Source organism: Heterodontus francisci, chromosome 22, assembly GCF_036365525.1.
Source record: "Heterodontus francisci isolate sHetFra1 chromosome 22, sHetFra1.hap1, whole genome shotgun sequence".
Lineage (NCBI taxonomy): Eukaryota > Metazoa > Chordata > Chondrichthyes > Heterodontiformes > Heterodontidae > Heterodontus > Heterodontus francisci.
In genome coordinates, this window is record NC_090392.1 from 75,191,673 (window position 1) to 75,263,761 (window position 72,089).

A 72,089-nucleotide genomic window follows, 5' to 3' on the forward strand; every position below is an offset into this window, starting at 1 on the left:
ACTATTGTAGCTTTGACGCTTCCAGAAGCTTTAGTAGACTATTGGGAATATAAGAAGATTTAATGTAATGCTCAGGGAATAGTGCTGTTGTGATTATCAAAAGCATATGATCAGGTGTTATCACAATAGATTATTAGGATCCTTGGCACTCTCTATGCTTACTGTGAGAATCTGTGTGTTGTGGCATTAATTTACAAATTATATTGTTGGAACATTGATAGTTTTCATTTGCATTTTATCTTGTCCTGGCTTCTCTTGAAAATACTGACGCATACTGGATACAGATTTATGGAATTACTTCTCCAGGGCTTCACATTTTCACAGGACTATGAAGCTGATAGACTATTCCTTTGTGGGTAAGAGAATGAAAGCCAAACAGCTGAGTCCAAGCCTGCCCTTCCCTGACATTGACTAGACAATATTCAGGAATAGGGAAACTGGCTGATTTTTCTAGTCCAAAGGCAGAGGTCAATTGTAGCACCTTCCACTGTTGACCCAACCCAAAATAGCTAACTTAATGATAGAGGCCTGGCAAGTTTACGGCCTGCTTGGCTCAGTCCCAAATTGTTTACTGGCAAATGCTATTAATCTATTCCCTTTTGTTCTTGTAATATGGATAAATAATGAAAGGCTTCTTCAGCGTAATTGTTTATGATGCAGTATTGAAGTGGAGCTTCCTGAATGTAATTATATTAATGTATTAATCATATTTGTGGCTGAACACTACTAAGCTCTTTCTCGTTTTCTATAAAGCCTTGCACACTAGGTCTAAACTCCCTCTTTCTGTTTGCAACTAGTTGGTCAGTACACTTGTGTGACATCACTTCACTGTCCATCATTTTAACAAAGCCGTCAATTATTTATTTTAACCAAGAAATTTCAGTGGAATGCTTCAGTTTCTTATAAATTTAATGTGGTGAAGTCTTGGTGCTTTCCTTGTGGACATCGCAGACTGTATAAAAGAGGGGACCTATCTCTGTAACCTTCTCCAGCCCTACAACCCTCCGAGGTCTCTGCGTTCCTCTAATTCTGGCCTTTTGTGCATCCCTGGCATTTTTCACCCCCATATTGGCAGAAATGCCTTCACCTGTCTGGCACCTATGCTCTGGAATTTGCTCCCTAAACCTTTCTGCCTCTCCATTTCCGTTTTTCCATTTAACACCCTCCTCAAAACCTAGTTTTTGGCTAACAGAATCATTTTTTGATCATAAAGTTCATCAGTGGTCTCTCTCAGGCACCTGATGACTGTTATCAACCAGATAGTTAAAACTTCTCTCATTGAGCAGAGACACTACACCTGTTGTGTCTCCCACCCGCCCTCCTCCTCTAACCAAAAAAAAAAGGACTCGGTGGTGTGCAGATAAGGGAAGGCTTTTTCTATTTCTTTTTTTTTTCCGTGTGATTGGGAAAAACTTTTCATTCCTTTTTCATTTATCTAAGTTAAGACTAAGTTAAGCTTAAGATTAAAAATGGCAGGAGATCTCAGACCCGTGTTATGCTCCTCTTGCTCAATGTGGGAGCTCAGGGACACGGCTGATGTCCCTGACTCCTTCACGTGCTAGAAGTGTGTCCAGCTGCAGCTCTTGTTAGACCACATTACGGCTCTGGAGCTGCGGATGGACTCACTTTGGAGCATCCGCGATGCTGAGGAGGTCGTGGATAGCACGTTTAGCGAATTGGTCACACCGCAGATTAGGATTGCTGAGGGAGAAAGGGAATGGGTGACCAAAAGGCAGAGAAAGAGCAGGAAGGCAGCGCAGGTGTCCCCTGCGGTCATCTCCCTCCAAAACAAGTATACCGTTTTGGATACTGTTGAGGGAGATGGCTCACCAGGGGAAGGCAGCAGTAGCCAGGTTAATGGCACCGTGGCTGGCTCTGCTGTTCAGAAGGGCGGGAAAAAGAGTGGAAGGGCTATAGTCATAGGGGATTCAATTGTAAGGGGAGTAGATAGGCGGTTCTGTGGTCGGAAACGAGACTCCCGAATGGTATGTTGCCTCCCAGGTGCACGGGTCAGGGATGTCTCAGATTGGCTGCAGAACATTCTGAAGGGGGAGGGTGAACAGCCAGTTGTCGTTGTGCACATAGGCACCAATGATATAGGTAAAAAACGGGATGAGGTCCTACAAGCAGAATTTAAGGAGTTAGGAGCCAAGTTAAAAAGTAGGACCTCAGAGGTAGTAATCTCAGGATTGCTACCAGTGCCACGTGCTAGTCAGAGTAGAAATGAAAGAATAGTCAGGATGAATGCGTGGCTTGAGAGATGGTGCAGGGAGGGGTTCAGATTTTTGGGACATTGGGACCGGTTCTGGGGGAGGTGGGACTATTACAAATTGGACAGTCTACACCTGGGCCAGACTGGAACCAATGTCCTTGGGGGCGCTTTTGCTAACGCTGTTGGGGAGGGTTTAAACTAATGTGGCAGGGGGATGGGAACCAAATGAGGAGGTCAGTGGACAGTAAGGAGGTAGTAACTAAAGCCTGTAAGGAACTAGATAATGAAGTCAGTGTGACTAAGGGGTAGAGTAGGCAGGGAGCAGATGATGAACGCAAAGGGACTGGTGATCTGAGGTGCATTTGTTTTAATGCAAGAAGTGTAGCAGGTAAGGCAGATGAACTTAGGGCTTGGATTAGTACCTGGGAGTATGATGTTATTGCTATTACTAAGATTTGGTTGAGGGAAGGGCATGATTGGCAACTAAATATCCCAGGATATCGATGCTTCAGGCGGGATAGAGAGGGAGGTAAAAGGGGTGGAGGAGTTGCATTACTGGTCAAAGAGGATATCACAGCTGTGCTGAAGGAGGGCACTATGGAGGACTCGAGCAGTGAGGCAGTATGGGCAGAACTCAGAAATAGGAAGGGTGCAGTAACAATGTTGGGGCTGTACTACAGGCCTCCCAACAGCGAGCGTGAGATAGAGGTACAAATATGTAAACAGATTATGGAAAGATGTAGGAGCAACAGGGTGGTGGTGATAGGAGATTTTAATTTTCCCAACATTGACTGGGATTCACTTAGTGTTAGAGGTCTAGATGGAGCAGAATTTGTAAGGAGCATCCAGGAGGGTTTTCTAGAGCAGTATGTAAATAGTCCAACTCGGGAAGGGGCCATACTGGACCTGGTGTTGGGGAATGAGCCCGGCCAGGTGGTTGAAGTTTCAGTAGGGGACTACTTTGGGAATAGTGATCACAATTCCGTAAGTTTTAGAATACTCATGGACAAAGATGAGAGTGGTCCTAAAGGAAGAGTCCTAAAGGAAGAGTGTTAAATTGGGGGAAGGCCAACTATACCAAAATTTGGCAGGAACTGCGGAATGTAGATTGGGAGCAGCTGTTTGAAGATAAATCCACATTTGATATGTGGGAGGCTTTTAAAGAGAGGTTGATTAACGTGCAGGAGAGACATGTTCCTGTGAAAATGAGGGATAGAAATGGCAAGATTAGGGAACCATGGATGACAGGTGAAATTGTGAAACTAGCTAAGAGGAAAAAGGAAGCATACATAAGGTCTAGGCGGCTGAAGAAAGACGAAGCTTTGGAAGAATATCGGGAATGTAGGACCAATCTGAAACGAGGAATTAAGAGGGCTAAAAGGGGTCATGAAATATCTTTAGCAAACAGGGTTAAGGAAAATCCCAAAGCCTTTTATTCATATATAAGGAGCAAGAGGGTAACTAGAGAAAGGATTGGCCCACTCAAGGACAAAGGAGGAAAATTATGCGTGGAGTCAGAGAAAATGGGTGAGATTCTAAACGAGTACTTTGCATCGGTATTCACCGAGGAGAGGGACATGACGGATGTTGAGGTTAGGGATAGATGTTTGATTACCCTAGGTCAAGTCGGCATAAGGAGGGAGGAAGTGTTGGGTATTCTAAAAGGCATTAAGGTGGACAAGTCCCCAGGTCTGGATGGGATCTATCCCAGGTTACTGAGGGAAGCAAGAGAGGAAATAGCTGGGGCCTTAACAGATATCTTTGCAGCATCCTTAAACATGGGAGAGGTCCCGGAGGACTGGAGAATTGCTAATGTTGTCCCCTTGTTTAAGAAGGGTAGCAGGGATAATCCAGGTAATTATAGACCGGTGAGCCTGACGTCAGTGGTAGGGAAGCTACTGGAGAAGATACTGAGGGATAGGATCTATTCCCATTTGGAAGAAAATGGGCTTATCAGTGATAGGCAACATGGTTTTGTGCAGGGAAGGTCATATCTTACCAACTTAATAGAATTCTTTGAGGAAGTGACAAAGTTGATTGATGAGGGAAGGGCTGTAGATGTCATATACATGGACTTCAGTAAGGCGTTTGATAAGGCTCCCCATGGTAGGTTGATGGAGAAAGTGAAGTCGCATGGGGTCCAGGGTGTACTAGCTAGATGGATAAAGAACTGGCTGGGCAACAGGAGACAGAGAGTAGCAGTGGAAGGGAGTTTCTCAAAATGGAGACGTGTGACCAGTGGTGTGCCACAGGGATCCGTGCTGGGACCACTGTTGTTTGTGATATACATAAATGATTTGGAGGAAAATATAGGTGGTCTGATTAGCAAGTTTGCAGATGACACTAAGATTGGTGGAGTAGCAGATAGTGAAGGGGACTGTCAGAGAATACAGCAGAATATAGATAGATTGGAGAGTTGGGCAGAGAAATGGCAGATGGAGTTCAATCCGGGCAATTGCGAGGTGATGCATTTTGGAAGATCCAATTCAAGAGTGAACTATACAATAAATGGAAACGTCCTGGGGAAAATTGATGTCCAGAGAGATTTGGGTGTTCAGGTCCATTGTTCCCTGAAGGTGGCAACGCAGGTCAATAGAGTGGTCGAGAAGGCATACGGCATGCTTTCCTTCATCGGACGGGGTATTGAGTACAAGAGTTGGCAGGTCATGTTACAGTTGTATAGGACTTTGGTTCGGCCACATTTGGAATACTGCGTGCAGTTCTGGTCACCACATTACCAAAAGGATGTAGATGCTTTGGAGAGGGTGCAGAGGAGGTTCACCAGGATGTTGCCTGGTATGGAGATGACTAGCTATGAAGAGAGGTTGAGTAGATTAGGATTATTTTCATTAGAAAGACGGAGGTTGAGGGGGGACCTGATTGAGGTGTACAAAGTCATGAGAGGTATAGACAGGGTGGATAGCAAGAAGCTTTTTCCCAGAGTGGGGGATTCAATTACTAGGGGTCACGAGTTCAAAGTGAGAGGGGAAAAGTTTAGGGGGGATATGCGTGGAAAGTTCTTTACGCAGAGGGTGGTGGGTGCCTGGAACGTGTTGCCAGCGGAGGTGGTAGACGCGGGCACGATAGCATCTTTTAAGATGCATCTAGACAGATACATGAATGGGCAGGAAGCAAAGAGATACAGACCCTTAGAAAATAGGCGACAGGTTTTGATAGAGGATCTGGATCGGCGCAGGCTTGGAGGGCCGAAGGGCCTGTTCCTGTGCAGTAATTTTCTTTGTTCTTTGTTCTTTGATATCATTATTTCAGCTCAGTACATGATATTTGAGAAGTCAAGTGATTGTTTAGCAAAACAAAAACAACTTGCATTTATATAATGCCTTTAACATAGTAAAATGTACCATGGCATTTCACACAAGCACAGAATCCCTCAACTTTCCAAATAAAATTATGGCTTCAAGAAAATGGACTCTCACAGTTGCAACAACTGCAACAATTAACATTAACGCACTAACTCTTATTTCTAATTTTTCAGCAGTTACTGATGATCATATCAAGGGAAGAGTTTCTTATTGCAGCTTTCTGCAAGTGATTTGACATGAATGGATACCACATCCACGGCTAGTTTCAACTGACCAAACCTGTACTCACTCAGTCCCATTCCATAGTATTCGAGTGGGACCCAATCGCTTCCTCTTCACTCAAATAGTATAATGTTCTGCGGAATCAAACCACTTCTTACTCTGTATGGAATCCAATGTATGAATTGTACAGAAATCCTAAAGCAAGGATAAGCATCAATTTGAAATTCAAGTTGAATAATTATTTCCCCTCAATTTCTGGGTTTCAGTGTTCAGTTCACTGATGACAGCAGCATGTACTGGGAATCATTGTTCTCATAAAACATGCTTCTCTGATTTCTGTTGGTTTCTGTGTGGGTTGAATTGCTAAATAAATGTTCAAATGTGCAAATTGTCTCCTCAGGGTTCAGGCAAATCTTCATCACATCACTTTCTGTTCCTTGGCCAACCAGTTCTATGTGAATTAGAATACAACGGTACATGTATTTATTTTGTGTTAGAATAATAAGAGCCCATCCAATTTCATCATTACAGAGCAGTCTTTCCTTGTGGTAGAGTAATCCTTATCATGTGGAGTCTTATATTGGAATATATGCGTGCCAAACTGCATAAGCAGCATGCGATAGATAGAGCTAAGCGATCCCATAACCAACGGATCAGATCTAAGCTCTGCAGTCCAGCCGTGAATGGTGGTGGACAATTAAACAACTAATTGGAGGAGGTGGCTCCACAAATATCCCCATCCTCAATGATGGGGGAGCCCAGCACATCAGTGTGAATGATAAGGCTGAAGCATTTGCAACAATCTTCAGCCAGAAGTGTCGAGTTGATGATCCAAGAGGTGAGGTGAGAGTGACTGCCCTTGACATCAAGGCAGAATTTGACCGAGTATGGCATCAAGGAGCCCTAGCAAAACTGGAGTCAATGGGAATCAGGGGGGAAACCCTCTGCTGGCCAGAGTCATACCTAGCGCAAAGAAAGATGGTTGTGGTTGTTGGAGGTCAATCATCTGAGCTCCAGGACATCACTGCTGGAGTTCCTCAGGGTAATGTCCTAGGCCCAACCATCTTCAGCTGCTTCATCAATGACCTTCCTTCAATCATAAGGTCAGAAGAGGGGATGTTCGCTGATGATTGCACAATGTTCAGCACCATTCGTGACTCCTCAGATACTGAAGCAGTCCGTGTAGAAATGCAGCAAGACCTGGACAATATCCAGGCTTGGGCTGATAAGTGGCAAGTAATATTCGCGCCACACAAGTGCCAGGCAATGACCATCTCCAACAAGAGAGAATCTAACCATCTCCCCTTGACATTCAACGGCATTACCATCACTAAATCCCACCACTATCAACATCCTAGGGGTTACCATTGACTAGAAACTGAACTGGAGTAGCCATATAAATACCGTGGCTACAAGAGCAGGTCAGAGGCTAGGAATCCTGAGGCGAGTAACTCACCTCCTGACTTCCCAAAGCCTGTCCACCATCTACAAGGCACAAGTCAGGAGTGTGATGGAATACTCTCCACTTGCCTGGATGGGTGCAGCTCCAACAACACTCAAGAAGCTTGACACCATCCTGGATAAAACAGCCCGCTTGATTGGCACCCCATCTACAAACATTCACTCCCTCCACCATCAACGCACAGTGGCAGCAGTGTGTACCATCTACAAGATGCACTGCAGCAATGCACCAAGGCTCCTTAGACAGCACCTTCCAAACCTGCGACCTCTACCAACTAGGACAAGGGCAGCAAATACATGGGAACACCACCACCTGCAAGTTCCCCTCCAAGTCACGCATCATCTTGACTTGGAACTATATCGCCGTTCCTTCACTGTCGCTGGGTCAAAATCCTGGAACTCCCTTCCTAACAGCACTCTGGGTGTACCTACCCCAAATGGACTGCAGCGGTTCAACAAGGCAGCTCACCGCCACCTTCTCAAGGGCAACTAGGGATGGGCAATAATTGCTGGCCTAGCCAGCATTGCCCACATCCCATGAATGAATTAAAAAAAAGGAATATCTGAAACTATATATCTTAATCTCAAGCCATGGCTGGTTCCTACCAAACCATAAAAAGAGGCTACCAATTGATACATGGCCTCCCTTTCCAATACTGATGCCAAAAAGTGCCTAACAGGGACAGATTAGAGACTGGGATGTTTTTTAATGTCTTAATAAGGGCCTTTGAATTCTATCAGCAATTACATTAACTTGTCTCCAGGAGCAAGCCTATAGCAATGTCATGAGGGCCACAATGTAATTTCTGGATTTACTAGATAAGGTGTATTAGAATGATTAAAACCTTGCAAAGGATCCCATGGGTAATTGCCATTTGTCATGCGTCAAGTTTCCATTGGTGCATTGCCTCTGGCATCAAATCTCCTCGTTGCATATGATTGCCAAGGGTTATGAATTTAAATTTGAGCCAACTGCTGATGTGTATATCTACAGTGTGGGATACCAGTACAATAAATATTCATTTGATTATAGAAATATTAATTTTATCCCACCAGCTCCACAGTAAAAGTATTAGATGAACAGAAATCCAAAAGTGGCTTTCCCCAGAGTTTCATGTTTCAGTGTTTGAATTATTATAAATTACCACATATTGCTATAGCAAGCCCTTGGCTTACTGGCAGCATAGCTCCCCCACTCCAGGCAGTCTTGGTGACTGGAAACTGGAGCTTTGGCTCTCGGTTGACGTCCAGGATGGACACAAGCATCATATGGGTTGTGGGAGCCCTTAAAGCCCTCACATTTTATAGGACTAACCACCTTATATAAAGATAGCTACAGCCGTGGGAGAAAGGATCATATTGTGGCCTGTCAGGCTGTTAATCAGCCTGTGTATCCTTCATATCACTCTCCGAAGGAATATTGCGAAGATATGGCAATAATCACCATTCATTAATTTCTGAGGGTTTATGGTGAAGTGTGGCAGCTTGTGTATATTTCAAAGTGACTTACAACAGATGACCTTGTCAGTGAGTTGTGCTAAGTAGCTTGCTGCTGTGTTTGCCCTCTGTCTGTGCTGTATCTTGATGTTTACTTTGAGTAATGTCACCTGTGCCTTTTAGAGAGAGACAAGAAAAGTTAATATCTATTCCTATATTTGACTTGCTTTTCCTGTTTCCGAAGCACAGCTCTGAGTAAATCTACTGTGATTGCTATACTTGCCAAACACAAGAATAATCCTGTAGCAGGCATTAGAAGGGAAACACTTTTCTCCAATAGTTTCCAGAGATTATCATTCTAGATATGAGCTATGCTTCACATTCTTGTTTATAATTGCAGCATTAGGACTGTCATGCTAGGAATGCCAAGAATGAGGCACATTAATTTTGTCATGAACATTGAAGAAAGGACTTGTTAAACAGATGAGCTGTGGCTGGAAAATATATTTGCATATTAACAGACAGTGATTGAAAGGACAAAGAACCATTCCCTGGCACATTCAACCCACAATGGACCTTGATCACCAGGTATTGTGTGAAAGAGGAGCATTCCAGAGGCTGCTAAGGTGATACAGTCCAAGACATGGTCAGACCAGTTAGTCACATGACTAACCTGCTTGGCAACCTGGGTTTTTCTGAACTGTACAAACAGTTTGAACAGAGAGTGTCTGTTTGCTCCTGGACTGACAAGATCTCTCCTGTCTGCTCCCGTCTCTTTCTCACAAGCTTCTGAATCTACTGAAGACACATGAACCCCAAGAAAGAAAAGTCTCCTACAGTAAACAAGGTTTAAGAAGAATACTGGGAAAGATCTGCCAACAATCAAGGACTCTACAGTGAGCTCGAAGAACAGTAAGAAAAACTCTTCAGATATTGCCTCAAACTTTTCCACTTTATTTTTCTTCTGCTCTTTTCTGTCTCTATTTGCATGTGTGTATCGCATATGCATGTGAGCCTGGGCGCGTCAACCGAATTAGAGTTTAAGTTCAAGTTTAATAAATTTCAACTATTCTTCTTTAAACCTAAGAAAATCTGTTTGTGCTGGTTTCTTTGCCTTATAATTGGTGGTGAACAAACAGAGAAATGGAGGGCATTAATCTGTTCTGGGCATGGAATGCAAAGTTACACACAGATTATAATAAGGACAACTCTGTGCTTAACAGAAACAGAACCAATTTACATTTAGCTAGCAAGTGTAATAGAAAGTTAAATAGATGAAGTTACATGTGGTTCACTGAACAGGAAGCAATCCTAACAAGCCACCAAGATCTACATTTTAAGTTCAAGTTGATTGTAATCCATTCGCTTATTCTCTTTAATCAAAAGTGAATGTATGGATCCCAATACTCATAATGGAGAGAGAGAGGAATAAGAAGACAACTAGGGAACCAAAGCCTTAAGGTGATGAGTAATACAATGCCTTCTATTTATTTATTTAGAGATACAGCACGGAAACAGGCCCTTCGGCCCACCGAGTCTGTGCCGACCAACAACCACCCATTTATACTAATCCTACATTAATCCCATATTCCCTACCTACACTAGGGGCAATTTGCAATGGCCAATTTACCTATCACCTGCAAGTCTTTGGCTGTGGGAGGAAACCGGAGCACCTGGCGAAAACCCACGTGGTCACGGGGAGAACTTGCAAACTCCGCACAGGCAGTACCCAGAATTGAACCCGGGTCCCTGGAGCTACCATTGTAAAGAATGGGATTTTTCACCTGACCTCATTTGGATGGATCTAATGTTGTTAAGCCTATTAGTATGATGTTGTCACACATTGAGCAGTTTATATCAGTCAGAAAGCCGTACTAGAAATTTATGCACAATGTATATTCAACCAAGGATACAGCAAAATAGATCTTCCCTTACTTGCCAGGCAACATTTGCTCATTTTGGATTGGTGCTAACATTTACACTGAGCAGAATTTATACTCTGAAGGTATCTGAAATGGGAAAGTTATTTCATTCCCTAATGCTAACATTGGCTTGAAGAACTTGCTTTTTATCTAGAACTTATTTTCCTTATATAGCATCTTTAACAACCTTGGGACATCCCAGAACACACTACATCCAATGAGGTATTTTTAATGTGCAGTCACTAGTGTAATGAGCACAAAGAATGTCCATATTATCACAAAGAAAGTGCAATTCTTAACTCAGAAAGAAACTACGCTGTGGAAAAGTTTAGCTCCTAAAATTCTGAAGTGAAGATGTGTTGCTTGCTCTGTTTGATGTTTCACTGACAGTCAGTTCTTGCATTTTCATTGACGATGCTGGCAAATTTGAAGCAACTTTATATCCAGTGTGCAACGTACTTGGGCCAGAGATTAGCGCTGCCAGAGTCTAACTAATATTCAGTTCCCCATTGAACCGTAACTGTCATCAATGACAGCTGGATCTTCATATGCTGCTATGGAAAGAGTCAATGAAAGGGAAAGCACAGTTTGCCAGCAATCATTAAGCTAATATTCAGTGATATCTCTCTGTCAGCCTCCGTGATTTTATATCCATGCTAAGTTAGAATGATTAATGACAGTGTGACAAAATAATAAAGTTTACCTACCCTTCGAGGTCGCTGAGCTCCTCCAATTCTGGCCTCTTGCGCATCCCGATTTTAATAACTGCTTCAATTGTCTAGGCTCTAAGTTCTGGAATTCCCTCCCTAAGCCTCACCACCTCTCTCTCCTCCATTAAGACGCTCCATGAAACCTCCATGTCGTACATTAACAACAGTCATTGCACTGCAATGTACTTCATTGTATGAAAAATGTTTTGAGATGTTTCTGAAAGATTGAAGGTTAATTTTAACCCTACGCATGCTTCAGGAACCTGATGGGATTGACTGCAAGGCTGATTTTACACCCAGTTTGCCTTTACTCCCAATTGAAGTCAATGGAGAGTGTTATTGAGTGCAATGTAAAACCACCTCATCCCATGGGTTTCCTGCCTGGTGACTTAGGTTAAAATTACCTCCAAATCTCAGCTTGATAAGACTGTTTAACTTAGCAACTATTAATGATTAGCTTCAACCAGAAGAATTTGATTTCACATAACAACTGTTGCTATTTATGTAGTGTGCGGCAATAGTGTAACTTACTAATTTTATTGACCCCAGCCAATGTTTCACTTGAGGGTCACTCGCTACAATGGTGTACCAATAGAGTGATGGGATGTGGATCTGTGCCTGCAATTTCCCCTCAAAACAGCCAGTTCTTGATTTTAGTCAAGCCACTGGAGCAATTGGCAAGTGGAGGCCAAGCAGCTACTCACAGAGAAAGACAGCCTATAGGACCAATGGTGTTGGATAATTCCTTCCTTATCCTTGAAGTAGCTTCATACAACCAGAGACAGTAATATGTTTATTAATTCACTTCATTTATTGCCAACAAAACATTAATCTTATAACATACCAACTATACTGAATAGCACACATTAGCGCGGCATCTAAAATTTACATAGATTTAGAGAAATCGGAAAAATGGCATCTTCAATACTCTAGGGTATTGAAATCTTTTTCCCCCTTTTTTCCCAACTAAGCAAAACATGTCACAAAAACAAGAAATGCTGGAATCACTCAGCAGGTCTGGCAGCATCTGTGGAAAGAGAAGCAGAGTTAACGTTTCGGGCAAAACATGTCATCTGTTTTACACCCTTTTGGTTTATGGATTTCTTCCTGCCAAATCTAACCTTTGCCTCATGTTTTACTACCACCCATTTGTTTCAAATAGTTTATCAAACAGAGATGAGAGGTCTCATACTCTTTTCACACCAGACTGTCCCGCGCCACCCACCCCCCACCCCCCCCCCCTCCCACACCCCTGCCTTAAACCATTTTCTGATGTATGCACTCATGGCACTCCTTGCTGTGATAAAAGCTTGTGCTTCAAAAGCTTTTCTTGCCAGCGGTATTGAGAAGGGCATTTGAGAATGTCATAAGAGTTTTGTTTGGGAGGTCTGTGTGCCTTTAATACCTGTTGCTATTTTCTGTGAACAGTGACTGAAACATTTGGTGTTTGAAGAGTGCAGGCTGCAAGGTAATTTGTATCCAAGCAACAGGAAGATTTTACGACAGCTTTATGACTCCCGTGGAGAAACTGTTAGTTGCAGTTCTGCAGTGAAACAGAACAGAGAGAGAGCTATGCGCTGGCTGGGAATTGTGATTTGCTGATAGACCAGAGGAAAAGACCTATTCTCTCAGAAAATACACTTTGCATTTCAAGAGAAAAAGTGCTACATTTAAAGTAAGTTTTGACCTGCCAGAAGAGAGAGGACAAGACCCAGAAAAAAGAGGAGCTGCTACATTCTGTGGAGAAACACTCCTTTGCTGAGAGGAAGCCTGCATTTTAGAAGATAGCAAAATTTCCTATTGTCTCCAGTCTCTGGAAAATCTCTGCCTCAACTGTGAGTCCTGTGGTCTCTTGTATTTTTGTAAGCTCCTGAAGTCTCAAGAAAGTTCCTACTGTTAGACTGCTACTTTAAAATTTAAATAGACCTGTTGCTACAACCTGTTGCTGAGAGATCTGTGTGACGCTTGCTGCAGGCGAACGACCTTGAACACCTACCCACCATAGACTGTTCAGTAATTTCACCTGCAGACACATCGAGCGGCATCTGACTATTTGACTCTGGGACACCTCACTGATCCAGGAAAATACTACCAAAAGTTACAACCCAGTTATTTATTCCTAAGAAACTCTTGTGAAGTTAATAATTCTGTTTTCCCCGGTTAACCATTGGTAATTGAATGTATGGGCTGAATTTTATTCGGGCACCGCGCTGTGTGATGGTGCCCTTTCAACTCAGCACGGCTCCCGCATTTAGCGGCTGACGCAGAGTCCCCATGATATTACGCATGGGGACTCATTAGAATCATGGCATGAGCCGCACTCCCCATATTATGTGGGGAAAGGCGGGACATTCAGCACAGTGAGAGAGTTTTTGACAGTTGTGCAGCAGGTGCTGGGGCCCTATTTTAAGCACCCCAGCATTTGCTTCCTGACAGTTGTCAAAAGGAACTTACCTGACTAGTGAAGAGTGGGGCTGTTTTCAATCTGGCAGCAAATCAGAAAGTGCTGCAGAAATCCAGCAGGTCAGGCAGCATCTGTGGAGAGAGAAGCACAGTTAACTTGTCCAAGTTCACAGACCCGAAAGTTAACTCTGCTTCTCTCTCCACAGATGCTGCCTGACCTGCTGAGTTACCCCAGCACTTTCCACTTTGCTGCCACATACTTACCCTGCTGTGTCCCAGTGTGCTGTGAAGTTGCGATCCTGTTCTCCCACTCAAGTGTAACATTCCGTCTTGTAGGCATGCCGCACCTGGGTGTATAATCTTAATTTTGCACATTTCAGGACCTGAGACTTAAATAGAGCATAAAAGGTATTAAAGAAGTTTACTGAGAACACACTGAAACAAATGGGAATGCACGGGTGTAACAGCAATGTAAATACGTCTTTCACTAAATGTTCCTCACCAACATGTGTGTCCTTTTCTCTGTGTGAATGATGTGTGCCAGCATGTAGCGCTAATGTCACATCCCTTTTCACCGTTGGCCCTTCAGGAGAGCCAATGTGTGCAATAACATCATTGCCATGCCACCATTACTCATGAGCGTTTCCACGGAGGCAGTAACATGGACATTGGCTCAGTCAGCTGCTGCCTCTAATGGTTTACACAGGGATGCTGCAGATGTGGACTGGTGCACAGCAGGTGAGCGAGGGTGTTGTGTGGCTTGCAGAGCTCATGTCAGTTCCTTATGGAGCAGACAGCCTGTCTGATAACCACTGCCGTACATCCCTAGCTCACTGCTAGCCCTGCGTGCAGAGCCTGGGTGCCATCTGCCCTCCCATGTGTCTTTCATGTTGTAGGTCCTCAGCGTCCTCATAGTCCGAGGAGGAATCCTGTTGACGTCTCTCCTCATCATGCCAGGCCTGGCCCCTATTGGGTGCATAGTTGTGCAGAGCTGCAAAGAAAGGAGCTGGCCTTTTCGGCCTGTAGTACAGGGCATCACCCTATCCATACAGGCATTGGAGGTGCTCTTTAAATATGCTGATCTCCTGCTCAATGGTGGCTCATGTAGCTCAGTAGCTGGCCTTTTATCTCTCCTCTGCAGCAGTGGTGGGGTCTCTCACTGGTGTCAGCAGCTATGTCTGCAAAGGATAGCCTTTAACTCCAAGAAGCCACCCCTCCATCCAAGCCAGTTCAGTGAACAGCGGTGGCAGCCGGGACTGGCGCAAGACCCAGGTGTCATGGGAGCTGCCTAAGAAACAGTCACACATTCACCGCAAGCATCAGCGGTGTTCACACACCAGCTTCACCTAGGTTGGCAGGGCTCCTTTAATGGTGATGTCTGCAGGTGGTAGCCTGGCGGGAGGCCTGATGGCCACATGAGTGCAGTCTATGAACATTATAACCTATGGTTCTCCAGCAATGGTGCCAGAACCAATGGCCCTCTGGGCCTGGCTGTGAAAGTCCATCCTGAAGCGGACATACTTACTGGCCCTCCGGTGCAGGGCATTGGTGACCTCCCTGATGCAGTGGTACACTCCTGACTGTGTGACCCCACAAAGGTCTCTGGTGGGCCCCCAAAAGGCAGCAGAGGCATCAGGCTTGAGAACCGCTGCCACTATGAGGAACAAAGGCATGGGATGTCCACCGGAGCCCATGGGCTGCAGGTCATCCTTGAGCAGGGCACAGAGACGTGTCACCACCCTCTCTATATGCGCAATCCCCTCTGACACTGACGCTCTGATATCCAATGGCATGTCATGTGGGGCGTGTAGATGCACGGCAAATGTAATGGCAAGCTCCCCTTGGGACATGCTGCTCATGACTGGGGGCCTGCATGTGGATTGCACCTGCCTGTTGGTATTGTCTCTGGTGCATACAGATTCTTGTGTGCAGAGGAACACACAATGTACTTATTTCCATGTAATAACTAAAGTTGAACCCTGCATGTATTCGAAGGTTCCTAACAGGGCATGGATTGGTGTTGACGGGTACATCAGCTGCTTTCCTGGATCAACTATGTGGCGTGCCATGGCATTGCCCATCTTGGCCAACACTCAGAGTGGCACAGCATGACATCAAGATCCTACCAGCTGAATCGATTGCCCTCACCATCCATAAAACCTTAATGCTCCTGCCCTTTCTGGCACCCTCCCCACACAGGGTGCCTAGTGTGCCACTGCCCCCTCACAAACACAGAATGTACACTGTTAACGGAGGGATGGTATACTGTACCTCCCTTCATTCCAGCACAGCTTTCCCTCCAGTAATCTCAGACCCCCTCCCTTCCAGAATGCAGTTAGACCCCTGAATATCCCCCCTCCCTTTAAGAATGCAGAGTGAGACCCCTGAATAACAGAACTTACCTTCGCTGGTGACAACTTCTGCCTCTGAGGACCCGCCGGCTTTTCAAATCATGAACGGGACGGCACGTGACGAACGCCCGTTCAGCGAAAAATCCGGAAATGTCAGTGGAGAGGTGGCAAGCTGCATAATCAGCAAAGGTAAGTACTCTTTACCATATGCTAATTGTATTGTCCGCCGCCTTGTGGTGGGCTGCACCGAGGTCCTGCCGCCGTCGGTATTATGCAGTGGGCCCTTCTCAACGTCGTGAATCGAGGCGGGCCTCACCCCCCAGCATATCAGGGGCGGCACAGTGGCGCAGTGGTTAGCACCGCATCCTCACAGCTCCAGCGACCCGGGTTCAATTCTGGGTACTGCCTGTGTGGAGTTTGCAAGTTCTCCCTGTGTCTGCGTGGGTTTCCTCCGGGTGCTCCGGTTTCCTCCCACATGCCAAAGACTTGCAGGTTGATAGGTTAATTGGCCATTATAAATTGCCCCCAGTATAGGTAGGTGGTAGGGAAATATAGGGACAGGTGGGGATGTGGTAGGAATATGGGATTAGTGTAGGATTAGTATAAATGGGTGGTTGATGGTCGACACAGACTCGTTGGGCCGAAGGGCCTGTTTCAGTGCTGTATCTCTAAACTAAACTAAACATATTATCGGCCCCGCACCGCAACCCACGGTATCAAGAGGCCGGTAAAATTCAGCCCTATGTGTGTGCATAAGGGTTAGGAAGATTAAGGAGTTATAAAATTTTTTCATACATATAGATTCATCGCATTATCATTTAAAATTTGGTTTATTAATAAAAAGTTAATTGTGCTGTTGTTTATAGAAACCTGGTTTGGCATGCTTTATTCTGGGGATAAATAAAGTGATTAACTTGGCTATTTTTCCAGTAGGTGGGAAACTTTATTAATATGTTGTGACCTGTGGAGTAGTGGGACTGAGTTAACAGTGCATTACTCCTGCCTTGGTCCTAACAAGAACATGACAGGAAAAAGGCAAGCTTTTTCAAGAACTTGATTCAAACATATCCTTTCCAGGTTACAGTTTTATCTCTATTCATAACAAAAGCAATATAAAAGCATATCCCTATTCTTACTCATGGATCTATTGCATAATCGTATTTTAATAGCGTCCTTTTGTTTACTACATGGAAATTGGGAGAAACCTAGCTCACATTACAGGTTGATAGGTAAATTGACCATTATAAATTGCCCCTAGTATAGGTAGGTGGTGGGGGAATTGTGGGGATGTGATAGGGAATATGGGATTAATGTAGGATTAGTATAAAATGGGTGGTTGATGGTCGGCACAGACTCGGTGGGCCGAAGGGCCTGTTTCAGTGCTGTATCTCTAAAATAAAAAAATCTCTTTGTCTTTATTCACTGCACAACAAGAATAGGCAAAGGTATATTCTATGAATCCCATCTCAGTCATATTCCCACAGCTTGGCTAGGCCATGAATCAAGGTCAATCAATAAAGAAAGGAAGACTCACATTAATTTAATACCTTTCAGAGCATCACAAAGTGCATTTCAAGACACCAGGGAGAACTCCTCAGCTCGTCTTCGAAATAATGCTTTAGGATACTTTATATTCACCTGAGAGGACAGAAGGAGCCCTCTCAGTACACTAAGAGTGTCTTCCCAGATTATGTACTTCCTTAATCCAACCCTGTGAAGTTTGGTACTACTATAATAAGCCAAGAGGTCACTCCCACCCCCCCCCCCCACCAACCGACCCCTGACACCCTCCAACTTATCCTGCATCCCATACCTGCTCAGTTGTGTCTCTGTTTTTAGCCCACTGTGCTTTTAAAAAAGCTGGCCCTTCAAGCTTTGGCCCATGACAAAGGAACTTTCTACCACGTTTACAAACACATCCAGAGTATCTGTGCTGATGGATTATTTCCAATAGAGACAGCAGATGGATAAGGACTTTGGCAGTACGCCCTTGAATTATGGGATGCCTATTCCATAGTGCATTGATTAAGACTGATGGATTAGTGCTAAATACGACCATGTGGTGAATTGTCACTTCCAGACATTGCTTCACTTAGGGCCATTAGGCAGGTTAATAAAATCAATTAGGAATTACTTATTTAAAAAACAAAGTACAATCATTGAATTTCACAATGGAGAGGAGGCTATTCTACCCATCAAGCTTGTATGACTCTCCAAAAGAGCTAACCAAAGAGTCCTGTTTTCCTGTCCTTTTAAATAATTCTTTCTCAAATATTTATCCAATTCCCTTTTAAAAGCTATTATGGATTCTGTTTCCACTATTGTTTCTGGTAGGGCGTTCCATGTCTCAAAGTATTCTCCTAATCTTTCCCTTGATTCTTTTACTGTTGATGTTAACTTGATGCCCTCTATTTTCAGATTCACCAGCGGAAATACTTTCCCTGATTTTTTCATCAAAGTCTCTCATAATTTTGGACACCTTCAACAGATCTTCTCTTCGTCTCTATTGTTCTAATGAAAAGAGCTCTAGTTTCTTCCATGGCTTCTCATAACTGAAATCTCTCAGTTACATGTGTTTGGAAGATTCCATTCAGGCTTTTGTCTAGAAAGCTCCATGTAAGGTCAGCATCATTCAGGGAAGAAAAACCACTGGTCCGAAAGTGGACAATGCAACTTCCTTAACTGATACAGAAATCAATCACAAGACAAATTGGGCAGGATCTTCCTGGAAAAATAATAATGGGTTACACACCATTATTAATGCACAAATTGGCCAGCAGGTTCAGGGGATTAAGAGACCAGCCACAAATTTCGAATCTCCGGAACTTGCTGGTCGATCTACACCACTATGCTGTTTATTTGTCTCTCACAGACAGTATCTCGTCCTCAACCACCCCTTTAATTTTAAGCACATTCTGGGTTTGCGCTTTAACTGCCCATCATACTGCAGAATGTTAAGTCTGGTAATTAAGAGTCCAATTATCCTTTGAAAAATATAGTAACTGTTAATGCAATGCTAATCAATCCCTGTTACCCACAAAGGGAACAATTTAAAGTGTTCAATCTCATTCTTGCATGTAGTAAATTATTTTTGGAGATTGCAGAAAATTTTCACTTTGAAATTTATTTTTTCTTTACTTTTCCAAGCTGAAATCAAACTAATGCTATATGCCCAGAGATGCCCCATTTCAGCAAGATCTGGCCCAATGAGAGAGACGATGTATGACACGTTTCCTTGCTGAATGAGTGTATATATTCAATTATTTATTAGGCACAAGTCATGATTCCAGATCATTCACTGCAACCTCTCTATAATTATAAGCTGAATCTCTCAAGTGCTGCAGCCCCATGGACTCAAAGCAAAAAACATTTCACAAGGTCTAAAAGAATTTTGTTTTCAGCAACAAGGAAGGGATCAGATGCAATTTTAATTAATACACAGGGGCAGTGTGCTGATTTCATGTTGGTATTTCTTAACTCTCTTGATGTCTCCATGAAGATTTGGACACTGCTCTGTCCAAGATTGATGAGATCCTCCTGCATATTATTCATTGCTCCTGTAGCCGCTAATTATCACACTGGATACATCACATTATATTTACTCATTAAAACTGACACCTGTAATGTAAACTTTGCCTTGCAGATTAGCAGTAACACATATTAAATCCCATCAGTGTGTAACATAGCACCAGTGAGGCCAAGATGAGAAGTTCTTCAAAAATAGTTTCTGTGCTGTCTTATCCATTATTGAGGATACCAGCTTGGTTACACAAAGGTGAAATAATTTGCTTATATAGAATTACATGGAATTTACAGCACAGAAACAGGCCATTTGGCTCAACTGGTCAAAGTCTGGGTTGATGCTCCTCTCACCCTATTTCATCTAACCTTATCAACCTAACCTATTTTTTCCCTCATGTACCAAGCTAGCTTTCCCTTAAATGCATCTATACTATTTGTCACAAGTACTCCATGCTAGTGAGTTCCATATTCTAACCACTCTCTGGGTAAAGAAGTTTCTCTTTAACTCCCTATTAAATTTATTGACTATATTTATGAACCCTAGTTTGGATTTTCCCACAAGCTGAAATATTCTCTCTACATCTATGCTATCAAACTCCTCCAGAATTGTAAAGAGCCCTGCACTCTTGTCTTTTCTATAGAGCCCCAGCCTATTCAGTCTTTTCAAATCGATATAACCTCTCAGTTTTGGTATCATCCTTAGATCTCCCGTGCCTCAATATCCTTCAGTAACTCCTCATTAATGGCAGTCTTCTACATCCTTTAGCAAAGGACATAAACTTACATTTGTAACTTCATGTCCATAGACACAGAGGGCAGATTTAAATTTGTACAATGGTGTAAAACGATAGCAAATCAGCAGCTTGTTTTTACAACTCTCCAGATATTTATTTCTATTGGAGTCAAAAGAAATAAAACTGGGGAGAGATACAAAATGGGCCGAGCACTCACTATCACCCACTTTACACTATCGCAGAGTCAAAAACCTAACCCACAGATTCCAAACCCAATTAAGAGGGTGGAGTATTATCACATGAATGCTGTTTAAATGGTGAAGCCTAGAAATTACTGTTGGTGACATCATTAGTGGACAATTGTTGAACTAGTTCTTCTGCAATCTCTGCGTTTCGTGAATGCATAAACCTGTTCATGTTAAACAAATTAATATCTGTTAAAATAACAAAGCGAGGAGTTTCAGGTGAACGTGTTAAAGAGGAAATGGCAAATTTCATCATGTCATGCTTCAAATTACTCACATCACTAAATCTTAATTTTCTAAAAGACTTCTATCCAACATGCATTCACACAACTGCTTCCACTTTCTCCCTATGCAGCCTGTTCTATAGATTGACCATTCCCTCACTGAAATGTTTCCACATATTAATTTTGAATTTACCCTCCTTTCAAATGTAAGCTGTGAACCAACATCACCAGAGCAAATTAATTGGTCATGTTTTTGTTTGTTTATTTTTTATATATATATTCTTTTTAAATTTTATTTTTTTTAACCATGTGCTAGTCTTAAACTTATTTTTCATGTTTTTGCTTTCGTACAGAGCTGTTCATTATTAGCACTTTCTCTGAACTCATGCTTTGTCTTTCACTACAACTATTTAGCACTCCATTTGCATTCTGTTCCATGACATCTGTCAGTTAGTCTCTTCCCCGCCCCCCCCCCCCATCCTATCACAGTTATTCCTTCTTGTTCTACTTCCCCCTCTCACTTGCTCAAAGACTGTTACATTTCTAACTTACGCCAGTTCTGAGGAAGGGTCGCAGACCTGAAACATTAACTCTGTTTCTCGCTCCACAGATGCTGCCAGACCTGCTGAGTATTTCCAGCACTTTTTATTCTCATATCTCATGTTTCTTTTTGGACAAAAGTGTTTGCCAAACCTTTTATTGGTTGGAAAAAGGAAGACAGCAAAGTGCACAAGACATCATCAGTCACAACAATGCTGTATGCAGTATGTTCAAATGTGATTTAAGCCATTTGTGCACCAAAAAGAGGTAAAAGATGCCCAGATGAGTGATAATCTAATTGAATGGTAGAACAGGCTCAAGTTGCTGAATTGCTGAGTCCTGTTTCCCAAACATTTTTTTTCCAGAACATTGCCTTCTTAATGGAAGTCAACCTCAAAGCTGCTCTGCACTGCATTCAACGCGTAAAAACATGGGCCAAATTTTCTTGGTCTAGTTCCACAAAAAATTAGAAAAAAATTATAAAGAAAGTTACAAATTCCACTTTCCCACCAATTTATTGAACAGGATTATTTTTTGAGACAATAGTTACGAGCCACCATCAGTTTTAATGTGACAACTTTATTGTTTCAGCATTACAATAAAACACATCCATTTGTTACAGCACATTCTTAGCGAGAGTGGAATAGTAAAGCCCGCTGAATACTTTAACAGGGGAAAACAGTAGGTGAAGGGTGTTCTCTACAAACCCCTCTAAACAGTGACCACTGAAATTCCTTATAAGCTAGATTCCTTCACTTCCATCTCCAGAGTCCACTGAATTGGACTCAAAGTAGTCTCAGTTTCATTTTCAACTCCCACACCCTACTCTAGCCCCCCACTCTCCTCCTCCCAGACCCAAACCTGAGCTAACATTGTTCGTTGGCAATAAGCTGAGGATAAGCAGTGATTCCTCACCTCAGGAATCCCTGATCTTGGCTACAGGTAGAAGGAAACTATATTCCCAAGAGAAAAGAAGTTTAAGTATGACTCCACCCTTCCTTTCCAGGCCACAGAACTGGTCGAGATTCTGCAGAACTTTACAGAATGCAAAAGGAATGAACTCTCCTGTTCATTCGCCCTCCAAGCAAGATTTAGAAATAGTTACTGGCTCCCCAATAAAGGTTGTAAATGCTCCTTTTTCAGGTTAAATTCTTATTCAGCTAATTAGATGCATTTTTGCTTCTTCAGCTGAATTTCTACTTCCTTAATATACAACTTGAATGATAGTTGCCTATTCATGTTCTCTTTAGCGACATTACATTTTCATATAAAATATGCAGTTTTAAACAATTCCTAACACTCCTTGTCATCATAGTGACCTTGGCAACAGCTTAATGATTGTGTTAATTGGCAACCTTACACACTTGTTACAAAAGGAGACATATCAACCTGAAATGTTAATCCTACATTCCTCACTCCACATATGCTCCCTGAACTGAGTGTTTCTAGCACTTTGTTTTTATTTCAGATTTCCAGTTTGAAATGTTTTACTTTTTGCTTTATTATACTTGTTGCTTTTACAGTCGGCAAACTTGCTGCTATTTAACGGCTTGCCTCAATCGTGTGTTATCACTAAAACTATGAAAGAGGTTTTTAATTTTTTTTTAAATCCTTTGTTTTATTATAATTCTGTAATTGTAACATATAACCCATTTTTGACATCTCTCCTCAGCAACAATCCTACTCTTTTTTTTAAAAGTTGAGTCAGTTTTACGATTCAGCTCACCCAGTGAAGGACATCATGTGATGGGAGCGCATTATTGGGAATTTGGGTACTGAGGGACATGCAGCCCACGACTGTTCCCTTCCTTTAAAACTAACAGATGGGGAAATCATTTGGGCCCCAAATTGGAGCTCCTAATAGCTGAAGCTTCATGCTGGCAGTGCTAGATCGTAAAATTTACTCTTAAATTTCAACCATTCTGAGTTGTAACTCTTTTGTTGTGTATTCTACAGTGGAGTTTCCAAAACCAGTGCGCTATTTGCCTCTGAGCTTGTAAGCAAGCAGGCAGGGTAGACTGGTCCCCGAAATGCAACATCATATTTATGTAGCAGACTTACACTATCAGAAACAGAATAAAATGATACAGAACCACCATTGAAATCGAGACACACCCTGACAGTTTGAGGCATCACGCATGCCAATTTCAGTTGTATTCCACTGTGCCAAGCTGACAGGTGGTAGCAGTTTCTTTCCCATTGTACACACCATGATTCTTCAGTGTGACCCAGGGAGCTTTCTTTTCGGATGCTTTTGTATGCAATCCCAATGGCCCAGCCAGAACTGTGCTTGGTGGAGATGTCCCAGTAATGACAACCCTTGGAGAAATTCTGCGAGCACAGCACTTGCCAGTAATGTGAAAATCTTTCAGGATTATGCTCACAGGACTGTGAGCAATTAACAAACATCCTCCTGTTTCCTTCTGACAAAGCCACTCGTGTGTGTGCTGTCTTTGGGTCAAAGGTGAGCTCGCAGGCTTCTGGAATCAAAAGAAAATCATTTGGGAACAGATGGTACAATGAGAGTGATATTGCCTGAACCCACCTACTCTCCTTCCCCTGAAGATAGGATTTGCTGCATGAAAAAATGGCCAAGGTCCATGTGGTTCACCTTCTACAACCTTAGTAAAGAAAGAATTTAAATTTATACATCTTCCAAGCCCTCAGGTTGTCCCAAAGTGTTATAATGTAGGAAATACAACAAACAATTTGCACACAGCAAGCTCCCACAAACAGCAATGCGATAATGACCAGATAATCTATTTTAGTGAATGTTGGTTGGGGGATAAATATTGGCCTGACAACAGGGGAGAACTCCCCTGCTTTTCTTCAAAATAGTGCCATGGCATCTTTTACATCCACCTGAAAGGATAGCCCAGGCCACTGTTCATTTGAAGGATGGCACCTCTGATAGTGCAGCACTCCCTCTGTACCACACTGAAATGCTGGCCTAGATTCTGTGCTCAATTCTCTGGAGTGAAACTTGGACCCAGAACCTTCTGACTCAGAGGTAAAAGTATTAATACTTAGCCACAGCTGACGCCTCATTGTTTAACAGTTGTGGATGGTTGGATTCCAGTTTAGGAGAGACAGGATTCATCTTCGAGTACACGTTTCAAAGACTAGTTTCCTCAGTAAAAGTATTAAAATCAGCAGTTACAGTGTATCAAGTACCAAAGAAAGAAGAATTCTAACCTCCATACTTGAATATTTCCTGCCAGAATTTCTCCAGTTTAGGCTTGAGACTTGAGATTAGCTCTAAGGCGTGTTTATGTATGAATTGTAGTCTTCTTTTGTACATTTCTACAGGTTCTCCTGGGGAAGGCAGATGTGTGACTTGATTGGGTATTGATGAAGTGGCCTAAATGTCAGTAAACAAACAGAAATTATTAAAATAGAATTCTAAAGGTCTAGTTTTTTAAAAAATTAAGGTTCAGGATGAGTTCACCCGCTCCCTCCCTACCACCCCAATCCCCACAAAACTGTTTCTAAATGGATGGGAGATCATTTGCAGTCTATGGGCCTCTATAGTGGAATGCCTGAAACATGCGACGCTCCCTCCAGGAGTGCAAATTTGTCACACCTGCCCTATAATTTTCTCCTCAAATGATCGATCGCTTGTCTTTCACACCTTGCTTCTGAATGACCAGCTCTGAGACTGTTTGTTTATGTTTATGTTTAGAGATACAGCACTGAAACAGGCCCTTCGGCCCACCGAGTCTGTGCCGACCATCAACCACCCATTTATACTAATCCTACACTAATCCCATATTCCTACCACATGCCCACCTGTCCCTATATTTCCCTACCACCTACCTATACTAGGGGCAATTGCTAATGGCCAATTTACCTATCAACCTGCAAGTCTTTGGCATGTGGGAGGAAACCGGAGCACCCGGAGAAAACCCACGCAGACACAGGGAGAACTTGCAAACTCCACACAGGCAGTACCCAGAATTGAACCCGGGTTGCTGGAGCTGTGAGGCTGCGGTGCTAACCACTGCGCCACTGTGCCGCTAAGAGTTCCTCTTCAGGGCCAGGCAGCTGGAGTTCCAGCAAGACAGGACCTCCCTGTCTCATTTTCCCCTTGAAGATGACTCCACAGCTACTGTCAGTGCAATTTGCCATATGGACAACTGCAAGGCCCACTTGTGTGGATACCCAGACACTGAGTATGTAACTCACTCACCACACCACAAGGATCAGACATATATTCCTACTGGACTGCCTGAATGGGATTCTGTCCTGATAGCCAGTGCTCTGAGGCAAACCCACTCCCTGGACCAAAAAGACCAAAAAACAGACCCCAATCACTGCCTGATCATTGCAGGATTTCCTTTCTCCCTCAGGACACTAGAATCTAGCCAGACTCCAGATCAAAGAGCTCACTCACCAGACCACTTCACATCAGTTCTCTCCCTCACTGGAACAGCAGAAAAAACATGCATAAGACATGAAAATATAAAGGGCTACCTTTGCTATGGATCTACCCACATCCACCAGTCAGCTTTTGCAGGATGAGCCAAGGTTTTCACTGGACAAAACAGTAATTTAAGTGTTCCAGTAACTGGCAAGAAGTAAAGTTATGTAAGTATGCAACTAAAGCAGGAATTTTGTTAGGACGTTCACTGTGCCTTTTTTAGAGTGGAACACCATATGATAAAGGACAGACAAAGACCGTCCAGCCTATTCCATGCAAACTGCGTACAGCCTTCTCAACCCTCCATCATGAACCTTTTGAGGTCGATGAATCTTGGAAAATACCCCTTAGATCCAATCCAAACCCATATTTTAGTATTTTATACTGATGCATCCCAGTTCTCTCATCCGTTTCTAGCTGAAATAACCAATCCATCTAAAGAGAATCTATTTTGCTCATCATTGCAAGATCCTCATAACATAGAATTTATGCTTCCACAATGAAAAAAGCCCAAGTTCCCTGACTGCACTGTAGTATAAGGGTATCAAAGGGGTAATACTGAGAGAATGTAAATATTACCACCCACCGGGATGAGGTAAGAGATCATGTGGGAGAGATTTGAGAACAATTACAGCATGGCTTTTGAAGGAGACACACAGGTTACTGTGGAGTAAAGGCCGTCTCGGGTCTGCAAATGAAACCTGACCCGAGCCCGACAGAACCACATCTGACCTGAGCCCGACAGAACGACATCTGACCCGAGCCCGACCCGGCCCATGTCCTTTCATTTTTTTCCCGCACCCGACCCGACCATCAGTTAACCTACCTTCCATTTTTCACTTTGTTACTTATCTGCACAAGCTTTAAAAAAATTGTAACTAAACAGCTTTTCTAGTCCAAAAAGTACATTAACATTGGAGCCACTTACCTGAGGTTGTGATCGAGTGTGTCTGACCGAGCCTGAATGCTGGACCTAGAAGTGCAACCCAACCCGAACCTGACACGTCGTCATTGGGTTCAGGTCAGGTAGTCATGCTCTACTGTGGCGTGTATATAGTACATAATAAAGATTAATGTTTAAGCAGTACAGTCTAAGAACCACTCTGGCTAGACGCTATATGGTGGCAGCATAAAGAACCAAATATATGACATGCATCCCATACCAAAAAGAGCCCTAAGACCAAGTATCATTCTGATTACCCGCTTCTGGACCTTCTTCAAGATCTTGATACAGATCCATATTGAATTTGCTCGTGCAATATGCTTCTCACTCAGAATCTTAACCTGAAGTCGGTAAATCAATTTTTAACTTTGGCAAACAAGCACACAGACACTTCAGCATGAAACAACATCATTATCAGTTCAGGGACATTACCTTCATGAATCTCCACTGGTCCTTTTCCTTTGCCAAAGGTTCGATCTGGTTTTTAGTCTTGTTGAGTCCTTCAATGTGCTCAAAAAGTTCTCTTGAAGCAGCTTCGATCTTTGTCTCAATTTCTGCATACTCATCGTCTATTAGCTTCTTCATAGATTCTTCTTTTGTTATAAGAAGTTTTTTGACCTCCTTAAACTTCTCTCCTATCAATATCTTCATCTTGGATGCTGTTTCCTGAATTTCATCAAATACAGTAATTATTTTTGTCGATTAATTACAAAGATATGGGCGGCACAGTGGTTAGCACCGCAGCTTCACAGCTCCAGCGACCCGGGTTTGATTCTGGGTACTGCCTGTGCGGAGTTTGCAAGTTCTCCCTGTGACTGCATGGGTTTCCTCCGGGTGCTCTGGTTTCCTCCCACAGCCAAAGACTTGCAGGCTGATAGGTAAATTGGCCATTGTAAATTGCCCCTAGTGTAGGTAGGTGGTAAGAGAATGGTGGGGATGTGGTAGGGAATATGGAGTTAATGTAGGATTAGTATAAATTGGTGGTTGTTGGTCAGCACAGACTCAGTGGGCCGAAGGGCCTGTTTCAGTGCTGTATCTCTAAATAAATAAATAAATATCTAGATGACTGGAAAAGAAAGCAAAATGGCATTTTAATATCAATTTGGATAAAACCAATAGTTTGTTCTGCGTTTTGTATAATTTTTGCTTTGTTTACAGATGTTGCCAGGGCAGCATATTGCCAACAAAGGGTACCACAGAGAATTGGGATGTATGTCCATCCCCAGAAATTCCCATATAACAAATCCGCAAGCTGGTGACTGAAGACCAGGTGTAACACTGCAATGGAATGTCACCCAAGCCTGCTCTTATAAACCAGCTGGTGACTGGTTAAAAAGCTGCACTGGTGGACATTTGGCAGAAGACTTGTCTGACACATGCAATCTGGAAGTAGAGTGGCATGGGGAGAGAAACACAACCGAAGTATTGGAACCCAACATTTTTGGACCAGTGAAGCAAACCAACAGATATGTTAGCAATCCCCTTGGTACTTGGTGATTTTGCTACAGTTTCCCACAATATAAATCTTTACTTTTAATCATTGAATTTTCAATGTTACAACAGCTAAACATAACTGCTGCCTTTGTTCACCTCCAATGGTCCTTGCTTCTGGTTCTTTGCCAAAGCTTTTCTCTCATGGCTTCTATGGATTCTCTTTTCCTTCTTTCTTCCATCCTAATGGCACCATTACTCACTCTCTGGTTAAGTAAAGCTCTCAGAATTCAAGTAATGAAAGCTGACCTTTTTTTCGTCTCATTTTTCTCCTGCACCTCTTACGTTGGTTATTAACACTCCCTCCCCATCCCATCCCCTTGCTCTATGCATCCCCTATTACAGACAGAAGAGTCTCAATTTTAACTTGAGGCAGAAGGGCATGGGGCAGAGGTGGGTGGCAAATTCCCATCATTTTTTTTATGATGGTTACACTCTACATTTATCAATTTCTTTTACCCAAAAGTTCTTCTTCATCTTGTCCTCCCCAATCTTCATTCCGGCTGTTCCCTCATTGCAAGGGTTAGTGATCCGGGGATCACTGTAAATACAGCTTGAAATTTTATATAGCGACTATAACATAGTCAAACATTTCAAGGCTCTTCACAGGAGGGTAATCAAACAAGGTAACATTGACAGAGTTAGAAATGGAGACATTAGAACAAGTGACCCAAATGCTTGATATGTTTTAAGGAACATCTTAAACAAGAGAGAGAGGCGGTGAGGTTTAGAGGAGGAATTACAGAGCTTAGGGCATAGATAGTTGAAGGCATTGACGCCAATGGTGGAGCAAAGTAAGTCATGCCTTTCCCATTCTCAGGATTTCCCAAAGCGCTTCTGAGCCACTGCTGTTATGAATTGGGTCTCAGATTGCCTGTCCCTAGACAACTGGGAGGAGGAAGCAATCAGAAATTATTTGGTTTCTTGTTGAGTGGCCTGGTAGTATGAACATTCAAAAATAAAGGCATATGGTCTATCAAGCTGATCCCATGGTGTAGCCTACTCATTAACTACCCAGACCCGTAATCTCCTCAGAGAGCAAAATGAAAAAACTGCTTTGGCCAAATTAGGGAAAACTGGGAAATTCCACTCTGACCTCTAAGGCAATCAAGCCAAGCTTCTGGAGCCTGCAGTTACCAATGTCAATAATCCAGATTACTCCCCATCCATTTTCTATCAACTAACTTGTACTTCACTTTAAGAAACTCATCCAGATTCTTTTTGGTTCGGTCATGCTGACTGACATGGAAATTTCACGTTGATCTGAGCAGGTTTGCCATTGGTTTTCTTAACGATACATTATTTCCTGTTGTAGGACATTTACAGGGATCTCCTCAGTTTATCAGTCTGACCTATATTGCTAACTCCAACTTAGACACTATTCCCAGGCTCAATGACACTCTAAACTCTGGTACATGTTCACTGTCCTTGTCCACGAGACTGTACCTCCACTGTCTGACAGATCTTCACAGATTCAACTCCACGATCACAAAAAATGCAGAAAGCCCAAGTGAGACTTGGGGCGGAGACCCGGACCATCAAGCAATGGAGGTAAAATTCACAAGACAAGCTTCACTACCAAACAGCTTGCAAAATGTCTGAAGGTGCAAGATTGTGCAGTATACACACTGCACACCACAGAAAATGCAAATTCCACCTCTTCTTAAGAGCTTGGAAGGGTTGCAGCTTCTACCACTATCTTTCTAGGCATGACTCCCCATCCAACCAGCCTGGATTGCAATGCAAAGAATCAGAGCTGCCTTGTAAGCATTGTGCAATCAGATTGCATCATAATACAATTTCTGTAAGTTCATTGAGAAACCAGATTGTGTCGCTCTCCACTTACATTGACAGAACAGCGTTCATTTGCCAGAGCATCAAGTTTCCCTTCAGCAGCTTTTATTTCTTCAGTTATCTCTCCAAGAATCCTTTGAAGATCCATCTTAAAAAATTGTGAAATGCAACAATTATCTTGATTGATCCAAGGAAGCATATCGTTATGTCAGTAATCAGTCTGTAAGCTGTCTCATCTACTTTCTTTCCTATTTGAAAGCATAGTTATAGAGAAACTATTTCCACTGGTGGGGAAACCAAGAACCTGGGGACACAATCTTAAAATTACAGCTGGGCCGAGCAGGGGCAATTTTCAAACACAAGGTAGTAGAAATCTGGAACTCTCTCCACCAAAAGGCTGTGGAAGCTGAGAGAATTGGAGCTTTTAAGACTAAGATTGATAGCTTTTTGTTAGGCAAGTGCATCAAGTGATAGTGGAGCAAAAGGAGGTAAATGGAGTTGAAGTACAAATCAGCCATGATCTAATTCAATAGCGAAGCAGACACAGAGGGCCGAGTGGCCTACTTTCATTCCTAACGTTCCCTTCTGCACCCTGGATCTCACTAGCTCTCACACACCAGAATCTAAATCCAGCCAAGATTCAGAGCTGTCAACATTGAATAACTCCTCAGTGTAGGTTTTTTATTTCCAAGCCCATTTGGCCTCGGCATTTACTTAATCCATAAACGAAATGTAAATAAAAACAATTTACACCCATTACATGGGGCACAACTGATGGTCCAGACATACCAATGTACTTCTCATCTTTTTTTCATCTTCAGTTCTTTTTTTCCCCCTCCCCTCTCTTTTCATAGCCTACCTGCATATGGAATTTGCAATCTTTTTTTCTTTCTGGATAGTAATCCCTGCAGCAGTGAAATCCTCCCATTTAAACTGTAGCATCCACAGCTTCAACAGAAAGAATGAACTTGCATTTATATAGCACCATGCTCTACCTCAGGACATACTAAAGTGGTTCACAGATAATGAAGAACTTTGTGAAGTGTGGTCTCTGTTGTAATGTAGGGAAACAAGCCAGCCAGTTATGCACAGCAAGATCCCACAAATAGCCATGTGATAATGACCAAATCATCTGTTTTAGTAACATTATGCAAGGGATAAATATAGGTCAGTACAGCAGGGGAATTCTCCTGTGTAACGACCAATATTTACCCCTTGTCTAAAGTCACCAGGAGAACTCCCTTGCTCTTTTTGAAGCAATGCTGTGGGATTGTCTCCATCATTAGTGAAGGCAGCTTCAGTTTAACATCTCATTGGAAAAACAGCACTTGACAGTGCAGCTCTCCTTAGTCTCAGCCTACATTTTGTGCTCAAATTTCTGAACCTAAAGCCAAGTAAAAGCTGGCTCGGGTCTGCAAAAAAAACCCCGACCCGAACCCGACAAAACCACATCCAACCTGAGCCGACCTGGCCCGAGTCCTTACATTTTATCCCGCGCCCGTCCCGACCATCAGTTAACCTACCTTCCGTTTTTCACTTTCTTGCTGATCTGCACAAGCTTAAAAGAACTAACAAAACCACCTGTCGAGTGCAAAAATGAAATTAACAGTGGAGCTACTTACCTGTGATAGAGCATTTCCGACCCAAGCCCGAATGCCAGACCCGGAAGTACAACCTGATCCAACCCAAACCTGACACATGTCGTCGGGTCCCGTCGGGTTTGGGTCGGGTAGCAGGCCTTTAAAGCCAAGACCTCTGACTCACAGAGAAGAAGGCTACTACTGAGGGCAAATCTGACAGCACCCTGTAGAAAAGATATCAAGGCTTTGAAGGGGATACAGAGTAGATTTACTGGAATTATATCAGTGATAGGGAACTTAAATTATGTGGAGAGACTAGAGAAGCTGGGATTGCTCTCATTAGAGCACAGAATGTTAACGGGAGATTTAATAGAGTTGTTTAAAATTTTGAAGGAATTTGAGAATAAATATGGAGAAACTATTTCCAGTGACAGGAGCATTGGTAACCAGAGAACAAAGATTTGAGATAATTTGGGGAAAAATGGGAGATGAGGAGAATTTCTTTTCCGTAGCAAGTTGTTATGATCTGGAATGCACCGATTGAACATAAGGACATAACATAAGAACATAAGAACTAGGAGCAGGACTAGGCAATTCAGCCCCTCGAGCCTGCTCGCCATTCAATACGATCATGGCTGATCTCATCTCGGCCTCAACTCCACTTTCCTGCCCATTCTCCATAACCCTGCAATCCATTACTAATTAAAAATCTGTCTATCTCCTCCTTAAATTTACTCAATGTCCCGGCATCCACCGCACTCTGGGGTAGTGAATTCCACAGACTCACGACCCTTTGAGAGAAGTAATTTCTCCTCACCTCTGTTTTAAATCTGCTACCCCTTCCTTATCGTAAAACTATGACCTCTCATTCTAGATTGCCCCACAAGAGGAAACATTTTCTCTACGTCTACTTTGTCAATCCCCTTAATCATCTTATATACCTCAATTAGATCTCCTCTCATTCTTCTAAACTCTAGAGAGTAAAGGCCTAAACTGCTCAATCTCTTTTCATAAGACAAACCCCTCATCCCGAGAATCAATCTAGTGAACCTCCTCTGAACTGCCTCCAATGCAACTACATCCCTCCTCAAGTAAGGGGACCAAAACTGTACGCAATACTCCAGGTGCAGTCTCACTAATGCCTTGTACAGTTGATGCAACACTTCCCTACTTTTATACTCGATTCCTTTAGCAATAAATGCCAAAATTCCATTTGCCTTCCTTATTACCTATTGTTCCTACATACTAGTTTTCTGCGATTCATGCATGAGGACACCGAGATCCCTCTGCACTGAAGCACTCTGAAGTTTCTCTCCATTTAGATAATAATTTGCCTTTCTATTCTTCTGATCAAAATGGATAACCTCACACTTATCCACGTTAAAATCCATCTGCCAAATTTTGGCCCATTCACCTCACCTATCCATATCCATTTGTAAATTTCTTATTTCTTTATTGCAATTTGCTATCCCACCTATTTTAGTGTCATCTGCAAATTTGGCTATAGTACTTTCTATCCCTGCATCCAAGTCATTAATATAGATTGTAAATAGTTAGGGCCCGAGGACCGGACCCTGTGGCACCCCACTAGTTACATCTTGCCAACCAGAAAAAGAGCCATTTATCCCGACTCTCTGTTTTCTGTTGGTTAGCACAGTGGCGCAGTGGTTAGCACCGCAGCCTCACAGCTCCAGAGACCCGGGTTCGATTCCGGGTACTGCCTGTGTGGAGTTTGCAAGTTCTCCCTGTGTCTGCGTGGGTTTTCTCCGGGTGCTCCGGTTTCCTCCCACAAGCCAAAAGACTTGCAGGTTGATAGGTAAATTGGCCATTATAAATTGTCACTCGTATAGGTAGGTGGTAGGGAAATATAGGGACAGGTGGGGATGTTTGGTAGGAATATGGGATTAGTGTAGGATTAGTATAAATGGGTGGTTGATGTTCGGCACAGACTCAGTGGGCCGAAGGGCCTGTTTCAGTGCTGTATCTCTCATCTAAATCCTTTATCCAAGCTAATAAATTGCCCCTAACCCTATGTGATCTTACCTTGTGTATTAACCTTTTGTGCGGCACCTTATGAAATGCCTTCTGGAAGTCCAGATATACTACATCTACAGGATCCCCATTATCCACTTTGCTTGTCACAGCTTCGAAGAACTCTAGCAAATTAGTCAAACACAATTTATCCTTCATAAAACTAGGCTGACTCTGATGGATTGTATTTTGACTTTCTAAATGCCCTGTTATTACTTCCTTAATAATGGATTCTAACAATTTCCCAATGACAGATGTTAAACTAACTGGTCTATAGTTTCCTACTTTCTGCCTCCCTCCCTTTTTGAATAAGGGCATTATTGCCAATCCACTGGAACCTTTTCCGCATCCAGGGAATTTTGGAATATTACAACCAATGGATCCACTATCTCTATTGTCACTTCCTTTAAGACTCTAGGATGCAGGCCATCAGGCCCTGGGGACTTGTCTGCTTTCAATCCCAATAGTTTGCTCAGTACTTTTTCCCTAGTGATGATGATTTTTCTAAGTTCCTCCCTTTCTATAACCTCTGCATTACCTGTTACTATTGGGATGGTACTAGTGTCCTCCACCGTGAAAACTAAGGCAAAATACTGATTTAGTGTCTCTGCCATTTCTGTGTTCCCCTCTATTAACTCCCCAGTCTCATCCTCCAAGGGACCAACATTCACTTTAGCTACTCTCTTACCTTTTATATACTTATCGAAGCTTTTGCTATCCGTTTTTATATTTTGTGCTAGTTTTCTTTCATAATTTACCTTTGCTCTTTTTATTACTTTTTTAGTTACCCTTTGTTGATCTTTAAAAGTTTCCCAATCTTCCAGCCTGCCACTGGCCTTTGCAATATGGTATGCCTTAGTTTTTTAGTTTATGTTATCCTTAACTTCCTTGCTTAGCCAAGGATGCTTTTCCTCCTCTTAGAATCTTTCTTCCTCTCTGGAAATATATTTTAGTTGGGAGGAATTGAATATCTCCTTAAACATCTGCCACTGCTCATCAACTGTCCTACCTTTTAGTCTTCCTGTCCAGTCCACCAGGGCCAAATCTGTCCTCATGCCTATGTAATTACCTTTGTTTAACTCCAGAACGCTAGTGTGGGACTCCAGTTTCTTGCCCTCAAACTGAATTTGAAATTCTAGCATGCTATGATCACTCTTCCCTAGAGGATCCTTAACTGTGAGATCATTAATTAATCCCACCTCATTACACAATACCAATCCAGAATAGCCTGCTCCCAGGTTGGTTCCACAACATATTGTTCCAAAAAGCAATCTCTAATACATTCATTGAACTCTCCCTCGAGGCTACCTTTGCCAATTTGATTAATCCAGTCTATATGCATATTAAAATCACCCATGATTATTGCTGTACCTTTCTTACAAGCCCCCAGTATTTCTTGGTTTATACTGTGCCCCACTGCGGAACTATTGTTTGGGGACCTACAGATTACTCCCACCAGGGACTTCTTACCCTTGATATTTCCTATTTCCACCCAGACTGATTCTACATCTTGATCTCCAGTTCCTATATCGTTTCTCACTACAGCATTGCTCTCTTCCTTTACTAACAAAGCTACACTTCCTCCTTTTCCTTCCTGCCTATCCTTCCGAAATACTGAGTACCCTTGGATATTCAATTCCCAAACCTGGTTTCCCTGCAACCACGTCTCAGTAATCACCACTAACCATACCCAATCGTCTCTATTTGCACTGTTAACTCATTTATTTTATTCTGAATGCTTTCTGCAATCAGATACAAAGCCTTTAAGTTTGTCCTATTATCAAATTTCCCTACTCTTGTACAATTCCTTGGTGCAATATGACGTTCACACGTTCTGTCCCTTCCTTTTATTTTCTGGTAACAATCAGCCTGATCACGAACCTGCACTCCTACATTCTCCTTTAACTTTGACTTCCTAACTTTCCATGCAACTGAACCCTCTCCCCCACTATTTAGCTTAAAGCCCTATCTACAGCCCTAGTTATGCGAAGAGGAATCGAAGCAGATTCAGTAATAACTTTCCAAAGGTAATTGGATAAATACTTAAAAAGGAAAATAAACATGTAGTTATGGAGAATGACAAGGGAAATGGGACTAATTGGATAGCTCCACCAAAAAGCCAGCACAGGCACAATAGACAAATGGCCTCCTTTTGTGCTGTATGATTCCATGATAGAGGCTTTTATTGGCAATTCGAATCTTAGCACAACCCTGTGTCTGTATTAATCCCTTACTAACCAGCAAGGAAAAGCAAAAGAAATATCACAAATTACTGGCACCGTCCGCACTCTCACGTGATTCCAAGCACCTGTCAGGAGATTGCCACTGATCTCTGGAGAGTTGACAGAGCTGCTCAGAGGATGCCAAGTAAACTGAGTCAGGAGAGTGTGGGTTCAAGTCCCATTCCAAAGATTTGAGCACATAATCTAGACTGATATCAGTGCAGTGCCAAGGGAGTGCTGCATTGTCGGAAGTGCCGTGTATTGATGAGATGTTAAACCAAGGCCCCATTTGCTCTCTCAGATAGGCATAAAAGATCCTATGGTACTATTTTAAAGAAGAGCTGGGAGTTCTCCCCAGTGTCTTGGCCAGTATTTATCCCTTAAGTAATATCACTAAATAAAATTACTATATCATTACATTGCTGTGCACAAGTTGGCTCTCGCAATTCCTACAACAGTAACTACACGTCAAGTACTTAATCAGTTAGAAAGTACTTTGGAATATCCCAAGATTGTGAAAGGCACTACAAGTGTACAAGACTTTCTTTTACCCTAGTCCTTGCAAGTGCTACTCCAGCAGCGTCTGGGAAGTGGTCGATTGCATGAGACTCCTTTGATTTTTTTTGTGCCTTGCAACACTGTGTGCACTTTGTCTTAATGCCAGAACAGAGATCGAGGGTGCATCATGAAGGTATGCAGGAACAGGAAGAGGCCATTTAACCGTTCGAGCCTGTTCCGTCATTCATGGCTAATCTGTGGCCTTACTCTATAAGCCTTTGTCCCACAACCCTCAAAACCTTTGATTAACAGAAATCTAGCAATTTCAGATTTAAAACCGGCACAGTGGCGCAGTGGTTAGCACCGCGGCCTCACAGCTCCAGCGGCCCGGGTTTGATTCTGGGTACTGCCTGTGCGGAGTTTGCAAGTTCTCCCTGTGACCGCGTGGGTTTTCGCCGGGTGCTCCGGTTTCCTCCCACAGCCAAAGACTTGCAGGTGATAGGTAAATTGGCTATTGTAAATTGCCCCTAGTATAGGTAGGTGGTAGGGGAATTGTGGGGATGTGGTAGGAATATGGGATTAATGTAGGATTAGTATAAATGGGTGGTTGATGGTCGGCACAGACTCGGTGGGCTGAAGGGCTTCTTTCAGTGCTGTATCTCTAAACTAAAAATTTAAAAAAACTCACCTGGCATCTACTGCAGTTTGCAGAAGAGTGTTCCAAATATCTGCCACTCTTTGTGTGTAGAAATGTTTGCTAATTTCACTCCTGAAAGGTTTGGCTCTAATTTTTAGGCCATGTTCCCTAATTTTTTTCCTAAAAATATACTTTATTCATAAAAATTTGTAGAAAATACATTACAAAACAGTTCAAATTTGACAGTGCAATCGAGATCACATTCCTTTGATACAGAATGAGTTGCCTCACAACTCTTGCCATTCCATTTTATATGCAATGTACATTTGCAATACATAGCAAAAACATATTTGGTGTATACAGCCTGAGGGGTTTCCCATGGGTCCAGCCCCTTGGTTCACTATGGCGGGAGGACCTTACACAGTGGCCTTTCCCCATTGAGCCTTTGCAGCGGCTGCCCCAAGCTTTCATGCATCCCTCAGCACGTAGTCCTGGACCTTAGAATGTGCCAGTCTGCAACACTCGGTCATGGACAACTCTTTGCCCTGGAAGACCAGCAGGTTGCAGGCAGACCAAACAGCATCCTTTACCGAGTTGATGGTCCTCCAGCAGCAGTTTATCTTGGTGTGCATCCCTGGGAACAGCCCGTACAGCACAGAGTTCTGTGTTACAGAGCTGTTCGGGATGAACCTCGACAAAACCCACTGCAGCTCTTTCCACACATGCTTTGCATATTCCAGGAGGAGGTGGATGACAGTCTCTTCCCCACCACAGCCACCTTGAGGGCAGCATGAGGTGGACATGTTCCCTAATTCTAGATTCCCTAACCAATGAAAATAGTTTCTCTCTATTTCCCTAAGTTCACCTTAATATCTTGAAAAGTTCTATCAAATCACCTCTTAACCTTCCAAATTCTGGGGAACAGAACCCTAGTTCCTGTAATATCTCAGTTATTTAACACTTCGAGTCCGGGGGATTCAGACTGAGCTACCAAACTGGGCAAAACATGGCCACCAGTTTCTACTAGTAATTTTCATGGCTGCGTTGGCTGACAATGCAGCCACTAGGTGGCGCTGCACTGGCACATGCACAAATGCAGCCTGTTCAACTAAAACGTCACAGTCTGCGACGTTCAGGCAGCTGCCAGGACTAAAGATGGCGCTGCTCAAATAATCACACCATGTCAACGTAAACACATGGCCGGAGAGATCGGCCAGCTGGGGAATGGCTGGAGAGAGCGGGCGGGGGGGTGGAGAATGGCCGGAGAGAGCGGGCGGGGGGTGGTGGTGGGGGGGTGGAGAATGGCCGGAGAGAGCGGGCGGGGAGAATGGCTGGAGAGATCGAGGGAAGAGGGGGAATTGCGGGAGAGAGTGGTGGGAGGAGCTGGAGGAGAGTGCTCCCGCTGCCACCAAGGTCTTCGGCCGCTCCCTCTCCCCGCTCTCCCCCCACTCTCCCCCCACACCCCGCTCTCTCCCCCCACACCCCGCTTTCTCCCCGCTTCTCCGCTTGCTCTCTGGGCATGCATGTACCAGTCCTGGCAACTTACAAGATGACGTCATCCACGCATGCGCCAACCGGTCCTGGCAATGCAGAACGCAGCGCACATGCAGAGAGCAGGAGCCCGTTGGCGCATGTGCGCGGGTTGGCGCAGTCGGATGACATCCCCGGCGGCTGCGTTGTCAAGAACCACTTTGAATATACATTTACATGCAGTTCTGCGAAAATAGTCTTACCTGTTTCTCTTTGTACAGTTCCTCAAGTGAAGTAGTTGTGCAACATTTATGCCCACTGTTACAAGAGTCACATATAAAAATGAAGTGTTTTTTACAAAACACATCCTGGATCTTTCTGTGATCTTTGCATTTCCTTTCTTGCAGGTTTCTAACTGGACTCGTCACTTCATGATCCAGGTAAGCAGCATTCTGAGTGTGAGGCCTCAGGTGGGCTAGACAATAGGAGGCCATGCAGGTCAAACAAGTCTTTTCAGCCTTGATAACTGTTTCCAAACACCAGTCGCAAGGAACATCATCACAATCTCCAGAAAACGCAACTGGCTCCTGGGTGAGCTGGTCGATGAGAGTAATTAGAAGTGTGTTTTTCTTTAGCACGGGCTGCTCGGTGTAACAGTGCCTGCATTGTGGGCACTGAATGTCCTGATGCAGTTTCCCAGCTTCGCTCCATACCCCCTCAATGCATTTAGAGCAGAAATTATGGCCACAATTTGCAGTCACAGGATCGCTCAATAACTCCAGACATATAGGGCAGGCCAGCTCTTCCTTAAAGGAGCTCAAGGCAGCCATTGTCCAGCGCTCCAGAAACGTGGCTCTCCCAGGAAGTAGTTTGTGAAATGAAAGTGAAACTGACCTCAAGCAAGCATTGTCAAGCAGACCTTTATCTGCCAAACTGTTGCCAGCAAGTTTTCTCCTCAACCAAAGGAAATCCTTGATGGAAAACGACTCCTTTATTTGGACTTAACATATAATTGAAGGAATATACAGTGCATATGGCAAAGGGAATCATGCGGCGAATTTACAGCATTACAGTTGGGTTGTGCAAATGGGGAACAGTTTACTCTGTGCACTAGGTGTCGTGAAAATCGCTAAACTTTATTTCTAAGTGTGGTTCCGATTTCACTACAGCTGTCTCACTAGTGGGAGCAGAGGTGTTAGCAAAAGATGGGAGTGGGGGGCAACAGCACTAGTCTGAGATTCGTGCTCAGCAGAATAAAACAGGTCAGGAAGATGTTCCGATCGTGTGACAGCAGTAATACAGATTGACAGATCCAGGCTATCAAGCTGTTACATTGTGGGAGTGACAGATATAAAAATAAGTCACTTTTTTAAAAAAAACTAAAATCCATCAGTCTCACTCAGAATGAGTGAGATTTGATAGCTTTTACTGGAGATTCAAATCCTTAAGCGTCATATAGTACGAGATGACTATCTCTGAATAAAGTCGCTTCATTCTCGTTTGTATTTCGGTTTTTGAAAGCCTGGAGGGGATTTGGGACTCTTAAAGTAACGTTTTGTTGGGAGAGTCAATTAAACAATGGAAAAGTTCCACAAACAAACGAACAGACAAATGTCTGTGAAGGGAAAGTGAAATAGAGAGGGAGTAGGAGATAGGAGGGGGAGGGAAAGGGAAGTAGGAGAAAGGAGGGGAGAGGGAAAGAATAGGAGAGGGAGGGAGAGGGGGAGAGAGAAGGAGAAAGGAGGGGGAGGGAGAGTAGGAGAACAGAGGGGAAGGGGGAGTGTCGAAGAAAGGAGGGAGAGGGAGAAGGCGAGAGTAGCAGAAAGGTGGAGGCAGAGGGTGAAAGGGGAAAGAGAAAGGGAGAGGGACAAAGATGGAGTGTGAGGGACGGCTGGAGAAAGGGTTAGAGAAAGAAGAGGGCGAAAGAAAGACTGAGATAAATAGAAGAGGAAAAATAGATAAGTAGTAAGACAAATAATGTCACATTTTTGCTGCATGGTATTTTGGGTCTCAATGATACAGGCAGCAAAAGCTCACATTATTCTGAATTTGAAGAAAGCAGAGTTTGGTGGTGCACAACTACACAGCAGTGTGAACTTCAACCATTGAAAACAACTCCTGCTTCAGCTGTTTTCAATAAACAAAGTGTGAATGTTGTACAGCAGATAACAGAGTGCGTTTTAAATTCAAACGCTTATGTCTCCTGGCAGGGCTTCTGATTATTTATAACTACCGTCCATCATTCCAGCTGTGAAAATACCTCATCCAGCTAATTCCTGATAGGTGATTGTTTGAAAGCACTTCTTCCTGTGGTTACCAAGAGACATGACTCAGCCATTCTGATAACTGAACAAATATTCTCCAGTGGAAGTATTTGCAGCAATACAGTGATAGAACTTGGAATTGAGACTAAAACAGGGATTGGCCATTCTCTGTGACCTAGTGAGGGGTACATCTTGTCTATTACAACCCATGGTTGCATTATTGGCCCAAGGAGATGCCTCAGCTATTGGCTCACTCTTGACCATTAGTCGTGCACTTGGGATTCACCCTGATGTTGACACCCCTGTTAGATTGTCCGCTGAAACTTTCTTCCTAAGGATCTCAAACTCACCATGTTCAAAAAACCTATTTCTTCAGTCAGGTCTTCGGTTATCTCCTCTATCTGTTCTATCTCTCATTGTCTGTCTATTTCCCCCTTTGTTGTGAACAATCTTGGATTATTTTTATTATGTTAAAGACACAAGTTGTCTGCGTTGTCCTCTGATATTTGAACTCTTCGTTGTGAAGAACAATGGCTTGAATAAGCTGTTAATTTTAGGTCAAAGTTTCCTCTATTTTGAAGTAAATAAGCTCAACTTTCTTATTGTTTTCTTGTAATTTAAATTCCTGTTACTCATCATCTTTCTTCACTCATCTGTTTACTGTCACGGTGGAACCATATAAACTATATGTGATCCAACATCTGTCTCTGTATCATGACAGTGGCATTAGAATGAAAACGACAATCTATTCTGGTGCATTTCCCTGCCTGTTGATTGATGAGTGTCCCCTTAATGGAAAGGCCATGACACTGTCTAACCCTTGTTTCTCTGAATTCATCGCAAGTCAGCCAAATAGCACATTGTGCATAAGACCACCAAAATAACCACCACCTATTCATTTCATTGTCAGCGATGAACTGAAATGTAACAAGCTGGTGATGAGTTCAGTTCTGCTGTTTTAGATGCAGTAAATAATTTAAATCAATAGGATTTTTGTGAAAAATGGAGAACCAGGCAAGACAGACTGACTTAATCGATTATTGTAACCGCGAATTTTATGTACACTGCACAGAATACAATCTGAAAACTTGAGAGGAAATCAAACAGCCCACAAATTGTTTTTTTTTTGCTTTGATTGCTTTTCACCTGGTTGACACATCGAAAATATCAAAAATGACACATATTTTCAAACCAAAAAACTCTTTGCATCATAAACAGGCTTTTTATAAGGCCCCATCAAGTAGATCATGCAGTTGTTCACAAATCACTGAAATCTAATTACCACATTGTTAACCATGTGATTACCCAAATCAAGTTAATTATCTTAATGGAGCCCAAAGCAGTAACAGTAATCTAGTTAGTCATCTGTAAAGCAGAATAGTTTTTGCTGACAGTAGATGTCCCATTTTGTTTGAAAAAGAAAGTCTAGTATTCCCGTAGCACAACCTCAGGATGTCCCAAAGCAATTTAAAGGCAATTAAGTATTTGAAAGTGTAGTCACTGTTGTAGTGTAGGAATCATGGCAGGCAATTTGTGCACAGCAAGCTCCCTCGAATAGCACTGTGATAATGACCAGATAAGCTGTGAAGTGATATTGATTGAGGGATAAATATTGGCCAGGACACTGGAGATAACTTCCTTGCTTGTCAACAAAATAGATGAGTTTCATTCCTTCTTTAGTCTTCTGTCTTTAGGTAACACCTGAGGCACCTAAAACAACACTAAGTTGGAGTGGCACAACAAATTGTGTGGATGGGAGAAGAAAGTTGCTAAGGAACATTGATAAATTAAGTGTGTAGGGAAAATTGAGGCAGATGGAGCTCAAGTATAAAGACATCCCCTTTGGGCCTAAGAAAAATAGATCAGAGTACATGGCAAGAATATATGAACTGTGGATGAGCAGAAAGATTTAGGGGCCCAAGTATAGAAATCACGAAAAGCTAGTGGAATGATAAAATAATAATTTAGAATCTATGGAATGTTGGCCTTTATCTCAAGGGGAATGGAATACAAAGGGGTGGAAGTTGTGTTTCAGTGTTACAGAGCTCTGATGAGACCTCATCTGGAACATTGCATTTGGTTGTGGACACCCTACCTCAGAAAGGATATATTGAATTTGGAGAAGATTCACCGGAATGATACTGGGGATAAATGGGTTAAATTGTGAAGACAGGATGCAGAGACTAGGCCTCTATTTTCCTTCAGTATTGAAGTTTAAGGGGTCAGCTAATGGAAGTGTTTTAAGATTAAAGGATTTGATAAGGTGAGATAGTGACAAATTATTTCCTCTGCTGAGAGAGGCCAGAACAAGGGGGCATAACCTTAAAATTAGAGCCCGGTCATTAAGAGGCGATATCAGGAAGCATTTCTTCACACAAAGGGTAATGGAAATATGGAACATTCTTCCCCCAAAAAAGCTGTTGAGACTGGCATGAGTATTGACAGACTATTTGACCATGGGATGTATCATAGCCAAGCTAAACCTTTCCTCGCTTAAAGTCCTTTACAATGGACATTTTATTAAACGGTTTCTGCTGGTCTTGGTTGAAGACGCTCCTGCTTTTCTTCAAACATTGTGGTGAAATATTTAACATACACTTCAAACTATTGGATTAGCAGAAATGGGGCTTTAATTTTAGCATATCTGGGAGGAATGGTACCTTCAGTAATACAAAGATCCCTGGACTTGGTCAGGTTGAACTGGACCATTCGTAGTCTCTATATCATATTCAGTTCCAAGCTGAGTTTCCAAACTCATACCCTCTCCCATCACAAAGACCACTTTTCACTTTGTAACACAACCTGTCTCTGCCCCTACCTCAGCACAACAGGCGTTGAAACCCTTGACTATGCCTTGGTCATCTCCAGACTTAATTTAATGAAGTGTCAGTCTAGATTATCCAGTCAAATCCGGAAGGGCGTAAGGGGTGATCTTCATGCCTAATGTGAATCAGAGGAGCTGGACCTTCGTTGCGCCTTCCCAAAAGGGGCCTTAGCCATTTTCTTGGCTGGGCGACATTAACATTAATTCGATTTATAGCACAAAATGTGTTTGCTTCGAGCTGTTCTCCAATCTGGAGGTAGGAAATATGGCAAGGTTGCTCATTTTGAAGGACCTGTTTTGGGCATCTTTATACAGTAAGGCTGGTAACAATGGCAGTGGAGAAAGACCCCTGTCGAGGTGACAGTAATATTTTTCTCATATCTACCGCTGCAAGAAAATTCAAACCTTTAAGGCCAAAACTCACAGGTGACTGCAAAAAACAGTGTGCCAACCATTTTTGAGGCTTTCCTTCACTGTAAATAGGGATCCCTTTAAATAGCCACTGAAATGAATACCTCTTGACTTCTACTGCTCTTTGTTGATAGGTCGGAGCAGAAGTTGATGCTAATTCTCTTTCCCACCCACCCCACACCCCACCTCTCTGCAGAGATAAAATGGTGTTGGGTTTGTAACAACATCATCTGACCTTGACTAACATATCTTCCTGAGGCTCCCCACTACTTTCCAGCAGGAACGCTGGACAACACGATGGAGGTCCACCTGAAAATCGAAAAAGACAGGGAATGCAGTGCTACTGTTTCCCTTGTCATTTTCCCCAGCCACTGCCTGTGGAAGTAGAACTATTAAAATTACCCCCAGAGCATTGGTGATACGCTAGAATGCACAACCTTCTGATTCAGAGGTGAGAGTGCAACTAACAAACCTAAAGTCAATAAATAATCAGGAAGAGAGCTCCCACACAACTCTGTGACTAAATGCACTTACCTTATCTGTTACTGAGTCATACAGTTAAGGAATGCTGTAGGTTTAATCCCCACATGTTGAGTTAACTGATCTCAGCAGAGACAGCAAAAGTGATGATACAAATAGCCTAAGTATCTTCTAATTAGAGAAGTGAAGGATCAGGCAGGGTGCTTGCTCCAGAAGTAACCCATGCTCGATAGCATGTGTGTGTATGTAGACATTGAGTGGGGACAAGACTGACCCTGGCTGTGCTATTTCCATGACACCCCTGACATTCAATAGCATTACAATCGCTGAATCCCCCACTATCAACATCCTGGGAGTGGCCATTGACGGAAACTGAACTGGAGTAGCCATATAAATATAAAATGGCTACAAGAGCAGGTCAGAGGCCAGGAATCCTGTGGCAAGTAACTCACCTCCTGACTCCCCAAAGCCTGTCCACCATCTACAAAGCACAAGTCAGAAGTGTGACTTGCCTGGATGCAGCTCCAACAACACTCAAGAAGCTTGACACCATCCAGGACAAAGCAGCCCGCTTAATTGGCATTCCATCCGCCACATTCAACATTCATTCCCTCCACCACCAACGCACAGTGGCAGCAGTATGTACCATCTACAAGATGCACTGCAACAATGCACCAAGGTTCCTTAGACAGCACCTTTCAAACCCGTGACTTCTATCACCTAGAAGGACAAGGGCAGCAGATGCATGAGACCACCACCACCTGCAAGTTCCCCTCCAAGTCACACACCATCCTGACTTCGAACTATATCGCCATTCCTTCGCTGTAGCTGGGTCCTTCTTAACACCACTGCGGGCGTACGTGCACCACATGGACTGTAGCAGTTCAAGAAGGCAGCTCACCACCACCTTCCCAAGGGCAATTACAGTGATGCTCATATCCCAAGAACGATTAAAAAACAAAGACTAAGGGAATGAGTTATGGGTGGGGGGGGGGTGGAGGGGGTAGCAGAGAGGTGGGACATAAGATTAATGCAACCATAAGGGGCAAAAACACACTTGAATTGGTATCTCAGAGGTAGGACAGCATAGCTTCAGTCAGAAACAATTTGCACTGAAATACGACAAGAAATTAGAGCCTGACTTGGCATTAATTTTCTCTTTCGAGGAGTTGAATAATTCATTGGACTGCCCTTTAAGTCTAATTATGTAGAGGCCTTTGTACACTTATAAGGGTTTCTGGGTTCCCCTGTTTAATGCTTTGCAATGGCAACACCCATGTGTTCTTTGCCTGCCATTTAAAATATTAGTGCGTTCCTCGCTCCAGTTTAACTCACCCCCATGGCCTGGATTCTATCAGCAGTTAAAGTTGAGCCCAAAGCTCAATGGTAACACTTTGAACTGCTGAGTCAGAGGGACGTGGGTTCAAGCACTACACCAGAGACCTAAACATATAGGGCCCAGAAATATTGCTGTTTAGTGTCCGTTTTTCAGGTGCTAAATGTGCTTCTAAACCTCCAATATGGTGGGTAGGAAGCACACATTCATTACAAGCCAGAACTACACAACCTGCTACATTGGTAAAGGCCCTCTGAGTCAGAAGGTTGTGGGGTTAAGACCCACTTCAGATACTTGAGCACAACATCTAGTCAGTGGTCTTGTTTGAAACAGGTGATAGATCCTTTACATATACAAATGAAGAATGAGTGATCAGTGTCACCTTTAGTGCATTGGTATAGACATTGATGTTTTTCATGTTTGATCAGCAAGTTCATTAAAAACGTTTAAGAGTAAGGGAGTGAAATAATGAACTGCTTTAACTCTGTAGAGATTTTCTTGCTGTATTGTTATTTTGCAAAATAATGTTTTGAGCTATTTGAGAGGTTTTGGGATGGAGCGTTAACCATAGCTCACCGGCAACCTCTAGATCTAGGCTGACACTCCAGTACAGTACTGAGCGAGTCCTGCACAGTTAGTGGTGCCATCCTTCAGATGAGATGATAATTTTGGCTGAGGCCATGTCTACCCTCTCTGGTGGATGTAAACAATCCAATGACACTATTTCAACGAACCGAAGGGGAGTTTCCCTGGTGTCCTAACCAGTATTTATTCCTCAACCAAAATCACTGAAAAACAGATTATCTGGTCATTATCTCATTGCTGTTTGTGGGATCTTTCTGTGCACAAACTGGCTGCTGCATTTCCTACATTACAACAGCAACTACACTTCAAAAGTACTTCATTTAGGGACGTCCAGAATTCGTGAAAGATGATATATAAATGCAAATTATTTATTTTCTTTGAACAGCAAATGCACAGCTCAGTGTAAACATTTGAAAAATCGCTTGTCCTACCTCATTGGCAGCCCTTTCTGAAATACTCCTTCACTCTAAGTAACTGCATAATGATGAGCAAGGTGATATTCATAACCCTCCCTCTGTATCCCAGTACCTCTGTTGGCAAAGATGGGACTCATTGCTTGCCAATTGAAATAAAGATTGATTGAGGCAGCTACTCAGTACATTATTTTCCATTAATGTCTGTAAGTTTTTATGGATTGTTCAGCGTTTGTAATTACCCCATTGCCACCAAGTAATTAAAAATTCAGAGGGCGTGTTGCACTGCATCTATCATGGTTTGTAACTGATGTGCTCAGCCAGCAGACCTCTCCTTTACGATCAGAAAGTTCTATTTGCAGCAGCAACTGCTGCGTCACCAGAAAGCTGTATCTCTGGTTTCCATCTGTGCCTGTTTGACTAAGCAAAGAGAAACGCATTAAACTGTGACTGAAGATCAAGTCTAGTTGAAGATTAGAGACTTGGTAGTAATTTTGTAAGGTGGGGAGATGCACCCATTGGGCAAGCATCTTGAGAATTCAGGTCCCCCTTCTCCCCATTGATTTCCAACCATTCATTTGAATGGATAGAAAATCACAATATTCATGTATGCAGATTCCTGATATATACTTCTGATGGGCATGGTTTCCCCTCACCAATCTTATTTCATAAAATTACCCTTTCACTACATCCTTTTTGTAAGCTCCCCTCTCCTTCATTGAAGGCAGTGTCTTCCTGCTGGGAAATAGGCAGCTGTCATAGCTTGGCCAAGTGACCATCCTTCATGTGAACAATGAATGCCAGTGGATTATCGATACAGGAACACAGTAACAGGTTTAGGCTATTCAACCCCTTGAGCCTGTTCTGTCATTCAATTTGGATCATAGAGTCATTGAATGGTTACAGCACAGAAGGAGGCCTTTCAGCCCGTCTGCAAGAGCAAATCAGCGAGTCCCACACACTGCCCCTTTCCCCGTTGACCTGCTAATTTTTTTCTCTTCAGGTGCTTATCCAATTCCCTTTTGAAAGCCATGATTGCATCTGCTTCTTCCACACTCTCAGGTAGTGCATTCCAGATCCTAACCACTCGCTGCATAAAAAAGGTATTTCTATGACTGATTTGTATCTCAATTACATTCACCTTAACCTAGCAACAATCTATCAATCTCAGTTTTAAAGTTTTCAGTTGACCCCCAGCCTCAAGTGCTTTTCTGGGCAGGGGAGGTGAAGGGAAGAGCACCAGACTCCTGCTACCTGTCAGGGTCATTGCACACTCGCTCACTTTGTCCTCACACTGCCTCCATGAGTGCACATATTCCAGCAAAGTGATGGACTGTCACTGAAGAGAATTCAGTGCTGGGAGCTCTGCCTGATTTTGACTACTTTATTTTTCTAGAATGATAGTAGAAATTGGCCAAACTCAGAAGCAAACTTGGGACTGTGCTGTTCCCCATGACATGACACCAATTTGTGCATTTACCCACTCAGACATCCATGGAGGTTTCAGTTCCTTATCCATATAGAACCTGACCAAACAGCATTATGTGCCAGCTATTCTTTGGTTCTTTTGGCTACATGCAATTAGCGAGAAATGTGATGTAAGCATCACAACTTTAACTGTGGCTCATTTGATAGCACTTGTGCCTCTGAGTCAGAAGGTTGTGGGGTTAAGACCCACTTCAGATACTTGAGCACAACATCTAGGATGATGCTCCCTGTGCAGCACTGAGGAGGTGCTGGGTGCTGTTGTTCAGAATAGTTATTAAACAGAGACATCCTCTGCCCTCTCAGGTGCAGGCAAAAGTTCCAGATGGATGTAAAAAAAATGCCACTATTTCGAAGAGCAGGGGAGTTCTCACTGGTCTCATGGACGATATTTATCCCTTAACCAACATCACTAAAACGGGTTATCTGATCATTATCACACTGCTGTCTGTGGGAGCTTGCTGTGCACACCTTGGCTTCAGTATTTTTTACATTACACCAGTGACTGCACTTCAAAAGTAGTTCATTGGTTGGGTCATGCTAGGTGCTATACAAATGCAAGTTCTTTCCAAAGAATGAATTGCTTAACCAATTTATATGGAACCTCGGTGAGGTTCAGGAAAGGCAATGGTATTAATGAGAGAGTTGTAATACCTCCCTCTCAATTCCACATTAGACTGGAATCTTTAATGTCAATTTAGTAATCTGTACTGAAATGAACAAGGGGAGATCAATATCTCACTACATTCCCTTGGTGCAGATACTGACGTTTAAGCATTTGATCAGCAAGTTCATTAAAAACTTGAAGAGAAAAGGAGTGAAATAATGAACTGGGTTAACTCTCCACAGCTTTTCTTGTTGTATTTTTATTCTGCAGAATATTGTGTTGAACTCTTTATCAGGACTAAAGAATCTGATGGAATCCAATGGCAACGCAAGCTTCAAGTGTCAAACATTTGCTGTGAGAATCACTCTAAAAATATTTGTTTTAAGGAAATAGATTCATCCATCTAAATGCATTCAAATAAATGGGTTTCATTCGGGCTGATTTTAACTCAGTAGTCCTGTGCAGGAGTCTTTGTCAGAGGCGCAGTGTACCAAGAGAGGGCACCTGGCAGCAAGGCAACTCCTGCTGCTCCCTAACCCCACAAAGAAACTTTTTTTAAAACTCAACCTTAGAGGATCTCACTAACTTCCAGACAGACATACCTAGCAGGAGCTCTGTTCAGGATGGGGTTAAAATGCCATTGGGGCCCCATGTATGTCATTGATTAATGAGGGTCCCACCAAAGTTCGATGGGAACCTCATTCTTTGCCAAAATCAGCATTTTTAAAATGGAGAATTGGTAGGTGGGGACGGGAAATGGAGCAGCTTCATTTCGACAGTTCTCCCATTCCTTTCCCGCTAATTGGGGAGAGTTATTGGTTCTGAAATTAATGGGTGCTGACGAGTGCGCAATCGGCTCTAGAACCTGACATGGTCCAGGGACCTCATTACAATATTGTTGGACTGCCTTCTGCTCAGCCAAACCAACAGCCTGGCCAGCAGGAGAGAGAAACACTAGCGGCTGCAGGCCGGAATCAGGGCACTTTGGGTGTGGTTCCTAGTGCTCAGAAGAGAGCATCAGTTCCAGGCTTGCAATTGGGAAGGGGGGGGCGGGCGTGGGGGGTGGTGGTGGTGGTGGGGAGACTGGAGATCAGGGCCGGGGAGAGATGAGAGGCTCTGGACAGTGATCAGGGCTTGTGTGGCGGGCTTGCTCCAGGCAGTGTTCGGAGCTCGTGGAGACCGAAGGCTTCCTTATGAGGCCTGGGTTGTGGGGTGGGGGTGGGGGGGGGGGGGTACGTCGCAGTCCTTCTTCTGGCCTACAGGAAGTGCTAAAAGAGCCGATCTTTAGTACTTACCTATTGGGAGTTGGCACCTGCTGCCTCAGAGCCGCACCCATCAGCTCGGGTCTCACTCTCACGTCTAATTAAAGTTAGGTCACAGTGCCAATGATGTCATCAAGCCGCTACTTTGGAATGTTAATTAGGCTCCCTGGCTGCCTTTTGCGGGAGCCTTATCAATCGCTTGCCTTCTGTACCTTAAAGTTTAAAGGGGCGGGAATGGGTTTGGGTTAGTCAATCCCGATATTTTTGATCCCCTACCACCCCTGGGTGGGGTGGAATTAAAATCAAGGCTAACATTTGCCCTTAAAAACCATAAAGCAACTGTATAGTGCAGTGGATTGGGCACTGGACTTTCATCTCTGTCCTGCGATTGCAGTTTAACCTAGAAAGTGGGGATGAGAATTTCTTCTGCATAACTAGCTCTAGGGCAAGTATATGTGAAACACATGTGGGCTGTTTTGATCCAGTACCTACGTGCCTGCAGTACAAAACATTCCTAATTTGGTGCTTTTGATAATTGTATTTGGACAGGCAGAAGAACGGCTGTCATAGAAAATGGAATAAAATGTCACATGTACACAGTGGGGAATGTTGTTTGAAGGTTAGGGCTTGTGGCTGAAATGCATTGTTAGGGCGGATTGGAGACAGCTTTGTTCCACATCTAGTTGTAAGACAGTTGGACATGGACAGTGCTTGATGCTGGCACTGGAATGTCTGAAAGTGCTTGATGCTGGCACTGGAATGTCTGAAAGTGCTTGATGCTGGCACTGGAATGTCTGAAAGTGCTCCATACCCCAACAGCAACATCCCTCACTGTCAAGGTTGCAAGCAATTCTTTAAAAAATCTAAAATTGAACTTTACACTCACACAATTGAAAGACTTCCAGTTAAGTGCTTTGCAATGTAACTGTTTTAATAAATTCTGTAGACAATGCTACTTGTAAAATTCAGTTAAAACTTGATTAAAATATACAGCCTATAAATTCATTAATGCCGCTCCCCTCCACAGGCATAAAATGAGCGACTAAACTGTATAGATTATTATAAATGGGTTAACACCACCATTACAATTGAAGACAGACCAGTTTGTCACAATTCATACCTTAACCCTCATAGAGCCCAATTTCAAGGTCAAAAATCTGTTTGTCCACTTGCTTCAATATGTTAGATATTAAAGGTTTTCAATGAATTTTCATTTTCAGTTATTGAACATTTATGTCATATTCCAGAAAGCTAGTTGATGAAGGATAGTACTGAAGCCAGTCTTTACCCAGTCTTACATTTATTTACAGAGTTAGACATTACAAGCATACACCTCCTAACTCAACCACACCACAGTTTCAATAGCTGTCTCTTTATATGGCAAAGCAGATTACCCACTTTTCATAGTAATCGTATAATAATACCTTCTCTTTCCCCATAGCCTGCAACTTTTTTCCTTTTCAAGTATATATCCAGTCGCCTTTTGAAAGTTACTATTGTTACGACCGAGGCGGGAGGAGTGCACTGTTAATTCAGTCCCACTTTTCCACAGGTCACAGCATATCAATGAATTTTCCCACTTAGCAAAACAGCCAATTAGTTACTCTATTTGTCCCCAGAATAAAGCACACCAACCAGGTTTCTATAATTAACAACAAAATTAACTATTTATTATCAAACCAAGTCTTAACCAATAATGAAGTAAATCTATATATGAATTGAGATATTAAAGCTCCTTATTTCCCTAGCCCTTGTGCACACACACACATACGTCCAAAAAAAACGGTTAACTGGGAAAAAAGGATTTTGGTTTACGGCTGTTTCATAGGAATGAAAGGAATAATAAAATAACTTAGTCTCTCATGATCTGGGAGGAAATTTTTCGGTTTGGTGAGGTGTCCCAAAGTTGAATAGTCGGATGCCACTCGAAGTCTTTCCAGGCAGGTTTGATGAACTGTATTTGAGGGGTAGGCATTCAAGGAAACCCAACTACAGCAGGCTTCACATAGGTCTTCTAACAGTGGTGTAGAAACAGGTCTTCTTAGATCTTAGAGCAGCAGTATAGCTGTAGAAGGTTTCTTCTAATTTCAGGATTTCTTAAAACACAGAGGGCAACAGGAACCACACTTGATGCAGGAATTCTTCAGTGACAGGAGGCAATAGGAATCTGTCACATTTGAAACACAGGGTTTTTTCTCAAGCGATGCAGGATTCTTTTACAGAGGTACTAGTTTTCTGCTTCTTCTTCTGATCTCCAGACAGGTCAGAATCAAATTTCAGAATGCCTGCTTTTTGTCCAAACTCACTGACTTTTAAAGTTCCAAACTGAAAGCACAACCTTCCTGAAAACAGGCCACATGTCCAGTCATAAATGCTTTCTTGTCACTCAAAGAGTAGCTCTGAGGTCAAATCCCTTTGCTAGTTTCCTTGAAATTACCTGCTTTCCTGTCCTTTTACAAGTTCAACTCCTGTTGAACTTCTTTTCAAAACATCCATAGAATTCAGCTTTTGTTGAACATCCTTTCAAAACATCCATAAAGTTCAACTATTTGCAGGTGTCTCAATGTCCACTGAAAAATCCTTTTTCAGTTTTGCAAAAACACAGAATCCTAAGTTTTTAATGCAAAAACAAAATTCTTGTAACACTATTGAATCTGCTTCTACACCTTTTCAGGCAGCACATTCCAGATCATAACAGCTCATATGTAAAAAAAATATTCTCCTTGCTTTTAAAATCTTCTGTGTTCGACAATAGGCAGTTGATACCCAGTAATTCTATGTTGGTGAGTGCAGCCCTATTAGCACAGTGGCTGACAGTTCGCCGAGTGCAGTTTAGGCTCCTCAAACAGCTATAAATTCATATATACACAGAAGATAAACTAGGAAGATTAAAGTGGTGTTTATTGATTGTATAATAATTTATAAAAGTGCAAATAAAAATCTCCCCATGTCCTCTAAAGCCTAGTTAAACCTTACAGATATCAGTGATATCCTCATGAATAAATATGAACATTAATCTCACATACGGAAGTTCACAGTGATGGGCAAGGTAAAATTTTATGGCGTTTGGTGGAGATTTGCATGTGTTGTGCAATTTGAATTGTATTGGACACTGGATAATTTGTCATATAAAATTGATGTTATTGGTGCCCAGAATGTCATGGACCTGTTCCACATACAAAATTACCATTCAATAGAGCAACATTTAACTCCTTCCTGTGTGTAATTCTTTATGAAATATTTAACTTGCAAGAGAATCTGCCAGTGCTAAATGTACTATTTATTTCGAATAGACATAAGGCTGGTTGCAGAACTTGGAGAGTTGGGAAATGAGCAAATATTGTCCAACTTGGAACTTTATTGAAGGGAAGAGGATGAGGGAAGATTTGTGGTACTGAGCCATATGACCAGGAGGACTCAAGGTTCAATTCCTGATAAATGCTGAGTTTGTTAATCTCAACCATTATGTGTTATATTTGACTTCAATTCCACCTAGACTACAGTAGGGGAAAAGAAATCCCACACTTGAAGTCTAACCAGTGACTCTTCTACTGGAATGTTGGGTAAGGTCAAGATTGCATTTGGAGGACAAGATATACTCCCAGGTATACCAGAAGACATTTGACATTGAGGCTGTCACAAGAATGTCACTTGGATGAGGTATCAGAGGAGTCGAATGTAAGCATGAGTTCATCCCTGCAGGAGAGAAAGGAAGAAAATTAAGTAGGAAGAGAAAGGATCAGGACAGCTGGTGGTCACTTAGTGTGGAAAGAACTACAGTACACAGTAACATGATAATGTTTGGGGCAGGAGAAGACCATTGATCCATCCATACTCTTGAAAACCTCCCGTCAGTTTTCTTAACCTAATTCTGGAACTTACAACATTGAAACTTATTTACTAAAATGCAATCAGAGACTAGGAATCCTGCGGCAAGTAACTCACCTCCTACCTACCCAAAGCCTGTCCACCATCTACAAGGCACATGTTAGGGGTGTGATGGAATACTCTCCAGTTGCCTGGATGAGTGCAGCTCCAACAACACTCAAGAAGCTCAACATTATCCAGGACAAAGCAGTCTGCTTGATTAGCACCCCATCCCCAAACATTCACACCCTTTACCACCAACACACAGTGGCAGCAGTGCGTACCATCTACAAGATGCACTGCAACAACGCACCAAGGCTCCTTAGACAGCATCTTCCAAACCCGCGACCTCTACCACCTAGAAGGACAAGGACAGCAGCTACATGGGAACACCACCACCTGCAAGTTCCCCTCGAAGCCACACACCATCCTGACTTGAAACTATATCGCCGTTCCTTCACTGTCGCTGGGTGAAAATCCTGGAACTCCCTTCCTAACAGCACTGTGGGTGTACCTACCCCACATGGACTGCAGCAGTTCAAGAATGCAGCTCACCACCACCTTCGGAAGAGCAATTAGGGATGGGCAATAAATGCTGCCCTAGGTAGTGATGCCCACATCCCATGAACGAATAAAAAAAATTAATTCAAGCTTCATTTTAATATCTGCTGTGCAACTGATAACCTGTTCCATAAAAACAATTGCCTGAGTTTTTGAAGAAGGGTCACTGACCCGAAACGTTAACTCTGCTTCTCTTTCCACAGATGCTGTCAGACCTGCTGAGTGGTTCCAGCATTTCTTGTTTTTATTTCAGATTTCCAGCATTCGCAGTATTTTGCTTTTATTATATGCCTGAATTTCTCATTTTCTTTTGGCATTGTCGCCAAGTTCTCGAATCCAGTGCCCAAACATAAAACCTTTCCCCAAAATCCTGAAATTAAAAAAAAACTTCTCTCAAGTGTCTCCTTCATTCTCCTCTCTCAAAAGATTAAAGTCCCAGGGTAGATAATGTTTCATTATTACCCAACCCTCTAAGTTTGGGAATAAACTTCATAATCGTCACAACTCATCCAGAAACTTTCTACAGATAAAGTACTTTGAATGTAAGATACGTGTTCCAGATGTGTTTGGTGTGGCAGCTTTTTCTTTATATGACAAAAAATGCAATTCACTGAAGTCAGCCAGGACACATACGATGCCAGTATATCCAGACTGATCCCATGAAAATTCAGAACCATTTTTTCTTAACACAGCTCCTGCAACTTCTACGTTATTAGCATGTCCTCACCAGGTTAAAATTCTGATTAGTCTAATATTGATCCAGAAAGCAATGCTGTGAAGATTTCAGCTGAGGTCATCAACGAGCATTCTTTTGATAAGCACCTCTGAGGAACCACTAAATACCGTTTTGCAAGTGTGTACATTACTGAGATCTCATTCCTTTTGGCAACATGTTGGAACACATCATTGCAACACACAATGTCCCTCCATATCAATAATGCCATGTTTTGGGGAAACATGAAAGTGAGTTTCAGAATTTGCAAAAGGAAAAGCAAGAAAACAAAACTAGGATTAGAAACCGAAAGAGAGAAAATGCAACACTTTGTAGTTTCATCACTTTAGTAGACAGAGTCTTCAGAGTTGCAATTAATTTCTGCAATGAGCTATTAAGTAACAAAACAGCCAAGTTACTAAGACAAGCCCAAGTGTTTTTTTTATTGCCTGGATAACCTCTACTTGCCCGTGAGCCATATTCAATTAAAGAAAAGAACAGGAGTGGGTTGTAGACAAGAAACAGGGCTGAACAGGTCAGGAGTGTTCTGTGAAGCGATTCCAATTCTACTGAGCAGGGTTAAGGAGCATTGTTGTTTAAACAGAATAACAGGATCAATGAAATGAAATTAACAGCGGACAGTGAGGGAGATGGCAAAAAAACTGTGCTTAAATTATTGTTAACTATGGCGATCAAGGCCTCAATTTTTACCCGGGACTGGAATGGTGAATGTGTGGCTGGGAGGAGGTGCTGCAGAGAGCAGGGGCAAGCAACAAATTCGCACATCGAGATTTTAACACAAAGCGATTTTAACTCCAAGACTCCGGCTCCTGGCCGCATCTGGCAGGAATCATTGCCTGGTCACCAGGTGGGATCGGGAATTCGGGCAACAGAAAACCACTGCCGAGAACGAGCTGGAATGGTTCCCGTCAGTCAGTTAAGTGGTGAGGATCATGAGGGGTGGGTCCAAAGGTGATGGCAATCGGGGTAGGCGGATGCCCAAGGACAAGGGGAGGACCAGGGTTTCCAAGTGGGGCCCACAAAACTTTGAATAAAAACATAAAAACCTACTGAAAGAAAGAAGAAGGAACGATTTGCATTTCTATCGCATCTTTCACAACCTCAGGATGTCCCAAAGTGCTTTATAGCCAATGAAGTTCTTTTTAAGTGTAGTCGCTGTTATACTGAGCGTCTGCTGGCCCTCGATCCAGCTCTTGGCCGGTTTGGGTTTGGCCTGGCAGTGAAGCCACACCCCATTCAGGTATCTGATTAAAACAACAGATCGTCACTGGGGGCATCTTTAGGTTGGAACGGGTATCCCCACCGCCTGCAATTTAAAAGTGCGGTTGGTCAGGTTAGGGCAGGAATTGAGTGAGTAAGTCTCCCACTCCTTTTTAACTGCTCCCTGCTCCCAGCCCAGTTTCCATCACATGGCAGGCGCGCGTCATCTAGTTTTATTGTAAAATAGCAATCTGGTTCCTACGTACGTTACAAGAGCATAAGAAATAGGAGCAGAAGTAGGCCATAGGGCCCCTCGAGCCTGCTCTACCATTCAATAAGATCATGGCTGATCTTCTACATCAACTCCGCTTTCCTGCCCTATCCACACATCCCTTAATTCCCTTAGTATCCAAAAGATCTATCCATCTCCATCTCAAATATACTCAACAATGGAGCATCCACAGTTCCCTGGGTTTGAGAATTCCAAAGATTCACAATCTTCTGAGTAAAGTAATTTCTTCTCATCTCAGTCCTAAATGGCCTGAGACTATGACCCTTAGGCTCTCCAGCATCTATCCTACCAAGCCCTCTGAGAATGTTATACATTTCATTCAGATTACCTTTCATTCTTCTACATTTCAGTGCATATAGGCCCAAAGCTAATAGCACATGATTCAGCCATGGCTCAGTTGGTAGATACTTGCCTCTGAGTCAGAAGGTTGGTTGTTCACCTTCTAAACTCATGACCTCGGCCACCTAGAAGGACAAGAGCAGCAGGCGCTTGGGGACACCACCACCTCCAAGTTTCCCTCCCAGTCACGCACCATCCTGACTTGGAACTATATTGCCGATCCTTCATTGTCGCTGGGTCAAAATCCAAGAACACCCTCCCTAACAGCACTGTGGGTGAACCTACTCCACATGGACTGCAGCCGTTCGGGAAGGTGGCTCACCACCACCTTTTCAAAGACAACTAGAGATAGGCAATAAATGTTGACCTTACCAACAATGCTCACATCCTGAGAATAAATAATTTGTTTTTGAATGTCCTGCCTGACCTTTTTGCCAGATTGGGAAAATTCAGCCCAGTATCTTCACAACTAGCTCCTCAAAAAAACAAGTCAGTGAGACCAAATGAATTTCATGGTTTATTAGCTAATGCACATTGAGGCTTAAAAGGACTGATGTACAATACAAATAGGACCGATGACTTAAAGTAATCTGACTACTCCAAATAAAAGGTTCGCACACGTTACAGCACTGAAGCACCAGACAATTAAATGGCCTTATTAATTTCTGTCCTACATATTAATCGAAATTTGCTCCTTAATTTGAAGTGTGAGCACTTTCTCACTGTTCTGGTAATTACCGTCTATATCCTCAGGACTGAAGCTTTAAGAAAAAATCTGTCATTGTACTTTTTCTTTCTTCTCTCCTCTCCTGGAAGTGTTGGCTTCTTGTGCCATGGACATCGCCAGTGCTCCGGCATCTTGCCTGAGCTTTCACTCTTCGTGTGTGAGCCTGTAAAGTATGCATTGAGAGGCTATTCACCAAGGAAGGCACTACAATGAAATAGGGTCCTTTTCCTGACCCAACATGCAGCTTCCAGTAGAACGTGACCCTCACTGATTATTTCCCACAGCCAGTTGTAGGATCTCTCCAGCAGCCCTCGTTAATATCAACTTACTGCAATGACTAGGGGGTCAAAGTTTGGAGCTGTGGTTTACTGTTAACCCATGCAGTGCCTTTACTGACTGGCCTTTTATGGGGGCTTGTAATGGTGTTTGTTTTTCAAATAAGCCTGATAAATTTTAGGTAACGTTGATTTAATTGCATTTTATTTCAACAGTTGGAATTTTCATCTCCAAATATAAAGGAGGTAAATGAACAGTGTTCTGACAACTTTAAAGAGATAAAATTCCTGTCTTTGCTCATTTTAGTGAAAAATAGGCACAAGAAGGAGTTTCATTGCCTTCCTTAAGAGTATTACGTAGTATTTACAGCACAGAAATGTGCCATTTGGCTCAAAAGGTCCGTGCCAGGGTTTATGCTCCATACAAGGCTCCTCCCATTCCTATAATAAAAGCAAAATACTGCGGATGCTGGAAATCTGAAATAAAAACAAGAAATGCTGGAACCACTCAGCAGGTCTGGCAGCATCTGTGGAAAGAGAAGCAGAGTTAACGTTTCTTCAGAATTACTCCTCCCATTCCTCTTCATCTAACCCTATCAGCATATCCTACTATTGCTTACTCTCTCATGTGTTCATCTCAATTTCCTTTAAAGGTTTAGAGTCTAGAAGCTTCTAAAATCCTCAGGCCAGCATTGAGAAGCATGATACACAGATGGAAACACCATAGTTGTGTTTATTATTTTGGTTTATTTTGTCCCTTTTAAGGAGAATAAAGCATTAGGCATTCTATTGACTTCTCGCTTTGCCTCCAATCTAGATAGATGGAGTGGCAGATTCTTTTTGCTGAAAGATGTGAGCTGATCAAAAATCTACTGAGACTGTAGCAGATTCAGTTATCTTGTGCAAGCAGCAGGGAATTTTGACAACTCACTCCTGTCCAATATTGGATGCTGTCTTCCTTACTGTTGACAGACTGTTTGTCCATGGGGAGTATTACACCAGAGCCTAAGCCCTTTCTCATCCAATGTCCACACAGGCACAGTCTCTATTAGAAGTCTTTGGATAAATAATCCTGAGAAGGAACCCAGGCCAATATTCTCCCCCTCTCACCACAACCCATCTCTCGTCAAGTGGCACTGAGGACAATTGCCAGGATGTCAAGGCGGGAAACACTCTGCACTAGTCTGCAGTGAGTGATTCCATCCAAGGTACAGCACGACCTCTTCAATAAAGTTGATTATATTCCGGCGGTTGGTTTGGGCGCAGGAAAAAATTAAAGGACTCGGGCTGGGTCGAGCTCGGGTCGGATGTGGTTCTGTCGGGCTCGGGTTTCATTTGCAGACCCGAGCAGGCCTTTATTCCAGTCTATCAACCCGCATCCCGCCCGCCACAACTCTCCAATCTTCTGACTCTAGCATCTAATGTGTTTTCCCTTCCCTTCACTCCACTATTGGCAACCATGTCTTCATCTACCTAGGAATCCTATCCCTAAACCCCTCCACCTCCCTCTTCCCCTTTAAGACCCTCCTTAAAGCCCACTTCTTGGACCAAGCTTTTGTTTGCCCCTCCCAATATTTCCTTATTTTGTTCAGTGTTGATTTTGTTTTGATTACTCCTTGTGATATTTCACTATGTTCAAAGACATTATATAAATGCAAGCTGTTATTGAATATGTTGCCCATAAATATATATATATAAAAAATAAACCAAGATGTGCATGTTCTATTAAACTGATCATTACTCTATCTTCCTTAATTTCTGTTGAAGGAAAATAGAAATAAAGAGAACCAAAAACCTGATGCTGATAAAAGTGGCTCCAATACATTATAACACTTTCTTGTACAAACTACCTGCTTTGCATCCCCCAATTCATTACTTCTTAATTAATCTTGTCTTTTCTCTTGGTCTTTAAAAATTTGACCACATGCTGTGCTATCTAGACCCTATACTGTTCAACTATTATTTTATCCATGTTCAATATGCCATCCTGAAAGAAAGACTTGCATTTATATAGCACCTTTCACAACCTCAGAATGTACTTTTGAAGGGTAGTCATTGTTGCAATGTAGGAAATGCAGCAGCCAGTCTGCACACAGCAAGCTCCCACAGACAGCAATGTGATAATGACCAAACAATCTGTTTTTAGTGATGTTGATTGAGGGGTGAATATTAGCCAGGACACCAGGGAGAACTCCTCTGCTCTTCTTTGAGGTAATGCCATTCATGAGAGCAGCATTCGCTCAGTACTTCACTGGGAGTGTCAGCCTGGATTTTATGCTCAAGTCGCTGGAGTGGGGCTTTGAACCCACAACCTTCTGACTCACAGGTGAGAGTGCTATTCACTGAGCCAGGCTAAACTTGTAGGCTTGTAGGGGAGTGGGGAGTAGAACTTCTCCAGAAGAAGGAAGGAAAAAAAAATTGAGGTTGAGCAATCTCTGGCCAGCTGTTCCTCAACTGCTGGGACCTAGTGCAGGAACACATTAGCAGAGACCTTAATGGATAGCCTGGCAACTACCTTTGGCTGATGTATAGCACTGGGAAGAGCATAAACTAAAAAGCAGAATACAGTAAATTTCAAATGGAGCCACAAAACAGTGGGCCTGAAAATACTCACAGATTTGAAGACACTTCCATTCACTGGAAATCTGTCACGCAATGTAGGACTTTTAGATTTCAGCTTTTAATTAAATCTTTAAATTTCTCTAAACTCTTCTGTGTTATTGCTTGTAGCCATTTGTTCTCCAAAAGAAGATCTAATTAATTGATTAATCACTAAGTTGTGTAATGGGCTATAGCAGATTGGTTAGGTTATTGTGTTGCAAAACGCAGTAACATAAGACTTTTGTCAACATTTAACAGCTGATGTTATGATGCCATTAATCAGTAAACTACATCAACCCAGGGATTTCGGCAATGTCGGGCATGGGAATATTCAATGACACACTTTCCTATTAAGTATTCTACTTGTTTTTAAAGGGAAATTGTCTTTGGTAATTGTTTATTTGTGGTAAAATGCATGGAGAGGACAGTGCATTGTTTCCTTGTGATAATATTTCATCCAAATAAAGGGACAACGCATTTCAATGTGCTTCATGCTACTGTGTCATGCCTTAAAAAGAAATATAAAAGGCTTATCAAGGATTTTATATATGCAGGACATTGTGTCTTTCTTGCAAGGACTAACTTGGATCCCTAATACTTAAAGGTCCACCTTATTTCAGGTTTTTGGTCATTTTGATTCAATTCCAAATGATTTCAAAGTTCAAGACCTGCAGCCTTAAACTTCACAGTTTAGTTTGAGGAAATAGAGTCATAGAGAGATACAGCACTGAAACAGGCCCTTCAGCCCACCGAGTATGTGCCAACCAACAACCACCCATTTATACTAATCCTACATTAATCCCATATTCCCTACCACATCCCCACCATTCTCCTACCATCTACCTACACTAGGGGCAATTTACATTGGCCAATTTACCTATCAACCTGCATGTCTTTGGCTGTGGGAGGAAACCGGAGCACCCGGCGGAAACACACGCGGTCACAGGGAGAACTTTGCAAAGTCCGCACAGGCAGTAGCCAGAACCGAAGCTGGGTCACTGGAGTTGTGAGGCTGTGGTGTTAACCACTTTTCACTCATAACATTCTCTCCCCATCTCCTGAAGTTATTGATTTTTACTGGAATCAGTACCCTCTCATACCTCAAGCCAGTGAATGTTGGCAGGCTATTCAACAGTCCAGGCATCACCAAGACAAGTCTGATCCTGCATACACACATATGCGCCCACACACACACAAACACATACATACACAGGATGGCTGTCACAAGCAAGAATTGATGTTCTCTCTCACTAGTTTACAGACATCGAATCTTTTTAAGGCTTTATAGACAAGTAGTGAAGGATGATGAAAGGTGATCTCATTGAAACTTACAACATTCTTACAGGGTGTGACAGGGTAGATGTGGATAGGATGTTTTCTCTTGCTGGTGAGTCTATAACCGAGGTCTCAGAATAAGGGGCAGGGCATTTAAGACTGAGATGAGGAATTTCTTTACTCAGAGGGTGGTGAATCTGTGGAATTCTCTATCCCAGAGGGCTGTGGAGGCTCAATCATTGAGCATGTTCAAGACAGAAATTGGTAGATTTCTGGATACTAATGACATCAAGGGATAAGGGGAAACTGGGGAAAAATGTCGTGGAAATAGATGATCAGCCATGATCTGTTTGAATGGTGGAGCAGGCTCGACGGGCCGAATGGCCTACTCATGCTCCTATGTTCCTATATTTAACTCTCAGCCTGCTAATTTGTTGCTGCCCAAAACAACTCTTATTAGTAGAAAACAGCCCAAATCTTCATAACACTCCCTCAGATGTGCAGCATCAGAGATGATAATTATTCAGCAGGTCTTCTGAAGAGTAATGAACAGAAAATTAATTACCAACTCAGTTACATTTTTTAATAGTCAATGGGTATAAAATGATGATTAAAAATTGTGCTACAGATGTTAAGTTTGCATTATTACAGAAAACAATTTAGCAATAGTTTATTTTGATATATCGAGGCATTGACAGAAGGTCTATTGAAGAAAATGAACCAGTCCAAGTCCCTCTCTCAGTGTTTAAATATTAGACTGCTAGCAGATACAGGAAGTGGGCCTGTCTCTCTACACCAACCACTTTCACATATTTTCAGCTCATTTACAAAGACAATGAAAGCAATACCAGCATATTGTAGTTCTATATCTACTTAAAATTGTTTCTGTATTGATTTTTAGTGATCTAGGATTGGTGTTATATCTGTAATTTGAATGCCTTTATTAGAAATTGTGACCTAATGTGCATGAGCCACAAATGTACCAAACTGGTTAGACCAGAGAAACAGGAATTTCTCTGGAGCCAAAACAGATTGCACAGCAGACCCATCAAACATCTGAGAGGGTAGAAGACAGGCTAACATTTCAGCTCAAAAACCCTCGATCGGAACTGAGTAAAGGGTTTCTATCCAAAATGTTAATCCACCTTTTATTGCTTCAGATGGTGATGGATCTGTTGGTTACTTATTCTGTACTTTCCTGCTTTGTATTTTCATATTTCTAACATCATCTTCATCTTTGGCCTCCTTGTCTTGAGAGACAATGGATACACGCCTAGAGGTGGTCAGTGGTTTTTGAAGCAGCGCCTGGGGTGGCTATAAAGGCCAATTCTAGAGAGACAGACTCTTCCACAGCCGCTGCAGATAAAACTTCTAACATAAGCGTTATTTTTCTACCTCAGTCATTTCTCTGAGGCTGCACGGAGTCAAAAGATTAAACACTTTTGATTTCCTTCCTTTATAACAGTTTCCGATGCTTTCATGTGATAGATGCCAAGTTAGCAGGTCAGCAATTCCCAGGACCTTGTTTTTTGACCTTAATAAACCAAATCAGGCAACACTGCTGTTTTCCAAACCTCTATTATAGCCTTAACCTTTGCGAGCTTTGAGAAATGCCAACTGCTGCAGCGAACGTTATGTTGAAGAAAATCCAGTTTTAACCTCAATGTATTTTTCAGGAGTACTGAGGGAGCGTTGCACTGTCGGAGATATCAACTTTCAGATGAGATGAGAAACTGAGGTACCATCTGTCCTCTCAGGTGGATGTATGAGATTCCATGGCATTATTTTGAAGAAGAGGAGGGGAGTTATCCCAGTATCCTAGTCTACATTTATCCCTCAATCAACATCACAAAAAAAAACCTTTTCTGGTCATTATCACGTTGCTGTTCGTAGGGGCTTGCTGTGTGAAAATTGGGTACTGCACGTCCTACATTACAAAAGTACTTCATTAATTGTCAAGCACTTTGGGCTGGCCTGATGTCTTGAAAGGCGCTATATGAATGCAAGTCTTTTTTCTTTCTTGTAGGGAGTGAGTGTTTACAGGCAGTGGTCTGTCTAGTGTAAAACCCCAATGCTTAACAAATTTAGGCAATCTTAAATGACTGAGGAAGCAGATCATTTTACAATTGAACATAAATAGTTTGTTATGAATTGTGCAGAAATAATTAAATGGATAAAGCAGGCACAAGGCAAATTTCAACAGGAAATTGGAAAATTATGCTACTTGATCTTAAACACAATTATAACTTGCAATGAAAATTGCGAATTAGTGCATTTTTATTGGCTACCAGAATTGGGTTTTTAGCTAATAACAAACACAAAAATATGATGGGTTTTGTTATTTATATACTTAGCTCATAGTTCTGAACAGAATCAATAATTTGCAGCTTAAACTAGTGGGGAAAAGTCAATAAAAAGAGCAGAGGAGCTAACAAATTAATCTGATTAACTTTGATTAATGAACCACCACATGGTGCAGAGTCTGTTTGCTTAATGTCGATATTGTTCTTGGTTTCAATAAATACATGGCACAAAAGATAGAGGTTAAACTTGATGATGCACCCTTTTCATGAGGGATTCAGTATAGCTGAATGCTTTTTACCAAGAGTTAGTGGTGCAGGAAAGAAAGACTAATTGATTGATTGATTTACAGCCAATGAGGCACTTTTGTAATATAGTGTTGTAATGTATGAAATGGGGGAGATGGTGGCATGGTGGTAATGTCATTGGACTAGTAATCCAGAGGCCTGGACTAACGCCCTGGGGCCACAAGTTCAAATCCCACCTTGGCAGCTGGTAGAATTTAAGATTCAATTAATTAACATCTGGAATTGAAAGCTAGTCTCAGTAATGGTGCCATGAAACTATCATTGATTGTCATAAAAACCCATCTGGTTCACTATTGTCCTTTAGGGAAGGAAATCTGCTGTCCTTACCTGGTCTGGCTTACATGTGACTCCAGACCCAAAGCAAAGTGGTTGACTTTTAACTGCCTACCTAGCCACTCAGGTCAAGGACAATTAGGGATGGGCAACAAATGGTGGCCTTGCCAATGATGCCCACATCCCAAGAAGAATAAAAAAAATGCAGCAGTCAATTTGCACACAGCAAGCTCCCACAAACAGCAATGCGATAATGAGCCGATAATTTATTTTAGTGATGTTGGTTGAGGAATAAATATTGGTCAGGGCATCAGGGATAACTCCCCTGCTCTTCTTCAAAATAGTGCCAAGGGATGTTTCACACGCACCTGAGAGAGCAGACAGGGACTTGGTTTAATGTTTCATCTGAAAGACAGCACCTCCAACAGTTCTGCACCCTCTCAGTACTGCACTGGAGTGTCAGCTTAGGTTTTTAAGCTCAGTTTCTAAAGTAGAACTTGAACCAATGATTTTCTGACTCACAGGTCTAAGTGACAGGATTTGAGAGATGGCCGTGACATCAGTGAAGCGTTGAAGACAAATATGAGCTTTCATTTTTGTGACTGAAATTTTCATTGAAGCAATTTTTCTCTTGTACAGCAGGTATTAGATGAAGCAGCTTGAAAAATTTTCATGCCAAATAAAGGATAGGAACAAAATTTATCAACTAAAATAATGTACACAAAGCTGCAAAGTGGAATAACAAATCTATGAAGCAGAGCATACATCATTACAGAAATATTACTGAGCTTGTATAACCTCATGGACAGATATAATAACCACAAACAATGATGGAAATCAATATAGTCTCAGACTTTATATAACTCATAGGTCATTAGACAAATTAAGGGACAATAAGCCATTGCAAATAAGTAGGAAATGGATGACCTTGGATGGACTGAGAAAGTCAGATTTAGTGCTTTTCCCTCTCCTTTCCATCCTCCAGCAAAAGAAGGGGATGGAATTCAGCAAGTGAAATGGCTCAATTAATATCGACCCAGTTAATAAAATTATTGGTCCCAGAGTGGTGAGCTCTCATTTCCATTGATAATTGAGTACTTCAAGTGCATGTACAGAAGGACCTCCAATTGATATTGGACAGATTTGCAGTGATTGTGAAGAATTACATGCTTCCCAATAACCTAAATGAAACTGAGATAATGTAAGGACCCTGCACCCTGTCACTGCTACATCGAAACACCCATCAGACACTTGAATCAAGCCACTGCAGCTCATTGATCAAGAAGTACTTACAGATGGTAGAAAGTAGAAGGGAAAGTCTGGGCTGAGAACAGTAATAAGTAGCTCTTGAAACTCAAATGCAATCATGCAATTGAGACCTTAACTCTCCTGTATGATTGTGAAACCATTCCACATTATTACTGTCATGTCAAAAAGCTTGAGGTCATTCTCAGGATGTGGGCAACTCAGGAAAGGCTGGTCTTTATTGCCTATCCCTAGTTATCTTGAGAAGGTGGTGATGGGTCCTTTGATATGACTGAGTGGCTTGCTCGGCCACTTCAGCGGGTACTTAAGAGTCCAACCACATTAATATGGAACTGGAGTCAAATGTAGACCAGCCATCCAGGATATTAGTTAAGCAGTTGGCTTCATGGTCACTTCTACTTGCATATTTTTTTAACTGGATTGAAATTCCAAAACTGCTGTGGTGGGACGTGACCTCATGTTGTCTGGATTATTGAGGAGCCAATGGTGCGAAGCTACCATATGTGGGATTATGACTGAATGCCTCTCTGTGAGAATCCCCCCTAGTCCCATAGCATAAGTACTACATCCACAAATGAGCTTGCTGACCTACACTGGCTCCCGATCAAGCAACATCTTGATTTTAAAATTCTCATCCTAGTTTTCAAATCCATCCTCGTCCGTCCCTATCTCTGTAACTCCTCCAGCCCCACCACCCACCAAGGTATCTCCACTCCTCTAGTTCAGGCCTCTTGTGCACCCTTGATTTTAATCACTCCACCATTGGTGGCCACACCTTCAGTTGCCTGGGACCTAAACTCTGGAATACCCTCCCTACACCACTCAGCAACTCTACTTTGCTTTCTTTCTTTAAAATACTCCTTAAAACCTCCCTCTTTGACCAAGCTTTTGATCATCTAACCTAATATCTCCTTTTGTGACTTGGTGTCATACTTTGTTTTATAATGTTCCTGTGAAGCGCCTTGGGACATTATATTACCTTAAAGGCACCATATAAATATAAGTTGTTGTTGTTTAACTGTGCCACTTCATGTCCTTCCTGCATATTAACTGGTGAGTCTGCATGATCACATGTGACATGCTGACACATGGAAAATCAATTAAGAGAAGACAATTGGTATTAAGATCATCATCATGATTTAGCAATCCTGCACAGCACAGGTCAAAGATATGGTATACTGTAGCTTTAATTCTCTCACCATGCTCCAGTCTTTCAAGGGGTTTACTTCCAGAACTTAGGATTGTCAACTTCCTACTAATGCTAAGAAAAATACATCTCTGCTATTCTGATGAAAGGACAACTGATTTGCCAAGCATGTTTTTGCAAAGTGAGCTCATCCATGCCAAGCCTGTGGGGTTGGCAGAGGAAGGATTGTCAGGGTGTACTGAGACTGTGTGGAGATCATTGCAACAGATGATTCAGAATGGTGCTCAACACCTTGACACAGAGTGCACAACTATGAAATGCAGCACAGGTCAACAGCAGTGAGTGAGATAGTTGTTGCAGAAACAGTGTTGACAACTGTGGCACTGATAACCGAATTTACCAAAAAAAGGGGATTTTTGTATAGACTATTGGAAGCCCAGAACCTTCATGTTTTTGCATGTACGACCACCAATGTGTCCATAGACAATGAATAACTTTTGACTGCTAATCATAAGGATCACATTACTGTCAAATATTTAGTGGTACTATTGGTACAGTTGGCAGGAAAAAAGACAGAAGCGCAAGGGGAGAGCCAACTGCGAAACAGCCCTGACAACCAATTTTATCTGCAGCACCTGTGGAAGAGTCTGTCACTCTAGAATTGGCCTTTATAGGCACTCCAGGCGCTGCTCCACAAACCACTGACCACCTCCAGGCGCTTACCCATTGTCTCCCGAGACAAGGAGACCAAAGAAGACTATAATTATTACTTGCTCGCTCTCTTCCTGTGAGGAAGTGCCTAATAAAATTTGCATTTGAGACAAATGCAAGTTATCGTAGCTGTCTCTGACCATTACATGTTATTCGTGAAATATTCAGTGGTTTATGTCAGGAAAGTTTTGCACTTTTCATCAGCACACGGATGAGGACAGCTGGAGGATGTGTTGTGTGAACCCTGCTGTCACTTTGGGCCCAATTGCTTGGGAATTAAAGTCAAATCTTGGTTTCTTCAGCCTTGTGTCACTAGAGAATATGAGGATCTCTGTCCTTAGATACACTACTGCTTCTCAGCCACTACATTTTCTCAAATTTAATTTGTGAGACAGTGCCATCTCATGTTTTGTTTGATACACGCAGCCTATTCATTAGGGGAGGGTAGATTGAAGTTAACAAATCAAGTCATTCTATAAACATTCTGTAGATCTTAAAATTATAATGGGATTCGATAGGGTCGATAGAAACTAATTCCTCTGATTGGGGAAATCGAGAATCTTATATGATGATCTAGGCCACTTAGGAATGAAATCAGGAAGCATTTCTTCACACAAAGGGTAGTGGAAAACTGGAACTCTCCCTCCCTGCTACCCCCCACCCCACCCCCATAAGGTTGTTAATGCTGAGGGTCAGTTGAAATTTTCCATACTAAGATTGATGGATTGGTAAGGTTATTGAGGGATATTGAACAAAGGCAGGTAAATAGATTTGAGGTGCAGATCAGCCATGAGTTTATTGAATGCTGGAATAGGCTCAAAGGGCTGAGTGGCCACTTCCTGTTCCTATTTGCTATGTTATAATTTACCCCAATAGACAAGATCAGAATGAATATGTGCACTATTTGATATAAAGCTGACTCCAAACGATGACTAAATATCCAAATAAAAGCATACAAAAATCCCAAATATTAATAAAAATGCATCTTTTCAAAAATATTAACAGGCTACAGTTAAAAAAAAATCAGACTTCATAAATAAAATTTTGTAACACTCTTGCACTTGTCACATGATGCAAACTGACCCAGGTGGACATTCACCGACCTACACTCAATCACTCCCAAAACTAACATCTACCCCCAAGTGTCAGGTCGTTCCTTGGAGGCCCACAATCTAAACTGTCACTGGTAAGGGTATTTGATATTGTCAAAGAAGCTACCTTTCAGGTAAGAGGTTAAACCTTGGTCCCATTTACCTTTTTAGGTGGCCATAAATCATCCCAAGTGTTATTTGATTAAGAATAGGGTGTGCTCCCCAGTGCCCTGGCCAATATTTATCCCTCTGCAAGCATCGCCAAAACTAATTAGCTACCCAGTTTTCATTTGTGAGACCTTGCTGTGTTCAAAAGAAAGAAGCTGTATTTATATACAGTTTCACTATGTCCCAAAATGCTTTACAACCAATGAAGTACTTCGAGGAGTGTTATCATTGATGTAGGAAATGCAGTAGGCAATTTGCACATAGCAATCTCCCACAAACAGCAACAAAATACATAACCAGATCATCTATTTTACTGATGTCATTTGAGTGACAAATATTGGCTAGGATTTTGGGAGATCTCCCCTGCTCTTCAATTAGTATCATGGGATCTTTTACGATCACCTGAGAGGTCAGGTGGGCCTTCGGTTTAACGTACAATCTGAAAGACAGCACTCTCGACAATTTTTAGTCTGAATAAAGATGATGACTGTAAGCCCCCTTCCCATCTACAGGTTGACTATTGCCTTCTGTGGCTGGAGGAATAGGAAGTTCTGGAGAAACTCTAGTCTGGATACTCCTCCATTATCGCAAAGATGACAAGCTTGATTTTAAAAAAGAGCTAGCCAATTAATCTTGCTTTGTTGAGGTACATCCGCTCAGCAACTGAGACCCAATGAGTCCTTTAAAATGAAACCACCAACATTTATACCATGGACATGGATGTGGATTCCACTTGATTGTCACCTGTACTATCCAAACCCAGTTTGAGTTAATGGACCACATGCCATGCAGAAAACAAACATATTCTGGCTGTCTTCTGCTATAGACTGACAACCCATTCCAAATAGGAACATATGTCCCTCCCAGGATGCAGGCAAATCTTGTTTGCTTAATATTTGTCATCATCAGCTAACTGCTGTGTTTACCAATTATATTGAGAGGATCTTGCAGCCAAACATTGCCTCATATAGAGTTAAATAATAAAATGTACCTTTCAAAATGGGAAAAATTATCATTCAATTTGCATATTGTTACAAATGTGCTTCCATTATTTTTAATATTTTTATTTTATTTAGGACTTGTGTTAAAACTGAAAAGATAAACCAGGGCAGGACATATACAGTGAATGGCAGGGCCCTGGGGTGTGTTGTTGAACAGAGAGACCTTGGGGTGCAAGGATATAGTTTCCTGAAAGTGGCAACACAGGTAGACAGGGTGGTGAAGAAGACATATGGCATGCTTGCCTTCATTGGCCGAGGCATTGAGTACAAGAGTTGGGATGTCATGTTACAGTTGTACATAACATTGGTTAGGCCGCATTTGGAGCACTGTGTGCAGTTCTGGTCGCCGCACTACAGGAAAGATGTGATTAAGCTAGAGAGGGTGCAGAAAAGATTCACAAGGATGTTGCCTGGTTTGGAGGGCTTGAGTTATAAAGAGAAATTGGATAGGCTGGGTCTATTTTCCCTGGAGCGAAGGAGGCTGAGAGGGGACATGATAGAGGTATATAAAATTATGAGAGGCATAGATAGGGTAGATAGCCAGAGTCTGTTTCCCATGTTAGGGGTGAGTAAAATTAGAGGGCATAGATTTAAGGTGAGAGGGAGGAGGTTTAAAGGAGATCAAAGGGGTAAATTTTTCACACAAAGAATAGTGGGTATCTGGAATGAGCTGCCTGAGGAGGTGGTGGAGACAGGAACAGTAGCAACATTTAAGAGGCATCTGGACAGGTACTTGAGTGAGCAAGGCATAGAGGGATATAGAATTAATGCAGGCAGGTGGGATTAGTATAGATAGGCATTATGGTCGGCATGGACGCGGTGGGCCGAACGGCCTGTTTCTATGCTGTACGACTCTATGACTCTATGACTCAATTCCATGGATGTGTTTTTTTTTAACCAAGTTCACTGACAGGACCAGATGTTGTTTGAAAGCCACAAGTGCTGGAGGTCACCTGTGATTTGGGCTCAGAAAGCAGATGAACGCTTGGTGACCTGGGGAAAAGAATGGCTACAGAGAAGCCACATGTCAAGGGTTATGGCGGTCAGGAGGTTGACTCACTGTTTGGGGTTTGAACATTGTTTTCAGGTTTAGCTGTGGTATGGACTGCTTGAAGATAGTTGGTGTTTTCCTGCCAAGGAGAAGGGAGACTACCCAGTTCACCTCCTTCTCTATGTTTTTGAAGAGATCCTGCTAAGATCCAGTGTGGAAAAGGAATCCCTGGTGCCGTATAGCTCCTGAGGAGCTGAAAAAAGATCTCGCGATTAAAGTATGCGCTGACGGAAAAACCTTGATGCCACGTTTCTCCTAGAAAACCTACTAGAATAATTATCGACATGTCCAGAACAGATGGCTTCTGAAACGATCCAAGTGACCCATCTCCATATACCCAGATGCCAGACCAAAAAAGGGACAACTGGCTTCGTTCCGTTTCTTCTTTTTTTTGGTCAAAAATTAGTAAGTATTTGGCCAAAGTAATTTTTTTTTTTGTCCTTTTTTTTGTAACAGACCTCTGCAGAGTGAATTTCTGTATTTTTTTCTCATGTGTGTAATTGGGGAATTTTTAAAAAAGGGAATTTTCATATATTTTAATCAGTGTGTTAATGCTTTGCTTTGTTACTGGTTAAGTCTTGTTTTATAATAAACTGATAATTTTTGCTGTTTATTAAAAAAACCTGGTAGATGTATTTTGTTCTGGGATCAAAAAAATAGAGTAAATGATTGGCTGCATCAGTAACCAGGTAAACATTCAAATAGATGGTGTGATCTGTGGAAAAGTGGAACTAGAAAAAACAATGCACTCTTCCTGCCTCAGTCATAACATCTAATTGGGAATATTTGCCAAAATAAATACATTTCAGTTATTGATTCACAAATTTGATCTGCTGCCCAGAT

The 72,089-nt window shown here is 42.4% G+C and overlaps 1 protein-coding gene across 1 annotated transcript; it reads right to left on the bottom strand.

The window, feature by feature from the left end:
- Nucleotides 1-22,001: 22,001 nt before the first annotated feature.
- LOC137381451 (E3 ubiquitin/ISG15 ligase TRIM25-like) lies at nucleotides 22,002-39,341 on the bottom strand. The gene is made up of 5 exons (XM_068054062.1): nucleotides 38,656-39,341; nucleotides 30,007-30,102; nucleotides 27,102-27,335; nucleotides 24,502-24,667; nucleotides 22,002-23,786 (listed from the first exon to the last, which is right to left on the bottom strand). The coding sequence occupies exons 1-5, from the start codon at nucleotides 39,220-39,222 to the stop codon at nucleotides 23,257-23,259; spliced, it is 1,593 nt and encodes a 530-aa protein (XP_067910163.1). The 5' UTR covers nucleotides 39,223-39,341; the 3' UTR covers nucleotides 22,002-23,256.
- Nucleotides 39,342-72,089: the final 32,748 nt, after the last annotated feature.

What these genes read in the sequence shown, in the direction of transcription:
- LOC137381451 (XM_068054062.1), bottom strand. Translation starts at nt 39,222, where the DNA reads ATGGCTGCCTTGAGCTCCTTTAAGGAAGAGCTGGCCTGCCCTATATGT. An exon ending in AACTGTACAAAGAGAAACAG is followed by an intron (nt 30,103 to 38,655) that starts GTAAGACTATTT and finishes CAATTTTTTAAG; the next exon opens with ATGGATCTTCAAAGGATTCT. An exon ending in GGAAATATTCAAGTATGGAG is followed by an intron (nt 23,787 to 24,501) that starts GTTAGAATTCTT and finishes TTTTGATTCCAG; the next exon opens with AAGCCTGCGAGCTCACCTTT.